The sequence below is a fragment of the Abrus precatorius genome, unplaced genomic scaffold, assembly GCF_003935025.1.
Source record: "Abrus precatorius isolate BTA unplaced genomic scaffold, Abrus_2018 Scaffold6, whole genome shotgun sequence".
In the NCBI taxonomy this organism is placed as follows: Eukaryota; Viridiplantae; Streptophyta; class Magnoliopsida; order Fabales; family Fabaceae; genus Abrus; species Abrus precatorius.
The window spans coordinates 2,955,934-3,028,022 of NW_020874406.1; the positions used below are offsets into that span (position 1 = coordinate 2,955,934).

Here is a 72,089-nt window from a genome sequence, read left to right on the forward strand (position 1 = left end):
TTGATATTTGGTTACTCATCCAATGATTCATAGGAGACGACCTACGTTACCACCCTAGTATTGGCTGACAATGAATCCTCCCACTTGATGGAATAGGCCATAAGTGAATAAGAAAAGAAGATAAGGGCAAAATAAAATAAGCGTACCTTAAAAAATTTCTAGAAAGAAGAAAGAAAGCTTCTAACAATATAGTAGAATATACCCCTCTGTTTAGAGCAGAAAGTGTATGAGATACCTGGACCACCACATATTTATAGGACATATGGTTTTAGGAAGATGAAGGGTCACACCCTTCCCCAACCATCAGATCTGCTTTAGAATTAACGGATATGAACAACCAACATTTCATTTCAAAAGCACAAACCACGAGGAAACCCTAATTTCTAGAGATCCTTAAATATCAATGTATTAAGCCAAAGATATACTCGGTCTTAACACCATAGAAAGGAACCTGACTACCTATTTGGCTAAACACCAACATATTTTAAAAATTGAATACTTTATCGATAAAGCTAACCATACCATTCTCACCTAAAAGAAGAATCATGGCACCGACAGGGTCAACAGACCTTATAAGTCCTTATGTTGTACCTCTTCAGGCTTGGGAGCTAGTGTACTGAATAAGGCATTACTCGGCCATTATGGCAGAAAAAGAAATTCGAGTACCCCCCTCAGCATAAGGACGAACACCCAGTTAGGTTAAGATAAATTAGACATATTGAAACAGATTAAGGTAGATAACTATTAATTATGTATTTAAACAGAAGGCCTAAAACAGGGCTGAGTCATGCCCATTAGTCCAAAATACTATCTATAAAAGGAAAGTAAGAAGTACATGTAAATGATTGACTTTCGAATATTTAATAGCATTTACTGCCTATACCGACACCTGACTTTATCATCAAAGTGCCTTTTGCAGGTACATCCCTCCAACGTCATCATACAGAAGAGAGTTAGAGATACTTGCAAGGACATCATCATACAGGACAGAAGAGGAGTTTCTGGAAGACCAGTATATCCCCAGCAAGAACAACAAGAATAGCTAATGTATAAAATGTAATGTGTTAAACATGTAATAGTCATAATTAGGGTTGGGCAAAAAATTCAGTTTTATAAGTCCAATTCATAACCAATGTTAAATTGGTTTTAAAAGTTTAGTTTAATGTAAAACTGATTTTTTTATTAACTATATTTGTGTAACCAGTTTAGTGTTCTAAATCTACTTTCTAAAATCAGATTATTTATTTATTCAAATCCATATGTATGGAGTTACTATCTTATGTCTTTATTTATTAAATCGTTGCGCTATATCATTTCACAAAATTTTATCCTGACTACGTTTTATGACTAATATTTTTTTATTAATATTAATTCTTATGATTAAAATTAAATATTTAAAATAATATTTTTAAATTAATTACTACTATTGTTTTTATATTTATGTTTATTTTTAAAATAACATAATAATTTTATTATTATTTATATTATTAATTTTTATTTCTATAGGTTTTAATTTAATTTTTTTATTAACTCTATTTATTAAAAATAAGTTAAAAATAATAAATACTTTATAAAATTCTATAAAGTATAATATAATTAATAAATATTACTAAAATCTTCTTAAAATACATTAATTTAATGCAACAATGCATATAATAAATTAATTTTATCTCAAAAATTAAATTCACAAAATTTACAAATGTATTGAAAATCAATTTTACCTTAAAAATTAAATTTAAAACTGGATTTAAAATTAATTTAATGTAAAAATAAAATTAAAACTATTTAAAAAAATAAATTTAAGATTGATTTTAAACTAAATTTTAAAATTTAAAACTATTTTTAAACTGATTAAAAAATAAAATAAAAATTTAAAATTTAATTCGTATAATTAATTTGTGTGTTGGATAAATAATAAAAGGTAGAATATATGTATACATTTATTAGTTTAATATAATATAAAAATAAAGAAAATGATATTATTAATAGATTAAAATATCTGTAAATATAATTTTATATTAGTTATTATAAAATTTAATATTTTTTAATATAATAATTTAATATTAATATAAAAATATTTATAGTATATTTTTACTAAAATTAAAATCAGTTTTAAACCAAATCTAAATTTTAAAATTAAATTTAAATTAATTTTAAAAAAATTAAAATAAATTGGTTTAAAATTCAATTTATATAATTAAATTTTAAATAAATTTAGATTAATCTTTTAAAAATCTAATTCATGCACATCTCTAAGTCATAATAATACTATCCAATAAAGTGTATAACTACGTAACAATGATAAAGTCACAATTAAGCTATTATATAAATTTATTTTAATGTATTTTAATAATAAATTACTTGAATTTGTTAAAAATATTGTTTAAAAGTTATTAGTTAAAATATTTTGTAATTTTAAATCTACATTGAAATAATTGTTAAATTTAAATAAAATTATTATAAATTTAACTAATTTGTATTATTTTTAATTTTTTAAGACAAAAAAATAGAATAAAAGAAAATCTTGAATAAACCAATAAATTATAAAAGTTAGATAAAAGATAAAATATTTTAATACTTAATCACAAAAAAGAGTAATTAAAATAAAGTAACAAGTATTTTCACGCTCATTTAAAATAAAAATAAAAATAAAAATAAAAATAAAAATAATTTAAGACTCTAAACATTTGAACACTTAAAAGCTAGAACAACTTCAATGAGGTAAAATATTAAAGATAAAATAAAATATTTGATTTTTAAAGTCTAAAATTTTAATATTATGATAAACTTTTTTTTATAGTTTTGTTAATTTTTAATCTTTAAGGCTGAGTTTACATTTATAAATAAATTTTTTTATAAAAAATATATAATTATTGTATTAAAATTATAAAAATATAATAAATATTTTTTAATAAAATATTGTTATTATTATTATTATTATTATTATTATTAGTTTATCTTCGATTCTAAAAATTGACATCAATAAAATTTTTATTTTATATTAAATTCAGTTTTGACTGCTCTATTCTGAAAGAAAAATTTTCAATAAAAATATCAGGAGAAAAAATATTGAGTTGAAGTTATTTGAAGTAGGAAATAATCGTATTTCAAAATATGTTATGGACTGAAATGATAATTGTGTGTCTTGAACCAAATATTAGGCCCCGAAAATAAGAGGATACAAAAGAGGCGTGTCCCATGTTACTTTCTCACTGTTCCTTCACACACAACACCTTCCGTTTAGTCAACCAAATTCTTCTTTCTTCTCTCCCTCTATCCTCCACGTGCTCTTCCTCTTCTTGACTATTAGCCTATACAACACACCACACACTTCCTTTTCTCCTCTCTCTGAAAACAGGGCACTTCCAAGTTTTTGTCTTTCTTCTCTTCTCTTCTCTTCTCTTCTCTGCTCTGGGGCAGTTAAATGGATCAAGGAAGAGATTTTGCACTTACCCAGATGAGGAAATCCATTGAGAATCTTGGCTCTTCTGCGGAGGTACCAATCTGTTCATTTCTCACTTTCTTGTGTAATGTAATGTGCAACCCAGCTCTATGTTCCAACTTCAAGCTTCTTCATACATCTTAGTTGATAGATAAGTAAATAAACTCTTGCAGGGGTATGGGGACCCTTCAATGATGAGGTTCTTGATTGCTAGATCAATGGAGGTGGACAAAGCTGCAAAGATGTTTGTGCAATGGGAGAGATGGAGGGCTGCTATGGTGCCCAATGGGTTCATTTCAGATTCTGAAATTCCAGACGAATTGGAAGCTAGAAAGATATTTTTGCAGGGCCTATCTCAGGATAAATACCCTGTGTTGATTGTCCAAGCATGCAGACACTTTCCTTCCAAGGATCAGATTCAATTCAAGAGTAAGCCTTCTGTAAATTTTATTTTATCAAAATGGTTATGTACTGTGTCAACCTAGGGCTGGTTTTGAACAATTAAAAGTAAAAAACCTTCATTAAAAAATAAATATTTACTATATAATAAAATATATATTTAATATTTTTTTAATGACATGAAATAATCTGTAAAATACTCAAACAAATAATTTTATTAAAAATTTATTTGTAATATAAAATATAAAATATAAAATTATGCAGTTTATGTCTTCTGCTGTTTGGATTGGAAAGTTTGATGCTAGTGGGGGGACCATGGCGAATATTCAAGAGAGAAAAGTCACCCGACTTAAATATAAGTTCAGTTGGTTCATGTTCTTTGACCTTTTGTTTTCCTGTATGGAATTAAATAAACTACATTATTGTCCTCAAAATCCAAATTCTTGGATATGCCACTTAGGAACAGATCATTATAAAGGTTTTGTGGCAGGGGACCTGGCCCCGTTAATTTAAATAATCAAATGATTTATATATGACATTAAATCAGTTGTGATGTACCCAAAAACAATCATTTGGGGGATTTAGTGGTGTTCATTGGTTTGTATATATACAAGCCCTAAAAATTTATATTTATATGGGTATTAAATTAATGATTTATTTGACAAGTTTTTCAATTTGGGTCCTTACACAAAAAAAAAAAAAAAAAGTTAGGCTTTAATTTTTACACAGTAAATGTTTTTAAATTAGTCTTTATTGATATGCATCGATCATGTTAGACAGAGGACCACAACATTAAAAAAAAACTTGTATAAAACTTAAGGCTTTGTGTGGGAGTTAGATTTAAGAGGGAAGGAGAAGGATTAGAAGGGGTTTAATTTTGTTTGAGAGTTACTTAATTAGGAGGAGAAAGTTTTGGGAATTTTTTAAACCTTTAAAAACTTGTTTTTTGAGTTCCTTCATTTTGAAGTTTTCTCTCCCTCACTCTTTTATACTATTTCACAAATAGGATTTTTTTTTTTTTAAATATTAGTTTTTCAAATGGAAATTTTTTTTAAAATATTTTAAAAATAAAAATATTAATTTTAAAATTATTTATATAATTAAATCTCCTATCACTCTCCCTTTTCAATATTAAATATCCAAACAAGGGAAGGGTTTAACCTCTTTCCCCCTTCCTTCCCTTTCTCTCCTTCTCCCTTTAAACCCTTCCCCTTACTCTTCTTCTCCCTCCAAACTCCCAAATAAAGTCTCGATAAACCATTTAATTAAATTATATAGTTTTACTTCAAAATATAAATGAAAATAAAAATTGGATTATCATAAATTAAATTTCTTTCTGATCCTAAACCCTTAAGTTAAAAAATCTTCTATTAAAATACAATACTACAAATAATTTAAGTTTTTTTGTTTTATGATATTAGATATCTTAAATATAGTTGTCATTTGATCCAAGATTTCTTTGACTTTATTTATATTTTATCTTGTTATAGGTTCTTTAAATTTTTGTAAAAGGTTCAGTCTGTCAATTTTTTTTCATTCTTCATCCTTATTACTTGATAGTTCTCATTACTAATAATTAAGTTTATTTTATTTTATAAGATTTTATATGTCAGGTTAAGTTTAAGCATATAAAAGTTACTAGTTTTATTGAGAAATAATGTATACACTGTATTCATGTTATAAAAGTGAAATAAATGTTTTTCCTTCAATAAAATTTTACTATAATAAGTTGTTTAACTTAATCCTACGGGTTAAAATTAATATTTTTAATTTTTAATTTTTATCATATTTTTAAATGAATGAATAAAATATCATCGTTAATGTTTGTATTATAATTTTTATTGTACAACAATTGTTTTAGAATTTTTCAAAATGACTTTTTTTTATAAGAAAAAAATATTTACTATTTTTAGAATATAAAACTACACTAGATACAAGTTTGTTTAAAGATATAAGTTTTTAGTCTCTTAGTATTTTGTGATTTTTTTATTTATTTTCTTTTTTTCTAAACAAGTCTAATTTCATTTCTAGTTAAAACATACATCTAATTATTATAAATGTACAATAAATATTTTTTAATAAAATTTTATTATAATTAGTTGCTTAACTTATTTTCAAAGGTTGAAATTAATTTTTTTTATTTTATATTCTTGTCTTTTATCATGCTTTCAAATTAATAAATAAAGTATAGTGTTATTTTTTCATTATAATTGTTGTTGTACATCATTTATTATATGATATTTTAAAAAAATTAATAGAAAAGAAAATATTTACAATAGTTGAAATATAAAACTACACTGAATATTAGTTTAGTTGAAGATATAAGTTTTTAGTTTGATACCTTTTTTTTTTATCTAAACAACTCTTTTTTTGGTTTGTTAAAGACACATTTGATCCTTATAATTAAAACTTATTTATAAATTATTTCATACAATTAAAAATTTATATTTTAATCTTTATACAAATATTTTTTTACATTTTGACTCCTTCTATCTAACATCATTAATAGAATTTTAAACGGTAAGAACTAATTAAAAAATGTTTACTCACATAAAGATTAAATTATAATTTTTTGTGTATAAATCAAATTAAAAAAAAATGTATTAAGAATAAGGAGTAAAGTTATAATCTAATTCAAATATGTTGTCTATTTATATTGATATTATTATTATAAATAAAAGCATGTTTTTAAGAGCAAAATGTTTGTTGTAACGGTTGACATATGAAAAATCAACAAAAAAGTGAGAATCATTTAATTAAGGATTTTTGTTAATCTAGTCTTAAATTTTATTAAAAAATATTTATTATAATTTTATAACTTTAATACAATAAATATATTTTTTATAATTTTTTTTATTTATAAATACTTAAAATCAGACAGAGGTTAAGAAAATTCTAATATAAAATTGTGGTATGGATTATTTAGACCGGCGGTGGTCGTGGTATCTATAGAAGTTGTCTCTCTACTTCGTTCAATCATTGAAAACTGGTCCAATTGTCTCCTAATATTAATGTGTCTTTTCCTTTCATCTCTATCTTGCAAAGGATAAAGTGCAACTATAGTCATTGATAAGAGACTTGGCAGTTAAGTTTTAATAATTTCGGAATTTTTTATATATGCATTTTATCAAAATTTCAATCATCAATTTTCTAATCAACAATTGTGACTGCACTTAATTTTTAAAAGTGTATTCGTTCAATTTAGAGGAGTTAGATCCCGAAACTTGTAATGGGTGATGGGTTATGTTTGAAAGTAGATGGAAATAGTTATGGTTTTAACGAGGATAGAAAGTTATTATTTTTATTTGGGACAATTAATTAATAATATTTTTTATAATTTATAATAAGTTTAGAGAGAAAATAAAACTGCACATATTTCTATTAAAAATTATCTAAATGATATTTACAATTAAGGAAATTGATTTTGATAGATTAATATATAAAAATGATGCATATGATGCAAAACAATACAAAATAAATGTACACAATATGCTTAAGAATAAATGAAACTCTAACTCCTATCAGTAAACATTTAGAATAACGATGAAACTCACTTTAAGTTTGAGTATAAAATCAATATGTCCATTGTGAATTGCACTCTCAATTCATCCAAATGAAGTATTAAATGCATAAATAAATTATGCAATTCTCATGCAAAACTAAAATAGATCAAACAAATTCAGTTCATTTCACTAGTCCTCTTTGCATGATCTAAATTGATACAGTATTAAAATATAATGCTTTAGCAATCTTCCCTAATTCCTAATTAGAAAAATCTCATGTTTCAGCGGAATTTAACTAAGAACGATATATGCAGTAGGAAATGTTAGCAACTACAATGTAATTTCATTCTTACATCTAGACAATACAAAAGCAAGGAAGACTTCACTTCAAATATGAACATAAAACCAATATGTCTATTGTGATTAATAATACATTCATTCAAATAACATAAATTAATTGATGCATTAAGAATAAGAGTAATTCTTTGCAAAGTGTTACAAATTTTGAATTAAATTTAACTGTAAAAGAATTACATAAAGTTTAACCTAAAATTTATCCTACAACAATTCAAAAACACATATGAATAGAAATAATACAACAACATTATGACGATAGAAGAAAATTCTATGAAAAATTTGAAAAAATACAAAAAGTCTGTCAAACCTCTAAAGAAGAGAGAATAATTTAAATTTAAGAAAATTCTTAAAATGAAAAATATGAATTTATGATGAAATATGAAATTTGGTCCCATGACATCTATTTATATACTTTAAAGTCATGTTAGGTGTTGTGATGCTGGAATGGACTTTGAAACGCTTGAAAGCTTTTGTTTAGCCTTCTGTAGAAAAAACCAATGTTGCAATGCTGGAAGCTAGCATTAAAATGTGCATTATTTTCAGGTTGTTCAAGCTATGAGCATTGAAATGCCTAGTTGTCTGCTAAAACTCTTTTTCTCTGTAAATGGACATTGAAACACTCAATCCGAGCATTGGAATGCTCAACTTGTTCAATTTTTGTAATTTATCGGCTTTTATAAGATATTTTTTATTCCAAATTATCCTATAAACAAATTAATTTAATTTATAATAATTTTACTTAAAAATTACAATTATTTGATAATTTTGAATAAAAATCTCACAGTTTTAATTTATAAGTTTTAAACAATATCTTAATCAAATTCAAGTAAATTAATTTTAAAAATATATTAGAATATGATTAAATATTAGCTTAACTGTGACTTTATCACACCACAAACTTAACTTTTATCATACAAAATTAAAAGTTTAACCTAGAAAATCTTGAAATACTTTAGAAACACATATTAGCAAAACAATACAATAATGGTTGAAGAAAATTTCACATAAAATTTGGAAAGACACAAGAAAGTCTCACAAATTTTTAAATAAGAAAAAATCTAAATTTAAGAAAATTTCTAAAATGAAAAATCTGAGTTTATGATAATACATGATAGTTATGTGAAATTTGACTCCCACAATATCTATTTATAGACTTTAGAGTCATGTTAAACGTTGAGATGCTAGAATTGACATCATAACACTTGGAAGTCTTTATTCATCCTTTTACAAAGTGCGCATTATTCTTAGGTTACTTGAGTCATGTGCAGTGAAACACTAGAACCGGTATTAGAACCCTCACCTGTGTGCTAAAACTAAGTCCATATGTAAATGGGTTCTGAGCATTGAAATGCTTAGTCTTTTATCTAGATTTTGTAACAAGACATTCTCAATTTCAAATTGTCCTATAAAATAGAAAAAGCCCAACTTAATTTTATTTATAATAAATTTACTTAAAAATTACAGTTATTTGATAATATTAAATAAAAATTTCACAATGTTCTAATTTATAATTTTTAAACAATATTTTAATTAAATTTAAGTAAATTAATCTAAAAATATATATTAAATAGAATTAAATATTAGCTTGATTGTAATTTCATCTTCGGTCACATTTAGTACGAAACAGTCACTGAAATTTTGGAGTTTCTTTACCGTAAATAGTGTGTATCATTGCACTGGTATATGACATGCTGAAACTAGTTGTTTTTATGGCCTTTGGTGCTCGTATGAGAATCCTTTGGTGCTCGTAAATAGTGTGTGTATCATTCTCTGGTTCTGTGTTCATATTTCATAATGACAACCATCTAACTGACAACTCTGTTTTGTTCATGGATTCAGAATATGTTGTATATCTACTGGACAAGACAATTGCAAGGTACTATCTAATTTATTTTATGAATTCTCATTGTATGCCTTGTTCAAAGCGAAGATTGACACATTGAATTTGGGGCAAATCGAAAAATAGGAAGCTGAATTCAACTTTGATAAAAAGTTACTTTGATGGTAGCTGCGTGGCATCTTGTTAATAAGCACTAAGCAATTTTTCATATTGGTTAATCATGTACATTGTGTGTTATGGAAACATGAATGAAGGTGAAGGCCTATAAATGATGAAGTAAAAAGGAAGTATTATCAAGAGATAGAATGCATTATGCAACTGAGGTGACAATAACATACCCTTAAGAGCTAAAGAACATAGACAGATTGTGTCTGAGTCAGAAAGAATAAATCCCTTTTCCTGCATTTTCTCACTTACCCCATGCTATCTCTTGATTCATCTAAATATTCAAAAATTATTAAGTGAGAATTCTTATTAGGTGACTTTTGATTTCATGTTTTGTTACAATATCTTTGCTTCACTAGAGAAAAAATAAAGGCAGTTCATCTGTATTTCATCTTCATCCCTCCTAACAGCAATATAGGTTTTGTTATCAAATAGTAATTTTCATCTGTGTTGTGTGTTCTATTTTCTTTTCCTTATAGAAAATTTAGAATTAATTTTTGATTAATTTATCTTCAGTGCTTTCAAAGGAAGGGAGATAGGAAATGAAAAGTTGATTGGAGTTCTTGATCTGCAGAAAATTTCATATCAAAACATTGACGCACGTGGGTTAATCACTGGGTTTCAATGTTTACAGGTACTTTCTTTGTGTTTTTCCTTGAAATTTTCATGCATATCATAAATGCCTGTATATAAAATCACACCTTATCATTTTTTAGTTTTTTCCTGTCAAAATTAATGTTTATATCATGTCTGAATTAGCATCTATTTAATGGCCCGAATCAATACTTAATAGAAAGGTAAATACTGCATATATTTTAAACTCTTTTTTATGGTTTTTGGTTGAACTGCAGGCTTACTACCCTGAACGTTTAGCAAAATGCTATATTTTACACATGCCATGGTTTTTTGTGACTGTTTGGAAACTAGTTTCTCGCTTCCTAGAGAAGGCTACACTAGAAAAGGTACGTTAGCTATCTTAAGTTGAAAATTTATGCTTGTGTACAATTCTGATTCATTGACTATATGCATGATATCTTTTTAAAGTTCCCAGTATTCAGTCTCATTGGGTAAGAATTCTGGTCATTTATTTCTTTCGAATGGGAATTGGGGAAAATGGTCTCAATGCAGACCAAAACCCAACACTTGGTAGCGGTGATGATTTAACTGTTCAAATGCTGGTTTCTTGAGCTAAAATGGGGGGGGTGGAGGGGGTGTGACATCTCACCAAAAGCCATGACTTACATCGGTATACATCTTCTAAACAGTGTTATTTATTTTCCTGCCTAGGCCATCTTTGGGTGAATATTTTTTTTTCACAAACTTAACATGAACATGAACATTTATATCGTATCAAAGTGCGCGATCAAATTTTTCTATAATATTCACTCACATCACCACATGGAAAGGAATTTGGTCATAGTATCAATATGATTAACCATGTTGGTACTTTCTGTACTTTTCAAATTGGTCTCTTTTGGGTACCTGGAAATACAGTTTGACATAAGTGAGGGTTTTATCCCTACTAGGGGACAATTCAATTTCATTCACACAACTCGACTTTCATTCCCTCTAGCAGTCATCCAAATGGAATTGAATTTTAGACCATCAACCTGTTTATACAAAATATTCCAGGGTTTATTTATCTTTAACACGTATTATGACTTCATCCATTCTACAGGATTTATTGAAGCAGCTTTTGTTGATCTCTTAGATTTGGATGAATTTAACTATATACTCAAAAGAATCCGTATCCAAAAACAATTTTCTCGTCCATGCACATAAGATAAAACAAGTCATATTTGATAAATCCAATTACACGTTCTTGATTTTTTAAAATATGTAGTTGAGAAATTTGAACAAGTACTGAAAACATTACAATCCAAAATAACTTCACAAGTCCTAAGACTTCATCATCCCCTCAACAACAATCTTGATATCCATGAAAGTTCAAAGAATTGGCATTTTCTGGATTTATATAGAAAGGAAGGAGCAACCAACAACAAATAGTGCCCCAAGAAACAAAAGGAGTAAGATGTGATAACAAGTATCAAAATTTAGGAAAGAAATAAATGAGATCACAATTCAGTCACACAACACAGTTATAAAACTCTAATGTTAATGCAATGAGGGATGATGATGCATGTTGAAAATCCATGTGTAGTTGTTAGTAGTCTAAGTAAAAAATTCTTAACAAAACTTTTTATGTGACTTTGGGATCCACACCTATTCTTTGTTAGGAGTTCTACTAGCCAGTTAGATATTCATATAATGATGGGGACTCGATCCTCCAACTACTGCAACTAGCTGCACCAACATTATATGTCTCAAGAGTAAGTAAGGATAAAAGAGTCCTATGCAGATACACACAGTCAGAGTCTTTTGCCAAGGTCACCAGAGGACTATTAGAGAGACTCAAACTGTGATTATCTTTTAGGTTGTCGTGACATCCCTCTATACCATTCATCTTGCATCAAATCGTGATATAGTGATATCCTTTTCCATAGGAGAGAGACATTTATACCCGTTGGTTATCTGAATAGTTTAAATTTATTCATTTCACATTTTGCCACACCAGTGATGCAGACAATTTCTTCAAGGGCTATGCCTCTTTTCAACTATTTAGACCTTATAAATTGAAATTGGCAAGTACTCATTCTCATACTTTCATGCATGCCTTTTAGCAAATTTTGAATCACCTTCCCTACCTCTTTTCCTTAAGGCTTATATATTTAATTCCTATGGGTTCTAATTGTCTTTTTTTAAGAAAATATGGTTTTTACACAACACTTAAAAATTCATTTATTAATTTAAATCTTAATGTCTCAGGGTAAAGCGATAACTCAATAGTCATAGTATGGTTTACATGCTAATACTCTGTGTTTTCACTAAAGCCTGTGTTCTCATAATAATTTTTGTTCACAAATGGGGAGTTTCAATCCACCTAACCGTGTTCATGTATGCTATGTATGCCATCACACACAATAGACCACTAGTACCAAAATTTCATTTTTGAAGTTCATCATTTCAAAAGTTAGAATCAGCTACGTGCATTCAAATCAAGCAAATGCAATCAACAGGTCCAAAGCTAAAATCAAGCATTTAGAATTTCAAGATTAAGGGGACTCTATCCCATTCATTTCAATTTTCCTTACTAGCTACTTGAAAACATCTCCCCTTGCCGGTTTTTATGAAAGAGTTGGCATTTGCTGAATGCATGGAATGCCTAAGTGGTTCCTATATGAAAGAACACGTACATGTAACAATTTAGGGGTAATAACCATCAATATCTTCTAAATCAACTCAGTCAAAACGGAATATGTGACTAAGTGTTTATTTCCTTAAGGTTTAGAAGTTCGCCAATTGTTACAATTACCAATTTAGGTGTGACTGATAGCAAAGTTGTTCAATTTGGACGCAGAATGGCTTCTTGGAAAACTAAAACTGCAAGGAATATTATAGGTCAGTCACCTTGCAAAACTTGGACTAGATTCAAACAAAAGGCTGTTATGCTAAAGAGTCTATATTTGAGGTAGGTGTAGTGTTTGGTGCATAACTAATTGAGTTGTGATCTAAATTAAGCCCAACCAATTTTTTTTAAAAGCTAAGACATTTAGGTTTCTAAAATGTGTTACATGCAATTTTTTGCGAGTACTGATTGGTCCCGGTTCAGCACTCACGTTTATGCAGACTTTGCTGTTTTCTGAAGTGAAACCTCCACTTAAAAACAGTTTTTGAGTTTTGGGTCAAAAGTGGGAAAATTGTTGTCCAAATCCAATTCTGTAAGAAGGGTTTGAAAGCTAACATCCTAAGGGTTGTGAAAATGTGTTCAAGATAATTTTTCATACACCTATGTGTATACGGTACAGAATAGTCATTTTGCAGAGTAGTAACTCTACTGTTGTAGAATGGATGACAGCTTCAAGTAGTTCACTTCATGCATGCAATTGAATGATCAAACGAGGTTCAAATTGTGCATATGATAGCTTGATGTAAAGGTCTCATTACAAGGATTCAGAAATGCACATGCATGTTCATAAAGTTATATGGAAAGAGGTTTAAAAATGCATTATTTTTGCTGTTTTTAGAAAATTTCAAAATCTGATACAGCATGATGAAATTTTTTTTTTTCTCATTGATCCTTGGTCCTAATCTTGTTCCGAAAAAAGATATGTGTAGCTAATTGAATTATACATAGGGTTTGATAAGAGTTGAATCAAAATGAGAGTTTTAGAGGGTCAGATTATGCAGAAGAAAGTGCATATATGCACTGAAAACTTGGATTTTGCAGAATTCTGATGAGTTCTGTGGGATTACCTTATCCAGCTGAGTATTAGTGGGTAATTCTCCTTCAAATGCTTGGTTCTCTCTATTCTTCTTTTGGTGTGATCATGGTGGTCTGTCAAGAGTAGTGTCCCTTTATTAAAACCAAGGAAAAGAGTGGAGGAGTGAAGACAAGGTGGAGATCAAATGCACGTGGAAAGGGGTAAGGACCATTGGTTGTTTCTTACCTCTGTTCTCAATTTTTTTTGAGTAAGGATGGAAAAGTGTTAGCAAGTGACCTAGCTGAATATGCAGAGTGATCCCCAGTATTCTTGAGTTTGGAAGTGAGGTGCAATGGTGAGGGGCAAGGAAGGTGAACTCCCGGTGTCTTCACGCATCCCAGTTGACGTGTAAAGTGGTTCCATGGAAAATTAATGGGTGCATGTTCCAATCTAAGTGTAAGTGTTGGCAGTGTCCAAGGCATCTTTCTTTCTTATTAATAAAAAAAGCAATAATTAAAGGTTCTATTTTCTGATAGTTGAAAAACGGGATGTTACAGGGGACACAAGGAAAGATATTCTAACGCTTTAGTCAATGATGATACCAGCAGAGTAATGGTATAGGATGTGCGAGGGAAGCCCGCTTGGACGCATTGGGATTACCTATTACCTATTGCACATGTATGAATTATTGGTTATTGCAAGCTAGGATATATTGGTGGGCATAATAGTATCAGTATGCCATCAAAGCAGGTCAAATGGGATGTTATTAAATACATTAGCAATATTGAAAAGAAAAAGATATATTAGAAATATTTTTGCTTAAGATTTTTCAACCTGTTAAAATAAAAGTTAGTGTCCATATCCATTGTCTCCCACCGAGATCATGCATAAACTCGATAACAAGACTTCTACGAAAACAATGTCAGGCCTGGTGTTTGTTAGAGTTGTATAGTCTAATTAGTTCCACATGTTATTTTTAAGGAACTTTCCCTTACTATTAGTGTATATATATGTGCGACAACTTGTAAACTTCTTGTGTCGATAAGAATTATTTCCCTAGGGTAACCATGGATACAGGTGATGTGATAAACCACTTTAAATTCTTGTTTCATTTCTCTCTCTTTTTATCTTCTTTCCCTTTGCTCCAAACATTGTGAGCTAGATAAATCAGCTTTCCCTACTGTAGCTAGTGGTTCTTTCCATGGGGGAAGTAGTGAGAGAGTCTTTAGTTTAGAGGAAGCAGAGGGAGCAATGACATTTGAAGAAAGAAAGGTGAAGATTAAGAAGCATGATGGCAGAGACTACAAATAGAGGATTATATGTGACAAAAGGAGTTGTATCAATCCTTGACAGGAAAGAAGGCAACGACAAAAAGCAGACAACTTGGGAATTATTAGATTGACAAACTCTTAGTATGATCAAATTCACATTGGCTAAGAATGTCATATTGAATGAGAAGACTACTGTAGAACTTATGAAGGCATTATCAAATATATAAGAGAAACCAATAATTATGTGATTGATCAAATTAATGAATGCAATACAATTCTTGTCTAGTTGGCATTAGAGCATATCACTTTTGATTATAAGGTTAAGGTGTTGATTCTATTATCATTCCTATCGGATAATTGGGTTGCAACTGTTATTGTAGGTCAGTAGTTTTGTTAGAAATAATAAGCTAAAGCTTGATGGCATTTAAGACATGATCTTACTTGAGGATTCAGCTAAGAGAGTATTTTAGTCCTGTTTTTAATTCAGCGTTGATCAGTGAATGACGGCTTGTTCTTGTACCAAATGTGTAAACTAGAACTCTTAGCATGAGAAATAAGGAAACAAAATCATGTGCTCCAACAAATTGTCAGCAAAAGACAGTGATCACAATTAGTCCTTTTCCAGAATCACCGATTAACAAAGCTATACGTTTTCTTTCCTCCATTTTATAAACTTCTTCCTGTGAATAAGCTTGAAGAAAGGCATTCTTCTCATTATGCTGATCCAGAGGTCAATAATGATAAGCTTACAAAGAGATGAATAGGAAAACTCAGTTAATGCATCCATGGTAAAGTTTTCAAATTAATCAACACCATAAGTTTGAGTATAGTCCTTGGCAACTAGTCAAAGCCTTGTAACAAGCAACAGTCCCTTGTAGTTTCTTTACAATAACAACAAATAGGGTGTTCCCGAATAACAAGATGCATTATAGTCCTTGGATAGGTTCTTATTTAGTTCAGGAGTAAAAAATTTCTTACATTACACCATATCAATCAGAACAGAAATATATATATATATATATATATATATATATATATATATATATATAATTTTGTTGCTTTCACTGTTTGAGTGGATTCACTTTTGTGAGATCACTATACCAGATGTTGGTAACTTCTCATAGGATAAAGCAAGATTTTTGTTGTCACTTGTCAGACATCCTCAATTGAATGGTTCAGAGTTACAGTCTATTTGTCAGTCCACATTCATCTTCATCACCACAAAATAGCTAAAGTTTTAGGGATACTCGGTTATAATTGAATGACACATAAACAGATCTTTATTGAACTAGAAGGAAATATTATCACCGTTGGAATGAAGGAATAAATTGTAACATTTATAAAAGTAAAAGGTAACGCTTTCAACTTTTCTCCTAAATTATGGTTGTATGTTAATATATAACGAGTAATATGTACTTTAGTCTATAAATAAAAATAAAAAAAAGCTACTTTAGTCAAAGTTTTATTCATGAGAAGAGAAATACTTTGTAGTTGCATAGCTTAGAATTTTGTTTGCACACTTAGGAATGATTTAACACTCATGGGCATTGAATGGTGGATGCAGATTGTAATTGTAACAAAGGAGGCTGAGAGAAGGGAATTTATAAGAGAGGTTGGTGAAGAGGTTCTCCCAGAAGAGTATGGTGGAAAAGCTAAGCTTGTAGCCATCCAAGATGTTGAATTGGCACCACTGCAAAATGGAGCAACAAATTGATTGAGGAGACAACTCAAATAAAAAGCTAATCATGTCGAAGAAACAACTCGAAATTCGTGTCTTATCCATTCATGTTTCATGTCTTGCTTATATCCTTAGTTAATGTTTATTTTGTTCAAAATTTTAAATTCAATCTTTACAAAATTAAGAATGTACAAAAAACTAATACTAAACTAATATGCCAAAAACATGATAAACTTTTATTAGTAAACGCAAATGAAGTTTGACAAATACATCAATTATTTTAATGAGTAAAGTTAAGATCGTTCCCACGAGATTATATTCTTAGTTTAACAATATGTATTAAGATTAGTGAACACTAAACTTGTAGCATGTTTGTGGAATTTTGTTAAATCTTGGAAACTAAGACTAAGAATAATAGAAATTATGATACAAAACAAAATTCAATGTACAAACATTGATTGAAGTTGGCTTATAGTACAAGAAAACCTAAAAATGCATATTTGAAGTAGAAGTTAAGTTGTAAAGTTCAAAAACAATTAACTAGGGTAAAGTTCAAAGAAAAATTGGTTAGAAATTGAATTTCATATGAAACTTTTCACTTCATGCAAAAACACAAAAGCTCTAACTCACTTTTCACAATAACATTGCATCAAGTAAAAATGATTGTAATCATGAGAAATGTAACATCCTTATTTTGATGGTTATGTATTGTATTTTATTTTTCTAAATAGAAAATTTTAAATTTTAAAAATTATACGAGATCTTACTCAAGCGATATATGTCTCACTCAAGTAAGACTAGTTACTTTGGACCACACATTTTAGAGCATTCTCACTCAGGAGAGATGAGTATCGCTCAGGAAAGAATGAATAAGATCAACCCAATTGTACTCTCGTCCAAGCAAGAAGCTTCTCGCTCAGGTGAAAACGCACAAAAAGGGTATAAAAGGAAATCCAGTATTATAAACTTGCATTACAAGTCAAGCAACATTTCTCACTTTCATTCTCTGACCTATCACTCCCTTTCTCAACTAAATCATCTTGAGAACTCCAAACTTCTCTTAAATCCGAACTTGGATGTCTCTTCCTCTTGATTCAAAATAAGTTCTTTAGAGCTCTATCTTCTTATCTTACTTCTATTTTATTTTATTTTTCTTTTTCAAAGTTAGCCTTTTTTGTAATATATAGGAAGAACTTGGTCTTTAGACGATATCTTCCACAAAACTCTTCACAAATCATCTATTTGATGTAAAGAGAGTTTTATCCCATCGTTAAAACGTTGTATGTATTTTATGCTCATGAAAGTGTGATAGTGTGCTTCTTTATTTCATAAATATATGTTTAAATTAAATTTTTGACTGTTTGTTAAAGTTGATAACCAATCCTCAAAGACCTATTAGGCTAACTGAGTAAATGTAGAGAGTAGACTAAATTATGTATTTAGAGAATTACAAAGAGTTTGCCACTTTAAATTTATAGTAGCTAGTGAAAATGAGTCTGATGATGTTTTTACCTTAGCAATCACAGTAGGGTATAATATTCCTTTTTATTCCTTTTTATTCAAGCTGTACATATATAAAGGGATCGTTAGAACATTAGCTATAGTAAATTATGTTTATACCTTCTATGACTACGATTATATTGGAAGTTCGATTAAATTTTATCTAAGAACAAATAACTGGCACAGAGGTTGTTGTAGATATTAAAAATTATTATGATAAATACCTCACTTAAGAAGAGATGAAAGAAGTTTAGAGTTAGTTTAATGATGATGACTAGAATCATATTTTTCAAGTTGTCGGTGTGGAGATAACTGCTCATTAAGATTTAGAATATTTTAATCTTGTAATTATTTAAATTTAAGTCCTAATGTACTTCTGATTATAACTTGTAAATATTAAACTCCTATTCTTAAGTAATATCTAATATGTTTATTCCTTATGCTGTTCAAGTTAAATTTTTATTCGGCAAGTTTTGCTATAACAGTACAAGTTCAGTTATATTCTAACTTTTGTCATTTTGAATGATAAACTATTCACAAATAAAATTCTTAAGAGTGAAAGTTTAAATTTTTGTAAATTTTTCATATCACGATCAAAAGATATTCAATTAAAAATTTTAAATTATTTATAGATTACAAATAAAAATGAATAATAAAATAAGAGTTTTCCAAGAAAGAAAAATGGGGTACATTTTCTTGTAAGGAATTCATATATAAAACCATAGTACATTTTTCAATTAAAGACCGTGAATATAGTTGGAGCCTGCAAGCTCTTCCTCGATAACTTATCAAACATTAATCATTTTTTCAATCTCTCGTGGGGCGTCTAGGCCAAGTGAAAGTTGGGTCAACTTATTCCCTGTTTTCTGTTGTTGTAGTTCTTCTTCTGTGGCCATTTGATTCAATTAATCTGGCTAATTGATTACTTGGGTTAGGCTTACGTTGCTGATTTTTTATTGTTATTTTTAATTATCCCCTTTTCTTTGTCAAGGGAAGGTTGGATTCCTCTTTATTTAAGACTAGTACATATAATAATAATAATAATAATAATAATAATGTTGATTATTATGATAAATATATAAATAAAATTGGAAAAGTTTCTCTTTTCTATTATGGTAAATGACTTTATCTCTTCTAATTATTTTGGGTAAATATTGACTTGTAAGCTCGTTGGTGTAAGTACACTTGTGTGGCTTTGTTTGTTGTTAGTTTATTTTTTATTTAAATATAAAAATCGTTGATTAGGTATGTTAATAAATATAGTTTTTCATTGTTTGGTCAAAAGGTATCTTGAGCTCTAAAAATGTACGTTATTGTGGTAGTTTGAAAATAATACATGACAATGACAGAACAAAATTGGAGATAAATTATCCATTAAGTAGATGGATATTACAATTGAATTTGTTAGGGGCAGATTTGGATTACAATCTTACTAATAATAACTAGTTGCACGGGCTTATTTATAATTTTATTAAATTATTTTATTTAAAATTAATTTCAAAAGTTATATTTTAAATATATAAAAAATATGTCTTAAAAATATGAAAACTTTATTATTTATTAAACTGTAATAAAAATTATTATAAAAATAATATCAAATATAATTACATTGAAGAAGATTATAAAATATTTTATTGTTTTATTAATTTAGCTTTTGTATTTATTTAAATTTTATCTAAAATTAATAGGTATATTAATCATTTATGAGTTCAATTAAGAATTAGTAATAAAAAAATTAACTATATAATTATTAAATGATAAAATAATATTTTATAAGTAAGCAATTAAAGTAATAATAATTAATTTGAATTAAATTAAAATAATAATAATTAAATTTTAAACATAAGTAATATAAATATATTATTTCAATGTTGCATAAAATTTTTAAAATATAATAATAAATATAATTTTAATATAAATACCTCAAAATTACGTTTAATAGGTGTAAATTCAACAAAAATTATTGTTTAACCAAATATAAGATATATTGTAATGGATGCAAATACGAGATATATTAAAATAAAATTTGTTTGAACTGAGTTTATTTTTTATTTTCCAATTAAATTGATGCAAATATTAATATAACTTTATTCAATAGATTGTGTATAAAAGTGTTGACTTGTGATTTTAAAAAAGAATATTTAACCTTTGGTACAAAACTTGTGTCATAATAAGTCATTGTACATTAACTATTTAAAGTGTTCCATAATTGTAATATTTACACTCTTATTTTTTAATCATTTATTGTAAAATTGAAAATATGAAGAAAGGTTTATTGATTTTTATTGAAGATATTCATCTTAAAAAATGAATGAAAATCATAAAAATAAATATATTGATTGAAAATTGTCAATGTACTGATAGAGTTGACTGTCTACTAAAAGAAGAAAGTAACAAATAAAGGTATCAAAATTGATCCAAAAGCAAAAGAAAATAAAATCAAGAAAGAAAACCTATATTAGTAATTTTAAAACAGAAATGAGATACAATTTTAAACTACAAAACATAACAAATACTCAACCTAATTCAGAAAACAAGAAAACAAAATTCAGAAAGAATAGAAAATTGATATTAAACTAATTTCTACACTTATTATTGAACAAAGAAAATACTCAACCTAATTCACAAAAATAGAAAAAAAATTTCAAAAAGAATAGAAATTTGATATTAAAACTAATTTATGCACTTATTATTGAACAAAAATTATAATCTCTAACAACGGTGCCGAAACTATGATAAACTTGTATTAACAAATGCAAACAAAACTTAATATGTGCACTAATTATTTTAAAGGGTAAAATTAAGATCATTTTCATGAGGATTACATTCTTAGTTCAACAATATGTATAGAGATTAGTGAACACCATATTTGAAAGCATGTTTATTTTCAATAAACCTTGGAAAATAAGACTTAAAATGGTGGAAACTATGATAGAAAATAAAGTTCAATGCATGAACAGTAATTAAACTTGGTTTATAGTACCCAAAAAAAATAAATCTAAAAATGCATATTTGAAGTAGAAGTTTAGGAAATAAAATTTTAACAGATGATGATGGGATTAAAAACAAGATTTAACTTAAGAATTCAGAAATATATGGATGAAGTTCAAAAACAAATAACTAAGGTAAAATTAAAAGAGAAATTAGTTAGGAATTGGATTTTATCTAAAAATTTTACTTCTTGAATAAACACAAAAGTTCTGGCTTAGTTTTTCACAACAACAATAATAATAATGAGGTTAGAAATTTTTTTATCCTTTCTATAAAATCCAATGCCAGATCAAAATAAGAGATAAATTCTCCACTAAGTAGATAGGTATTAGAATTGAATTGATTTAGGCCTCATTGTAATTATATATTTTTTTTTCTAGACAACAAGTTAAAATATTATATTTTAAATATAAAAATATGTTTTAAAAATATAAAATTATTATTTATTAAAATGTAATAAAAATTATCATAAAAATAATATCAAATATAGTTATATTGAAAAAGACTACTATACTTTATTGTGTTATTAATTTAGTTTGTGTTTGTTAAAAAATTTTAATTATATTTAAAAGAAATTTATAATCATTTATTATTTTAATTAATAATAATTATTAAAAAATTAATTACATAATAATTAAATGATAAATAACATTTAAGAAAATAAGCAATTGAAGTAACAATGATTAATTTAAATAAAAAGTAAAAGGATAACAATTAAATTTAAAACATAAGTAATACAAATATATTATTTTATTGTTTTCATAAATTAAAAATATAATAAATATAATTTTAATATAAATACCAAAAAGTTTATATCCTAATAGATATAAATTCAACAAAATTTATTTTTCAATCAAATATGAAATATATTATAATAGATGCAAATGTTAGATATATTAAAGTAAAGTCCATTTAGATAGAGTTTATTTTTTATAATTGAATCAAATTAATGCAAATATTAATATAACTTTATTTAATAAATTGTGTATAGAAGCATTGACCTTTGACTTTAAAAAAGCATATATGTGTATAAAATTTATATCATAATAAGTGATACATTAACTATTTTGATGTAACTTTATTATTTAAAGTATTTTATAATCATGATCATTTGTTGTAAATTGAGAATGTAAAAAAAAAGTTTATTCATCTTTATTGAAATGTTTTAAACTTATTTAAAGTTACATTTTAAAAAATATTACAATCTATTAAAAAAATTAATATTTTATCAAATATAACATACATACGCAGGTGTGTACACATAATTAGAATCAAATTTTAATTAAAGAACCCAATTATTTATCAATCATATCAAACTTTGTTTATACCGTTAGAGTCCATTCATTTTAAATTTTGGTAGAATAAATTTTGAGATATATAAAATAAAAAATATTTTGGATTTGAGAATAACATTATAAAATGGAATTTAAAAAATAATTTTATTTGAATAATAAAATAAAATAATTTTCATAATATAAATATAATTATGATTTATAATTTTCGTACATAATTTATTCTTTAACAGAAAAAATGCGCATTTTTCTCAAACTATTTTTTTTTATCACTCAATAAAATTGACCTCGCTAAATTGGTCTCCCACCATGTGTTAGTTTGACTGTTGCCAACAACCGTTTTTATTTTGGTTGGATTTTAGACTGCTGCTTTAAAGAATATTTATAGTTTTTTAGTTTAAATTTTATATAACTTTAGTAAAATTGTTTTTAGCTAATTATTTTTTAAAATCAAATAAATTATTTCTTTTTGTTCAACTCCTTTTACCAATTATTATTTTCTTGAATTCATTAAATAATTTTTCTTCAAATTTAATGACCAAAGCATTAAATTTTACCTAATTTTTTTTATTTAAACCCCAATTTTCTCTTTATTAATTCTTTCATATTTCATAGAGTTTTTAAAATCATTTTGTATCTCATATCTATCATGAGATCTCTTGGATAAAAAAAATAATTTAAAGATTTTAATTAAAAATATAAAAAGGTAATTTTATTCAATTTTTGAAAACTAACTTTATTAACTTAAAATATTTTAACGAATTAAAAATATGCATAATTTACATGAAAGTCTGTGTACAGTTAAGCATTTGTCAGACGCTTGAAAAATATTTATTTTTTTAAAAATAAATTTAAATGTTATATTTTTATATTTTAAAAATATATACTTATAATTATATTTAAAAGTAATTTATTTATCATCTAAACATTAAAGAATTTAAATCAACCTGGAGATATATCATTCAATTCTTTTAATATTATTTATTAAAAACAACTTTATTACTGCAATTTAAGTTAAACAAGATCAAAATAATAATTTCCATAACATTTGAACATAAAAGAAATTTAATAACATATCTTTTTATATCTTTTATAGTTTTTTATGGTACGTTTAAACATACAAAATAATAAATAATAAAATTTTATTGAATATGATAATATTTATGGTTATTATGCATTTTCTAATATATTAAGTCTTAAATATTTAATTATATATATATATAAAGAATAAATTATATTTATATGTTGTAAGATTTAATTAAAATTTCTCCATATACTTTCTAATTTTTTATATTATTTTACCTTCTCTAATTCATATAATTGCATAAAAAACTGAGAATGACAATGGTATGATCGAGGAGGGTATACACTGTTATATTATTATACGAATTAAAGAAAGTACGCGAAGGATGGACAAAGAAAATAACATCAAATAAAATTTTGTAAAAAGTTAGAGAGTGTAATTTATTTTAAAAAATTAACAACCTTATTAAAAAAGCATCCTATTAATTAATATCTAATTATATTAAAAATTAAAAAAAATTGTAGAATCAAATTTTGTTTAATAAAAATGTTTTACTCAAATTCCTTAAATTGTGAAGAATAAAAGTGGGTGGCTTAACCATATATGCGTTGGGACAAGTGCGATAAAACCGTAATAAAGAGTCCAACTCAGGAAACACCAACCCACATCCAATGAAAGCGCTGTTTTTAATTCGCTCGTAACTATTTACTACACTCAAAGGTGAAAGAAAGCATTACCTGTTATGTTAGTCTGTTTCATTCATATGCATTACAACCCATCCATTTCAAAGCAAGTGGGTCCCACACGCTGTTCATTCATGTTCATGTTAACCAACCCAACGTTTCACTCTCTCTGTGCCTTCTCTTCTCCCTCTTTCTCCGCCGTGTAATTATATTCCAATTCTTTCCTAAAAGAAAATTCTTTTATTTTATTCCAAAAAGAAAATTCCCTTTTTTTGCTCTCTTCCCTTTTGGGGAATCCTTATCAAGTGCACAATGCTATGTGAGTGAGTGATCACAAAAAAAACAAGAAAACAAACTTTGTTGTGTTTTCTTCTTTTTATTCTCCATTCTGCTCAAACCTTCACCACCCTTTTGTGTTTTCTATGAGAGTAATGATGAAAACCCATCTGGGTATTGCTCTTTGCCTTGTGATGTTTCAGTGTGCATGGTCTCAGGATGATGGTGTTGTCATGAACATGCTCAAGAAGGGGATCAAAGCTCCCAGTGATCTTCAATGGACAGACCCAGATGTGTGTAAATGGGAACATGTTCAGTGCAATTCAATGAAGAGGGTCATTGCAATTCAAATTGGGATGTTGAGCCTTGAAGGTTCTTTGCCAAAGGAACTGGTGCAACTCTCAGAATTGACGCGTTTTGAGTGCATGAAAAATGGCCTAACAGGGCCATTCCCTTACATGCCAAAGTCCTTGCAGAGGCTTATCATCCATGACAACAATTTCAGCTCCATACCAAGTGATTTCTTCTCCACAATGACAAATTTGCAAGAGGTGAGAATTGACTACAACCCTTTCCCTCAGTGGGAGGTTCCTGCTAGCCTCAAGGACTGTGTGGCCCTTCAGATTTTCTCTGCAATTAGTACTGGTCTTGTTGGGACAATCCCAGATTTTTTGGGCAAAGATGGTCCCTTTCCAGGTTTAGTTTTCTTGGGCTTGTGTTTTAATTTTCTTGAAGGTGGCTTGCCTGCAACCTTTTCTGGAAGTTCCATAGAGAACCTTTTGGTGAATGGTCAGAAAAGTAACAATAAACTCAATGGTACTCTTGCTGTGTTACAGAACATGACATCTTTGAAGCAAATTTGGGCACATGGTAACTCATTCACGGGTCCTATACCCGACTTGTCGAGCCATGACCAACTGTTTGATGTGAGTTTGAGGGATAACCAATTGACTGGGGTTGTTCCACCCTCCCTCATTTCTCTTCCTGCTCTTACTGTTGTCAATTTGACAAATAACTATCTTCAAGGGTCCCCTCCCAAGTTCAAAGATGGGGTGAGAGTTGATGATGATTTGGAGAGGGGGATCAATAGGTTTTGCACAAAGGTGGCTGGCCAGCCATGTAGTCCCCTTGTGGATGCTTTACTTTCTGTTGTTGAACCTTTGGGTTACCCTTTACATCTTGCTGATAGTTGGCAGGGTAATGACCCTTGTGCTAAACAATGGATTGGGATTGTTTGCGCAGGTGGTAACATTTCAATTGTTAACTTTCAGAACATGGGTCTATCTGGCAAAATTTCCCCCAGTTTCGCAAGGCTTACATCTGTCACAAAGTTGCTTCTTGCTAACAATGGCCTTACTGGTACCGTACCAAGTGAACTCACTAGCATGCCTCTTTTGAAAGAGCTAGATGTTTCCAATAATAAATTGTATGGTAAGGTACCGTCTTTCCGTGGAGATGTGGTTCTCAAAACTGGTGGCAATCCTGATATAGGAAAGGATGAACCTCGAGCCCCACCTGGCTCAGATTCTGGGGGTGGTTCTAGAGGTGAAAGTAAGAAACATAGAACTGGAGCAATTGTTGGCACTGTGGTGGGGAGTGTCAGTTTACTTGGTATAGGGGCCCTGGTGTTTATTTATGGTAGAAAACATAAGCGTGGTGGAAAAGTCCAAAGTCCTAATACAATAGTTGTGCATCCTCGCCATTCTGGAGATGGAAATGCTGTGAAGATAAGTGTTGCGACTGCAGGTTCTGGTGTTGGTGGTGGTGGAGATGGAACCGGTGCGTTTAGTCCAACAACAAGTAGTGTTCATCATGTGGAAGCTGGTAATATGGTGATTTCAATTCAAGTTTTGAGAGAAGTCACAAACAATTTTAGTGAAGGAAACGTGTTGGGGAGGGGTGGTTTTGGCACTGTGTACCAAGGAGAATTGCATGATGGAACAAAGATTGCAGTGAAAAGGATGGAATCAGGATTGGCCGGTGAGAAGGGGCTGAGTGAGTTCAAATCTGAAATTGCAGTACTTACTAAGGTTAGACACAGGCATTTGGTTGCACTTCTTGGCCACTGCTTGGATGGAAATGAGAGGCTTCTCGTGTATGAATTCATGCCTCAAGGTCCTCTTAGTAAACATTTGTTTGACTGGAAGGAGGAAGGGGTACAACCACTGGAATGGAAGAGAAGGCTTTCCATTGCATTGGATGTTGCTAGAGGTGTTGAATATCTCCATGGTTTGGCACAACAAATTTTTATCCACAGGGATCTGAAGCCATCAAACATCTTGCTTGATGATGATATGCACGCTAAAGTTTCAGACTTTGGATTGGTTCGGCTCGCTCCGGAAGGACAAGCCTCGTTCGAGACCAGACTTGCTGGAACATTTGGATATTTGGCACCAGAGTATGCAGGTACACATTTGAATTATTTTTTGGAAATTTTGTTACATATGTTAATCTTTGAAATTTTCCTGTCTACCATTAGCAAGGATAAATATTATAATGAAGGAATGAAATGTTCCTACTTTAATTTCATCTGAACTCAGCTTCTGGAGATAGGGATGCAGAAACAGATTCATTGCAATACTCTTAACTACTAGTATACACTAGTTTCTCAACATTTGCGTGTTAGCAACTGCATTGAGAAAGAAAAGAGGACTGATTGTTTATTAAATTTATTATTAGAATGAAAAGTAACTTGGAAGTTAATTGAATTGTTTCAGTGTGCCTCCTAAAAGGCATTGAAATAACTTGTCGGATTTGCAATCCTCTATAGCCAATGTGCAGCCTTGTAGTGTACCTACCTCTATTTTAAGGGTTGATATTTAGTTTATAGTTAATTCGAAAGAAATGTTTGGTTTTACCATTGCCCATATAAGTGAGGGAACATGATTTATAATGCTTTACCTTGCATTATCTGTAACTCTATACATTGGTTGCTGCAAATAATATATTGAAACAAATCACTTGGCCAATCACATTTTGGCCTTTTTCTCTAATGGATCATTGGGACAAATAGTAAATGACATTCTAGCACAATGCTCATTTTCCTCTTTTCTTGTCCAAGTTCCTAACTCATTATGATTAACATGGTATGGGATTCTCGGCAGTGACCGGACGAGTTACTACAAAGGTTGATGTGTACAGCTACGGCGTGATTCTTATGGAGATGATAACAGGAAGAAGAGCAATTGACAACAGCCAACCAGAAGAGAATATCCACCTTGTGACATGGTTCCGCAGGATGCTACTGAACAAAGACTCATTTGGAAAGCTCATTGACCCCACAATTGATGTTGGAGATGAAGCCTTACCGAGCCTTAGGACTGTGGCAGAGTTGGCTGGCCACTGTTGTGCTAGGGAGCCTTACCAGAGGCCTGACATGGGTCATGTGGTGAATGTGTTGGCACCACTTGTTGAGATTTGGAAGCCTTCAGAACCAGATGGTGATGATTTATATGGCATTGACTTGGATATGACTTTGCCTCAAGCACTAAGTAAGTGGCAGGCTATTGAAGGAAAGGGCACCTTTGATATATCATCCTCTTCATCAATGCTTACTAGTGGAGATAATACACAGTCTAGCATACCAACTAGGCCTTCTGGATTTGCTGATTCCTTTACTTCTTCTGACGGAAGATGAAGTTTTGATAGGCACATACATCAATTCTTGTGTTTATGCTTGGACCTGTTTTTGGTTTGTTTATGTGTATCTAATTGCCCATATGTTACACCCTCTACATCTCAAAACTTCCCTTGAGTATCATGGTCTTTTTTGTTTATTGGATTTTGTTTCTAAATTTACTGTCATTGTAGAGATTCTGGGTTGCAAGAGGACTACAGAACAAATAGTTGAACTTTCAGATTTTCATTATTTAACTAGCCTTCATTCTAATGAGCATGAAAAACAGGATTTAGTTATCCATTTCATGATCAAATATATTGCTATATGCTGTAAATTATTAGTTTTCTTCTACCCAAATCCTTATTTTCAGATAATGAACATTCTCATTATATTATACTTTCCTAAATTATTTTTTATTTGTTCAGAGGAAGGGATAGGATTTAAAACCCACTTCTTACAGTCTATGTACCCGTAAATTATCACTAAGCTATCGAGGAAGGGATAGATAACTTATATTATAGGATAATTTTTTTTTCTCTTCTTACTCATAAGTCATACCTTTAATATTTTATAAATAATTAAATTATTTATAAAATATAATTTTAATATCTTTTGTAAAATATTATTGAACAGTATTTTAAATAAAAAATCTTTCATAAGGAAATTGAGAGTACATTTTTTATAATCGTAGTTTACTAATTTTATAATATTATTATTTTAATATAATTTATATATTATTTTATTATTTATTTATTTTAAACATTGAATAGAATATTAGATTTTATTATTCTAACGTGTACCAAATAGGAAAATAATTTATTATATTTTTATCATATCCTATCCTTATTCAATTGTCATGTTTAATTATTTTCTTGTTTGTCATATTTGTCAAACGTGTCTTAAAAGTATATTTTTATAGTATCATATTGCAGTTTATGTGTAACTCTTATTCTAATTTTAAATAATAATATTTTGATTTAGCTTTTTAATTATTTAAATTAATTCTCTTACATAAAAAATTCATCCAACGTTTTTTAGAAATGTAATAAATATCAAAATACTTACATCATAAAATTAATAATTTTTAAAAATTATTTTAACTTTTGAAAAAATGGATCAATTACAAGTATCTTGAAAAATTTACTTAAAAGAGTATTAATAGCATCTATTCAATAAATAATTCAATCTTTTTAATATGGGCTTAATTAATTTTTCATTAAAAGTTACAATATTTAATGTTATTAATATATTAAATTCACTAATTTTTTTTTATAGAAATTACTTCCTATACATAAATTTTTACTATGTTATTTTAAAAACACGTTAATTTTTTAAAAAGTAATTTTAGAACTGTTTTTCTGGCTCATTTGCTAAAATAATATATTTTAATAAAATAATTACGGAGGTTTCAAATAATTACTACTGATTATGACTGAAATTAAACAAAAAAGAAAAGAAAAGAAAAGAAAAGAAAAAGGTTTCTGTCTTTTTTATATTTTCCTTTTCAGCGCCTTAATTTATGGATGATTTTCTACAAAAGATGCCATACTTGTTAGAAAACTACGTGGTATACGGGTAAGCGACGATTACGGAGGTGATAACGAAATTAAAAATTTCATTTTAAACGAAAATATCTGATCTAAGAATATTTTCAAATTGGTTTCATTACAGAATCATATAAATCAATGATATATTATATTCTCACTACATTTTTAAAATAATTTTAATTTAAATACACTTTTAAATAAATATTATTTAGTTTTCTTAATTTAAGGATAAAAATTTATCCTACTTTTCTTATTTTTGAAGGCAGCGTAAGTATGGAATAATGTGATCTGAGAATATGAAAAGAAAATGTTGTCATTTACTGACTCTTGGAATAAAAGATGCTTGGGACATGAATGTGATATTATATGCTTTGATCATGGTCTTAGTTCCTTTTGTGTTTTTCACTGATTGTTATTCTATTCTTTCTTTTGTAGCGAATCTAAGTGCATCAAGATATATAAAATATCACAGATAAATTTTTACTTTCCTCTTCAATCAATCAAGAAAGAAATAGAAAGTAAATTATAAAATAAACAGCTAAAACGTAAACGAGAAAAAACCAAATCTGATTAAATTTTGAATATGTTAATTTGAAAACTAGGTTTATTTAAACTAAGCCTATGCGTATACAAAAGTATGCATCCTTAGGCAATTCAAATATACTTGTCTTCTATAAAGAATTTTCATAATTTATGCCAAATAATACTTTTTAACAGGCAAAGGAACAAAATAGGACAAGATATTTTTAACAAAGTCACAACATATATCTATCCCTATATTCCTTGTATTATAAATGACTTTTCTTTCTTGAATAGTAACATTTTTACCAGTTATAATTCACTTTCTTTTATCATTTTATTTTACTTTTTTATCTCACCTTTTAAAAAATATTTTTATTTATAATGTTTATTCATTTTAAATAATTTACTTAAATTTAAATTCAAACTTGTTTGGTTTAAAATTGAAATTTGATTTAATTAAAGATATATTTCCTTTTTAAATAAACTGAATCTTGAGTGTTATATATAATTTTAATAATCTTAAATTAAATTTACTTTTAGAAGTTAAATTTAAGTAAACTATTATTTTAGTTCTTATTATTTTTAAAATTCATCAAAATAATTCATAAATTAAGTAAAATATTATTTTAGTTTCTAACGTAGGTAATATTAATATTTTAATTCTTACTGTTTTTAAAATTTATGAAAATAATTTGTAAACTTGGTAACGTGGAATAATTGTTGTGGTTATTTTGAATCGCTACAATTTGTCCCAGCTTTGGCTATAATTTTAAACTAAATCTAGTATCACGCACTACCCAAGCGAATTACTAAGTTTTTAATATTATAGCCACAGCTGGTATTGCAGACCAACAAATGTACTTGGTAATTTAACATCAGAGAAAATGTTTATATTCAAATGAGAGAGTAAGCTAGATAACTCACTAACGACTAACTGTTAACTAGCTAATTATATTATTACAAGCAAGAGTAAAATAGTTTAAAATGAATTGAAAAAAATTATTCTTAAAAAATATATGTTAATAAATAAGACGCCTTTAAACAACGATAGAAACTAAAATATTTAATGATATGTGCTAAAAAATTAATAACTTATGATTACACATGTTAATGATTAAAATGGTATTTTGTTTAGTTAAAGTACTATTTTGATGAATTTTAAAAATAATAAAAATTAAAATTATTAATAATTACATACGTTAGAAATTAAAATAACATTTTACTAAATTTAAGGATTATTTTGATAAATTTTAAAATAATAGGATTGAAATGATAATTCACTCTTTTAGATTTTGATACATGTTATTGATGTGTATCGGTTAAAATGGAATTTTCAATTTTAATAGCTTTTTTTAATATAAAAATATTCAATATTATTAATAAAATATCTGTTATTATTTTATATTTGTTCATATATAAAGTTATTTATGGAATTGTCATACTCATGCATGCTATGAAGGGTTTTTTTATATTTAATATCCGTAAGATTTATTTTTGTATGTTTATTTTGCATAATTAAATTAATTTTAAATAATATTATTATAATAAAAAATAATATTAACTGTTTTAACTAAAAAATCATATCAAAATTATGACAAACCTGAATTTAATTTATACAATGTTTTTATTTAATTTTTTTATGATTAATGTGAAAATGATAATAATTTTGTACCCATGATATTTATTATAGTAATAAGTATATACAAAGGAGTGAAAGCTTTGATTATGAAAATATTATTTCAAATATCTAAGTTTATGATATAAAATATTATCCCTAATATTTGTCATAGTATACATTATAAGTTATATATTTTGTAAGTACATGTAGAAGGTTATATGAAAAATAATAGATAAAAAACTGTTAGAGCCTAAAGTGTGCACTGCACCGTAGCAATTAGCAATAGGGACAAAAATAAAGGACAAAGAAGCTAAACGATGTCATTTATGAAAGGAGATATGCTTTCTGGAACCTCTAATTCATATATAATTTAAGAACCTTAACTCTTTTAGATAAAAAAGAAAAAAAAAAAACTTAAGTCTGAACTGAAATCTAATCAATGCAATTTTTTTTAGTTAAACACGAGTCAAAGAGTCCTTGCAAGTTTTAGAGGTGGCAAAGTGGTCACCCTATGCTCTCATCAAAAATTTGTCCAAAAGTGAATTATTCTAATTTTTAAAAGTAGATTAAGAATTCTTGTTTAGTGAGAATGCTAGGAGGATACAATTGTAGGGAAAGAAATTGAGGAGGAATGAAGTAAAGTCCAAGCTTTTTCTATCATTAATCCTAAAATTTTGGAGAAGTACAAAGTAAGGAGTGTGTTCAAGGTACCACTATTGATATGACTAAGGAGGTGAGTCTTACCATGCCTCTACCTCATCTGTGATTATCCTAAGTTGGAATTGTCGTGGTGTTGGAGCTGGTGTGACGATTCAAGAATTAAAAGAGTTTTGTCATAAGTTTAAGCTTGCCATAAATTTTCTTATGGAAACCACAACATGTAGGAATAGAACGGAGAAAAATTGTGTTAGTTTAAAGTACTAAAGTAGTTATAATGTTGAGCCAATATATTTGCTTAGAGGTTTAGCTTTGTTATGGAATAAATGGTGGATATTAAGGTTTTCTCCTCCTCTCTTAACCTTATTCATATCCGTATAGGAGTTATAGAGGAACTTATTCATTGGAATTATTCCTTTGTGCATGGAAACCTGATCTCAAAGAGAGGAGAATCTTATTCAAAGTCTTCTTTCCCATTAGATAAGAATTACCCTTGGTGTTGTGTAAGAGATTCTAACAAAGTTCTGTACCAACATGAAAATTATGGTATTCAACCCTAATCAGATTAGAAAATTAAACAATTTTGAAGTTTTCTTGAGTCAATAGGACTAATTGTTATAGAGTTGAATGAGTGCAAATTCACTTCGACTAGTAATCTGAGGCAAGGCCAACTAATTAGAGAAAAGATCGACCGTGTCTTAGTTAATTGGCCCTAGATATTGGCTTTTCCCCATCCATTTGGTAAAACTTTCCTTGCCATAAGCTTTGACCACTCACCTATTATTATGGATTCCATGCCTAGGAAGAGCAATAGTAAAGCTTTCAAATATATAGCATTTTGGGAGGAAAATAAAAAAAGTAAGGAAGTAGTTGTTGAAGGGTGAAATAAGGAAAGGAACAATTTAGTAGGTTGAAAAGTTGTACTTTAAAATGTAGAAACCTATAAAAGAGCTCTTTCCCTAATGGAGCAAGAATAAATTTTGTAGACAAATGTGGAGATTGCTAAGCTAAAGTATAGTATGCAGAACATTATGAATGGCCTAAAGAAAAATAATGACATGGATAAGGTCGCAAAGATCAAAGGTAGGATTAAAAAAATTATGGAGACAAAAGGAGCTGTATTGGGGTCAAAGATCAAGATTCAAATGGATAAAATTGGGAGACAATTATACAAATTTTTTTCATGCAACTATAGTACAAAAGTGGGACAGGAACATAATGAAAAGGATAAAAAAATGTGAAAGGAAAATTGGTGGAAGGTCAATAGGAGTTAAAGAGAGAGGCTTTAAACCATTTAAAGGCAATCTTTACTTCAGAAAGTTGTAATTTAATTGAGAGGTCTATAGAATTAAGAGTTCTCCCTAATTTTTAATAAACTAGGAATTATGTAGACTAGTCTCATATGTAGAGATTAAAAGGGCAGTTTTTGTACTTGGTAGTCCTAAAGCAATAGCCCAAATGATTTTAATGGTTATTTTTTCAGAAAAATTGGGATACAATAAAGGAAGAGGTATGCAAGGGATCCTTAAACTTTGTTTGAGAATTATATTTAAGAGGAGAGGGGAGGGAACGAGAATGGTGGGGTTAGTGGAGTTTACTTTTTGTTTGATAGTTAATTAATTTGGAGGGGGAGGGTTAGAGAGTTTTTCTAAACCCTCCAAAACCTTTTTAGACTTAATTTTGTGAGTTTCTCATTTTGGGGATTCTATTTGAACTATCAAATTAGCCACATAGGGTGAAAGGGAAGTCTTAGCCCCATTCCTATGGCTCCTATTACTTCTATCACTTTCTATTTTTGTTTGCTTTATTTTACGAAGTTACAACACTAAAAGCGGACTCTAATGATTATCCTAGACCCTAACTCAAAAATTTAAAACAAATAAAGATAGGAAAACAATTTAAGTGATACCAATGCTAGTCGGATCTAGACTCAAAGAAAACTAAGAAAATTAGAATGAGGTAGAAAAGGTATGAACTCTTACTTCACATCCCGAGATCCTAACATGAAATGCAAAGAATGGAGGGAGGAAAGGATTGGAATCTTAGTCCAACACTCGAAAATGCAATGACCCTAATTGCAAAGCTTTAAATCAATCACACAAGCCTAAACTAGCATGTACTAGCCGTGTGCAAAATTTAAAATAAGGCCTATACACAAATTACCCTATAACTACTTAGAAACCAAAGTCCAATGTCCACTTACAAGGTAAAATTCAACCTACTACAAGTGATCTACTTGCAAGAATTGTAAATTCTCAACCCCAAGCAAATATAATTCTCCAAATACAAGGAGTAAAAGAAACCAAAACAGCCCCTCCACCCCCAAGTTATAAGGCTTTGCTCCAAGGAAAATTACAAGTCTTCAAGTCCAATAGTCTCCAAGTAGGATCAAGGGTGTGTGTGTGATGTTTGGGTGCTCTCCACTCACTCACGTGTTTATACTTAAGACACACTTGAGTCCATTTAACTCTTATTCATCTTCTATTATGCTACCATGGGTGAGTAACACTTAATGCAAACAACAATCCAATGAAATGGCAACAAAGGTATGTAGACAAAACTCAAAGAAGCCAATGAAGACAAACAAGCAAATGTTATCACAAGAATTTCAAAACTCAAAGGGGTTGTGTGAGTGTGATAAACAAGAATCAATAATGACAAGCTAGAATTAAGGCATCTTTACAAGTTAGCACTCAAAAGGAAATCCTAAACCTCTAGAATGCAAGTTAGATAAAAAAAACACAAATCACTTCCATGAGTAGGCCTTCATGTACATTTCAACAACAAACCACACTTCCATTTTTTTTTTCAGATTTAACATGTACTATTTGCAATATGTATTTCTCACTCTTTTCCTTTGATTTCCTCACTTTTTTCTTTTCAATTTTGCTATACAATGGCTTTTGTCCAAATTTTGATTCAATTAAAGAAACTTTTGTGTGGAATTTTTTTTTTCCAATTATTTTCCTTGAATCTCTAATTAAAACACCTAAGTGAAACCCGTACAACATCCAACTCAAACCAATTTTGATTTAGATCACTTGCATGGAGTAATAAGCATGACAAAACATTGGAGGAACAACACAAAACAGCAAGAAAATAGATACACAACTTGCAGAATTTTACACATCCAAACTCTTCAAATTAATGGTGCAGTAACACAATTTTACTGTTCAGATTTGCATCTCAAGGATTCAGCAAACAATATGCAAAAAGACAAAAATAAATCACGAAAAGAAAGAACACGTGTGCAGATTTGGCGGTAAAAAGAAAACAGAACATATCCGAGCAGAATCCATGACTTTTCCTGCAAAATTTCAATTCAATTTTTAGATCTAAACTGATTGAACATGTAGGTAGTCTCTTCTAAACACATTGCAACACAAAACAATCAAAGTAATTGACGCTAAAGGAAATTCAATTGCAGATCTGGACAAAATAAACTGAGAATGTATTTGACGCTAAAGAAATTACAATGGCAAATCCGAAAATAGCAAAAATATTTGGCTGCGAAAGAAACAAAGGACTACCGATCAGAATTATTGCCTTTCTTTGCAGACTTGGAATTCAATTTGGAAATGCACCGATCAATTATCCAATAAAATTCTTGGAAGCTTATTGAAATACGAAACAATCGGCGTAATTGCTAAAATTGCAATTGCAGATCCGGACATAAAGAAGCAAAACATTTTAACGCTAAAGAATAGGTGGAATTTGTAAGAATTATCAATTGCCGATTCGGATAAAATCAACGTATTTTGACGCAAAAAGGAAGTTACATACATAATTTGAGTTCAAATTTTTTATTTGGAACCGATTATTCAAATTCGTAATAGATCTAAGTAGATCTAGGATTGAATTTTGAAAATTTTTTTGCGGCAAAAATTGTAAAAACAGATCAGCACCAAAGCAAAACAAATTTAGGGAGATTGAAGTGTGTGGATAAAGAATTCAAAGTTAAATTGCAAAGATCAAGAGTGAATCAATTCAGATTTGCAAGAAACATACATCTTGGAGGAGGCTCTAGAAGCTTCCTTTAAGAATGACCAAAAGCCATGGTTTTTAGCAAATGTATGGAGAGTTTCATGAATCTACCAACAAATAAAGAAGGAAAAACAAGTGGAAAGCAAGGAAATGGAATTATAAGGCAGCCCGCCACTCCAAAAGATTGGAGATAAGCATCAATGCCCTCACCACATGAAAGAATCCATGATAAGAGTATGGTTCTGAAATTTTCAATGAGAAAATTCAGAGAAAACTCACTCACTCAAGAGGAGACTATGCTGAAAAATGCATCAAATGAATCAAAAATCTGAAAATTACAAAGGAGCTTAGCCTATATATAGGCAAGCTATCTCAAAGCCCAAAATGATCTCTAATGAGCCTCAAAACAAAGAAAAGAAACGGGATGGAGATTTGGGCTGAATACATGCCTAGAAACATAGCCTAATAGGCTTCCCGAGCCCATGGCCAAAATACAAGGCCCAAAACAAACTATTCTAGACATGAACAAAGTCAGTACAAAAAATGTATACATGTGTGATCCTCTGCCTCCTAGGATCACATCAAAAAGACATCTAGAAAAGCTATGAAGTTTAATCTTGATGATCTTTCATCTAATTAAGCATGGATTATGGTTAATAAAAGTCAAATGTTGATGGGTTAGAAGTAGATGACTTATTTGACTTGGAGTTAAATCCAAATGAACACTTGCCAAGTTGGAGTTGAATATGATGATGCTGATGATCCTATAAATTTAAATTATTTAGATATTTTTACTTTTAATGATGACCTTGGTGGAGCTGGAGATGAAGAGCACATAGAAGATGATTATTATGATCAAAACTTGAATGATTTATTAGAATATAGAATAGAGATGTTGGACACTTTGACTAATTTCTTTTGCATTAGTATTGCTTTGAATTTTTTGTATAATTAACTTTAGAACTTATTTATTGTCTTTAATGTTTAAGTTATGATTGTTTTGCTTGAATTTAAAACTATATATATATATATATATATATATATATGTGTGTGTGTGTGTGTGTGTGTGTGTTTAAATATACTTTTATATATTAGGTATGTGTTATAATCTTATGATCTACGTTATACTTTCGCTTTCAATCATAGGTAGGATCTAGATTTTGACTATCTTGGCCTCATAAGTTATAACAATTTATATTAGATTAAATGTCTACCAACAAAAGCACTCTGATTCTAGGACATTAAATCAAACATAAAATGCTTTAGTCTTAGCACTATAATCTTAGAGATTATCTTATATAAGTAGTTGCAACAATTGATAGGATAGGATGAAAGTGATTAATTGTTTCAAGCATAGGAATCTTAAGGACTAGTGAAATAGTTGTTTCATTAACCTCCTTTGGTTGCAACCCATCCTAAAAAAACTTAAGCTTTATTTGGGAGTTTAGAGAGGGAGGAAGGGAAAGAGTTTGAAGGGGGAAGGAGGGGAGTGTAACACCTTAATTTAATTTTCCAAATAAATTAATTTCACAATAAATGAGAATAATAAAATTTCATTTCAAAAAGTTCCTAATGCATAAGTTTAGTAAAATATTTTAAATTAAAGATGGATTACAAGTTTGAATCAAATCATGGCTATAGGACTAATTTAAATACATCAGAGTTCCCAAAAATAAATTTCTAAGTCATATAACAATTTCATTCATTCCTTCACTGAGTTCGGTGCTGATCGTCTTATATATACCCTTCCCTTATTTGGATGTTTAATATGAAGAGAGGAAGGTGATAAGGAATTAATAATGTAAATGACATTATTATCTTTTATATCTTTTGTTTATATTTTTTTTCAAAAAATACAAAAATTAAATATTTTTTCTCTAAAATTTAATATTTTTAAAATTTATATTTCTTTTTTGTATAAATTTTATAAACAAATTCACTCTAAAAACTAATATATTTTGAAAAAATTATTACTATTCTTTTCTTTGATTTTTTTTTCAAAAAATACATAAATTATATATTTTTCTCCCTCTAAAAATTAATATTTCTATTTTTTAATAATTTAAAAAAATATCACTATAAAAACTAATATTTTCTTTAAAAAAATAATTTTTCTTATCTTAAATTAGTCATTTTAAAAATCTATTTAAAAAATCCATGAGGAGAGAATTATCAAATCTCCAAAATGGAAGAGATAGGGAAGAAAGAAGGAGAGGAAGGGATAGGGTTAGTGAAAGAAGTTATAGAGAAATAAGCCCTAAAAGAGAAAGGCATGAGAGAAGAAGAAGGGAAGATGATAGAGAAAGAGATAGAGATAGAGATGGTGATAGAAATAGACATAGAGAAAGAGATAGAAATAGAGTTGGAGATGAAGATACTAGACATAGAAGAGATGATAGGTTGAAAGAAGTTAAGCTAGAGGTTCCTCATTTCTATGGAAAGGATGACGTAGAGGCCTACTTGGAATGAGAAATGAAGGTTGAACAACTCTTCATTTGCCACAACATTGAGGAAGAAAAAAAGGTAAAAATAGCTATCCTTGGGTTCCAAAATTATGTCCTATTTTGGTGGACAAATCAAACTAATGATAGAAGGGCAATAGGAATGTCTCCCATTGAAGATTGGAAAGAATTTAAAGCCTTACTTAGGAAGAGGCATGCGCCCTCTTACTATGGAAGGGAACTCTTGAGTAAACTCCAAAGGCTCACTCAAGGTACCAAGAGTGTTGAAGAATATAGGAAAGAAATGGAAGTTTACCTTATGAGAGCCAACATACATGAGGAAGAAAGAGCCACTATAGTAAGATTTTTAGGTGGGTTGAATAGGGAAATAAGAGATGTTGTGGAATTACTACCTTATGTAGACTTAGATGATGTGATACAACAAGCCATGAAGGTAGAACAACAACTAAAAAGAAAGGGGTCAAATAGAAAATATTCTTCATCAAGTTATCCTAGCAAAACCTCTAGTTGGAAGGGTAATTGGAATAGGGAAGAGGATAGTGAAAAAGATAAACAAAAAGAAAATAAGTCTACCTCACATTTTAGGGAAAAGGATAATAAATACCCTAAGTCCCAAGTTAGCAAGCCTAAGTCAAATGAAGGTAGTTCAAAAACCTCCATTAAGTGTTTCAAGTACCTAGGTAGAGGGCATATAGCTTCTCAATGACCAACTAAGAAAACCATGATATGTAGGGGCAAAGATCATTACTCTAGTCAAGAGGAAGGAACTAGTTCCTTTTCTTCTTCTAGTGAGGGAGTGAAATATACTAGTGGAGAGGAAGCTTGTGGAAGTGAGGGGGACCTTTTGATCATTAGGAGGCTTTTAGATAGCCAAGTGAGAGACTTAGATGAGTCTCAAAGAGAAAAAATCTTCCACACTAGGTGCTATGTGAAAGGCAAATTGTGTGCCCTAATTATGGATGGGGGAAGTTGTACTAATTGTGCTAGTGTGAGGCTAGCAGAGAAACTAGAATTAGAGACTACCCCACACTCTAAGCCATACAAACTTCAATGGCTAAATGAAGAGGGTGAGATGTTAGTAGATAAGAAAGCCAAAATAAGATTCTCCATAGGTAATTACAAAGATGAAGTATTGTGTGATGTAGTTCCTATGGAGGCTGGCCATATTTTGTTAGGAAGGCCATGGCAATTTGACAAGAATGTCATCCACAGTGGGACTTCTAACAAAATAACCTTTGTCCATGAGTCTAAAAGGATCACTTTGATTCCTCTAACCCCTAAGCAAGTAATGGAAGACCAATTAAAAATGAAATTAAAAAAAGACAAAGAAAGGGAGGCCATGGGCTTGCCAAGAGGCCAAAGGCTTAGTAAGAAGGAAAAAGGTAAAAAGAGAGTTAGAGGAGATGAGGGCAACTATAAGCTTGCCTTAAGTCTCAAGAAGGAGAGATTTCTTACCAAGATGCAAGATGTGAAAAAAATCCTTTATAGTGGCCAACCATTATACCTCGAATACCATATGAGTCCTTTGACTCTTGTCACTACTCCTTCTTCTTTGGATAGAAGAGTCAAGGCTCTTCTACGAAATTTTGAAGTTGTGTTCCCAAAGAAAATTCCTAAGGAACTATCACCTAATTGGGGGATAACACAAGAAGTAGATTGAACACCAAGTGTCTTTTGCCTCCTTAAGATTTCATGTACCTCATTCCTTGTACATATAGGACTTGGTAGAATTAGGATTTTCTTATGTTCTTTTGAATTGTGGTACTATAAACACAGATCGTTTGTTATAATTTTTGAGTCTAGGCATTTAGGAACACATATGTTTATATGAACTCGCTTCGATTTCCATTTAGTAATTACATGCTACATGTAAGGTCCAATTCATCGGGCATGATAAGCAATAGGTCAAGTGTTTTCTCATTAGGTAATAATTCAATCATATTAACACATGATCTTCTGCATAATGATGAGTTCATACCACAAATTAGAATACATGTACCTCACATTTCTTATAGTTCAACTTTGTTAAGACATTACACTTCATGCACCGATAGCCATGTTTTTCATAGTTTTGTATGTTCTTTCTTATGGGAATATCTCATTAATTTTTATGTGAACTATTGTAATAAAATGATAAGGGTCAAGAGGCTAATCTTTGATCCAGGTGGGTTCTTTCCATAAATAAGCACTTGATCCCTATCCTTCACATTTTCTGAGACTTCTTTTGTATCCTTTGCTTTGTAGGCAAACTTGATGGCTTGCATGAGTAGCTTAAGGACGCTTCAAATTCGTGGTTGAATTCTTTCCAAGAAGGAGGGGATGATGTGATCCTAGGAGCCAGAGGATCACACATCTATACACTTTTTGTACTAGCTTTGTTCATATCTAGAATAGTTTGTTTTGGGCCTTGTAGTTTGGCCATGGGCTTTGGAGTGGAGTCTTTTCTATTTTTGTTTAGGCTTGTATTGAGCTATGTTTCTAGGCATGTATTCAGTCCAAATCTCCATCCCCTTTCTTTTCTTTGTTTTGAGGCCCATTAGAGATCATTTTGGGCTTTGAGATAGCTTGCCTATATATAGGCTAAGCTCCTTTGTAATTTTCAAATTTTTGATTCATTTGATGCATTTTTCAGCATAGTCTCCTCTTGAGTGAGTGAGTTTTCTCTGAATTTTCTCATTGAAAATTTTAGAACCATACTCTTATCATGGATTCTTCCATGTGGTGAGGGCATTGGTGCTTATCTCCAATCCTTTGGAGTAACGTGCTGCATTATAATTCCATTTCCTTGCTTTCCACTTGTTTTTCCTTCTTTATTTGTTGTTGGATTCATGAAACTCTCCATACATTTGCTCAAAACCATGGTTGAAACATCTCTTGGACGATCCGCCTTTGGTCATTCTTGAAGGAAGCTTCAAGGATCACATTACTTTTTCTTTGCCAATTTTGAGTTAGCCATCACATAAACAACATCATTCATAGTTTGTTATTTCCAACTATTCTATCTCTTTGTGTGGACCTGAAAAATATAAATGTAATTGATTTTCAAGTGCAAGTAATAGGTAAAGAATGAAATACAATTTCTTATAGTTTTAAAATTTTACCAACTTAAAAACACTACAATTATGCTCATATTAGGAGCTAAATGTCAAGCTTAATATATGAATAACACATCTTTGAAGCTTTGGATGTTAATCTCCATAAGATTCCCACTATTGTGTTGGTGTTTTAAGTGCATTTAGGGTTGTTGTATTGCAAAAAAAATAATAATTCTTTTTTACCTTAAAATCTTAGTAATTTTTTCGTCATGTCATCATGTTTTCTATACAATCACATAATTCGTATTTAACTTCAAAATTAACTTTAAAACTAGGACTCTATTGTAAAAAAGGTTGAGGTAATAGGTTGCAACATGCAATGGCCTATGATGTTGTTTGTCCCATCTTTCATCAATGACATTCTATAGAGATGAATAACTAATAAATGAACAAATTAAATTAATTTTCATACAAAGATAAGAAATTTTTTTAATTCAACTTTATAATTTATTTTTCTTCGTTTACTATTATTGACAGCCTTTGCTATCTTCTTTTTAGATCAATCCATTTCCTTATAAATGAATCTCATAACTAGTATCTTATCTAAATTAACCAAATGTAGAGATCTGATAAGAGGATATGCACCCTTTAAGTAAACAACAACGCCTTTCTAAAATTATTTATCCATAATCACATTTTCAATAAACTTCTAATTTGTTAATATAGAAAACTAACCAGCTCCCATGAGTTAGATGTAAACATTATAACCAATGCTCCCTTATACTCTTGAAGGCATCTCAAAGCAAGGTAAGACATAGCAATGCGAGTGATGACTGGTCTCCCCAAATCCATTTATTTTGTGAAGTATTGTAATAAAGAAATTATTGATGTCCTTAAATAAATGTAAGTAGTAATTTTTTGCCTTTGAGATTGTGATAAGTGCATATTTTGGAATATTTTTATCTTATTTTTATATGTTTGACCCTTATTTGATAAGAATTTTGCATTAATTTACTTATTATTTCTTACAATTTAGCATAAAAAATTTATCAATTTAGCATAAAGGTCTAGGTATAGTAAACTGAAGCAGAAATAATCTGCCCAATTTAGGCCCCTTCGAGATCACCTTCCCTAACATCTAATCCTACATAACACAAGCTCAAGAGAAATTAACATTACATTTGTTATCCATCAATTGTCCAACTGAAATTAAATTTGAGGCACGTCCAAGGAACAAAAATGCATCTTGAAAGGAAGGAGTGATATCACCAACAACATTACAAAAAAGATTATTACCATCAGTAATTTGAATGTTGTGAGTGCCATAATAAGAATGAACATTGTTCAAATGGTCAGAGATACCAGTCATATGATTGGACACTCCCAGAATCAACAAATCATGGTGAAGATATATCATTGGACTTACCCTAGATGCGTAAGGCAGATAATGCAAAGAGTACCATTTGTTGTACCTTTTTGGAGTTAAAGCACTAGCAGGGGGTGAGACAAAAGTAGGTTGGTCAGCTATAGAACTAGCCCTATGCAAAGCTTACACCTGGTGTCATGCTAGTCTAGTATGACAATATGTGATGATATAACCATGTTGCTTACAATAATTGCATAGCTTCTTGGTGCAATGACGAGTAATATGACTGAACTGTTTGTATGAATAACATTGAACCTGTCATGTATCACGACATTTGCCTTTTATCAGAGCAAAATAGACAACAACAATAACTTCTAAAATAGAAGAGTCACAAGACATGGTAGCTTGAGTGAGGAAACATTGTTCCTCTTGAAGCAATTCTTCAACACAAACATCTAAAGAAGGGAGTGGATTCTGATTTAGAAGAGTAGCTCGTACATCTTCAAATTCTAGTCTAAGCTTCATAAGGAATTGATCCCTATTAGTTACCTTATAAACTTTTTAAAAATGATATAAGGTAAAGGAAAATAAAAAATTACAATAAGTAAAATACTAAATAAAATATATATAAAATAAAATGTATATAAAAATTCTCTTCTAAAACAATTCAGTAACATTGGGTTTAATAAAATTCATTAATAACATAATAGTGTAACATATTTTTTATTTTTATAACAGTTAAAAAAAAACAATAAACTAACAAATAAAATAAAAAAATTTACAAAAGAAAATAATAAAAAAGGAGGGAGAAATCCAGAGAATCTGGCCCGAAGCGTTGGCCATCTCTCTCCCTCTAAGTTTTTTTGTTTCAAAGAGGTTTTGGGGCATTGAGTAGAGGACTTTTTTTTTATTTTGCTTTCTCACACGTTTTCTAAAGGGGACTTGCAACATAGCGGGTTTTTGGTTTTCGGCTTTGGCTCTTAGGACTTTTGGGCCAAAAGGTAGGGAATGACATTTGTTCGGCTACTCCCTCCTAATTTTTTTGGGACGGTTGTCGCGCATTCCTTTGGAGTTCGAGGGCCCATAGGAAAATTCACTTCCATAATTCCTTTGCTGGTGGACATACCACTTGGAATAAGAATGATCTTTTAACATTTTGGGAATTTGCTTTGGAGATTCTCTCCCTTGCATTTTGAGAAAAAGAGATACCTAAAAACAAGAATCAAACTCTCTTACAGACTTGCTCACAAATTTCCTCGCTCATACTCATCTCAGAGTAGATTAAGAGACCTTGGCGTTGGTCTTTAAAGAGAAAGATCAAGCATTCAAGGGTTTTTTTTCTTCTCGCTCATATCTTATTGTTAGGTAAAAAATTTAAATTGCATCTTAATCTCTATATTACTCATTTTTTTAGTCCATAATAATAGTAAATGATCCAAGAAAATTTATGTTCGATCGTGTAATCTCATAAATGAGAAGGTTAAGTAATTATAATTTTTGTGCTTTTACCAGTTAAACTAACATGTCAAGATAGGATAGCAATTAGCTATTAGGATTTTTACTATCTAGTCCTATGTGATATTATCTCATCTACCCCTTTTTTCTCCTTTTTATTTTTTATACTGGAGATTTTGATGTAACAAGCTTTCAATGTTTCTTTTCATATTCTTGTTATTATGCTTTTTATTAGTCTTTAATCTTTATAAAATAAAACCAAAGCAAGTTTTTAAGGGTTAAGGTGATAGGATTTACTAGTTATGTCAATTAGTTAGTTTTGTTGACTTGATGAGATTTAAATAATAAAAATCAAAAGAATGAATTTGTTTTATAATATAACATTTTAGCTCGTACAAAATATTATTGTTACGAATGCAACTATTATCCTAAGCGTCACTTTTGAATACAAATATTTGTGTAATAATGGTCCTAATTCTGCCATATTGTTGCTTCACATTGTATCCTAATTGATTTTACTCACCACATCAGTATTGATTAACATGATGTTTAGATGTATTTCTACAACTTGTTTTAATTAGTTTACATATCTAAACATGAAATTATGTGTTCTGGAAATAAGACATTAAAAAAAAAAAGTACTTTCCTAACTATATAACTCTTTATTAAAATAAAATATATGTAACAATTAATAACTACAATGTAAAAATTACTTTGTCAATCATAGGTCATAAATTCAAATGTGTAATTTTTTTTCCTCTTTTTTTTTCATATTCTTACAATAAAATAAACAAGATTTGGAATTGAATTTTAAACAAATAACTTTAATTAAACAAATAACTTTAATCACAAATTCTATTGTACTTATTATTTGTAATTCATTCACACAACACTTTATAATATCGATATAGATTACTCTATCGTTCGTATATTATAAAGTCCTAAGGGTACGAGTTCAGCAATATTATTTAGTATGTTGTGCGATGTGAATTATTTTTTTGTTTAAAAATAATTTAGATATTTTCTCATATTTCTTCTATTTTAATAATCAAATTAAATTTTAAATTCATGTAACAATTTATAATGATGATGAATAGATCACTCTATCATTCGCACGTTATACAATTAGATGCCTCAATCTTTCATGATAAATAAACAAGCTTATTTCAAAATATTTTTTTTAGGTAAATGACTTCGAATACCCCTTATATTTCAAGCACTCTAATTCATGAAACAATTTATAACTGCGTTGTATAGGTTACTCTATCATTCGTATATTATAAAGTCATAAGGGTATGAGTTTAGCTACACTATCTAGTAACTCTGTTGTTCGCAATCTAACACTAGCAAGTGCACTAGGATTGCAGCAAGTAATGAGTAAATTTAAGATCCAAATATCATCTCCACAGGGAATTTAGATTTCAAGTACCACTTCACATAATTATAACCATTTGAGCCATACGAATTTTGGAAAGAGAATTGTAACATATAATAGCAGTAAACCAGCACAATACAAAGAATTAACTTGCAGAAAAACAGAGTATAACAATGTGATGAATTGAGATGGGAATGAAGCATAGTTAGGAATTTACTTCACAAGAATATCAGTATTAATTCAATTATGCCTCTGAACATTCAAGAACTTGGTTAATTGACAATCAGTTTCGCATAGCAATAGCCAAAGGTTAATTCCTTAACTCATTGACCCTAACAAGCAACTAAACCACCCTAATCCCTTAGGTGAAGTTCAATTTCAAGTTGCATTAAGACTTAGAACCTTAAGATTGCAGAATTAGGTCTCCTTATCCCTAAGAAATCCCCAAATTCTGATTGTTAACTCAGATTGGAGAAGCAAATCCAACTTCCATTGATAATTGTTCCTCTAAGATGAATCAAACGAATTTCCATTCATAGATTGCAAGAAAAACAGAATTCACAATTCAATTAATCCAAGAACTCAAAATTTAGAAGCAAGAGTCAAATCAATACATCAATTCGAGTTCCATAAACCCCTAACTACAAGAAAACTACTCAGACATGGGAGAAGAGAAAGAGAAAGAAAAAGAAGAAGAAGAAAAACTCCAAGAAGTCATGGCCGGAAGCTCCAATCCGATTCCTCTTTGTGGAAGCTTCAAGACTTGACCCCAATCTTCTCTCTCAATCTCTCTCAACGAGATCTAACAGAAAAAATGGAAAATAAAACTCAACACCGAAAAATCTGCACGTTTCTGTTATTTATAGAATTTCTCAGATTTGCGTGTTATCATTTTTATGAGAAATAGTAGCCACGTAGAAGGTTTATGGTTGCGCATTAACACTTTTATGAGAAAAAGTGACCACGCACAACTTTCCTGATATTGAAAGCTCTCTGGAACTATCACTCTTGCTGATAAAAGTGACTACGCAGAGCTCAAGTGGTTGCGCGTGATCACTCTTATGAATAAAAGTGATTACGCACAACTCGCCAGGTTGAAGGCTATCTGGAACGTTCACTTTCGCTGATAATAGTGATCACGCAGAGCTTTTCCTGATATTTGCCTCTCTGGAACGCTCACTTTTACTGATAAAAGTGATAACGCCCAACATGTTAAGTCTGAGACTTTACAGGATCTCTCACTTTTCCTAGCAGAAGTGATAACGCCCAAGCTTTCTTCTTCTTTGAACTCTAGAGTGATCACTTTTACTGACAATAGTGATCACGCCCAGTCTGCACTTTCTTGGTCTTGTGTTTTTGGAGTCCAGACTTGCTTCTTTCTTCTTCCTTGTCATCAAGCCTCCATTTCCATGATCCTTGCTCAATTTATTCCTTCAAAAACAAGATTAAAAACTTAATTTCTAACCAAAATTTCTACAATTGCTAAAATAACTACATATGTAAACAAACTTCAATTCCTTCTTTTTTTTTCTGAGTTTTTCTGCTTTCTTCATATATTTTTCTTATTAATTGTGTTAGAATTATGCTAAAATATCAGTAAAAATATGGATTCATCACTACCCCAAACTTGAATTTTTGCTTGTCCTCAAGCAAATCAAACTACACCAAGGGTAAGTTCCTCCATTTTCAAAAACTAATTCACAAACTGCTATATTCAAATTTTCCAATTTATAATTCTGTGTTTTCTGCATAATTTTCATTTAAGATGTTCTTCCAATTACTCAGCATGGCAATCGCAATGCATTCCTCAAGTTTTAAACATGAATTGCTATCTAAGTGAATATATATCAGCCAAGTTAATGTGAGAAACATTAAAAATCATGATCACTTCTCATTGGACAGTGTTTCCCTCATTGCTCAACAGTGTTTAGGTATTGTTTTCTCTCTATAATCATCAATTTAGCTACACTCTACCATATGCTTGCCCAATTCCTCCATCTCCTCTGCCTAATACAGTTAATCACACATCCAGAGGGCTTTTTACAGGTTATAGCATGGCTTAGGTTAAGGCAGATACTGAACAAAATAAGGAGCAACTTGCAATTTAAAAAAAAATCAGAGGCATTTTTAGTGAATGACTTAAAAACTAATCTGGTTTTGCCTCATTTCCCCTTATCTTCCTCAATATTGCAGCCAACACTTTGTTTTTGTGCAGCAGAATTGTTTTTGTGAGTTCAAAATTTTTTCTGAAGCTTTTTACTGCAATTCTTTTTCTCTTGAACTCCATTTTTTTTTTTCAGAATTTCCTGCAGCCAGTTTTGCTGCATAATCTCTTTATTTTTCTGCAACACTGTATTTTTATTTTCTGACTTTAGATAGCTTTTCAAACTTTAGATAGCCTTTCAGACTTTAGATAGCCTGTTATTCCCCTACCCCAAACTTATAAATTTGCTTGTCCTCAAGCAACACAAATGGATGCTACCCCAAACTTAGTTTTAAAACTCATTCTTGATTAAACTCACAATGACTCTGATTAATTTGAATGGTAAAATTGGTTTTTCAGCAAGGCTTGTAATGAAATTAACTCCAGAAAAAGGAATATTAAACTCAAAGGGGTAAACTAGGGCAAATAATCATAAGGGAAGGTATTTTAGGCTAACTAAGGATATCAATCATGACCTCTATCATGTGGGTGAAAACTGTAACATGCATATTCAATTAAGAACAGGGGCAAGTTCTAGAGAATGCAGCCAAATATGATTAATCACACAAGAAAAAGAATTAGATAGCTCAAATCTCACTAGGTATTTATAAGTGATCATGTGGATTAATGAAAACACAATGCACTTTTTAGAAATATATGCACCTAGTGGCAACTGCCTCATTTTTTAAAAAAAATACAAGTGTGATCTCATTTTGAGAATGGGAAAAACAACTTAAAAAGAAATTCACACAAAATTCACAAAATTGTCAATCATTTTTATTTGATTCACAACCAGCAGTTTATTATTTATCTAGTATTTTGGTGTTTTTCAAAACAATTCAGTGTAATATGAAGCTACACATGAATAAGAGGTAGAGAATGAAACCCCCCTTTCATGGCAGCTTGTGCAAGTGTCACCATCCAATGTGTGTGAGTGTTGTGTGTGTGACATTCTCTGCACAAAAACACCAGAATTCCATCAATTCACAGCAAGAGAAAGGTAATTAGTTAGAAAACTAATATAAATGCAGAACAAGTATGTGAAAATTAACCCAAATTGTACCAAATAGTGATTACAACCCAAAAAGTTTAAAACTACCAAAAATTTACAAACTCCTAATAATAGAAAATAAATTCCTAAATTAGTCTTCTGCTGCATCTTCTTCCTCTGAGCGTTCCTCTTCAGAACCTTCTTCTTCTTCTTCTTCTTCTTCCACTACCTCTTCAAATGTTGGCTGAGGAAAGTGGGTTCTGTATATTGGCATATTCTTGAAAATAGAAAAACGAAGGCACTAGGCATTCTCTGCCAAGTCTGAAGTATGATACATTTCATCTTTGGTCATTCCCAATTTCTGACCAATATTCAGCATAATACATTCTATTAACATAACTCCAGCTTTGAGGCTATTGTGCAGCTCAGTCTGCCTTTCAGCCAATTGATTCTGCCCTTCAGCTAGTTGCTTCAGAGTGTCTTTCATCATCATCGACTTCTCTTTCTTGAATTGTGAAGGAATTGGGGCTACAGAGGTGCAGGAAACGGTTGCATAAGTCTCTTTTATCAGAGCTGCAGAAATGAATGGTGCAGCTCTGATTTTCTCTTGGTAATCGCCAAACTCTGCTCCTGCGTCTTCACAAAGTAACGTAATTACTGAAGGGAAGGCTAATGAATCTCTTTTTGTCTTCAGTATTCCCAAAATGCATTCACTTATTATTTCTCCCACATCTATGTAGATGTCGGAGACTATGGCAAAAAGCAGCGCAGCCCTCTTGACAGCTAGTGTGGAGCTATGTTTGACAGGCATGAAAGAATTTAAGATAAACATGCTCCATACTTTGGCAAAGGGCAGAGGATTTTTGGTGACAATGTGCTTTGGGTTCTTAGACTGGTTAAGCTCCCATGTGGTGCCTGGTTTCCCAATCCTTTCCAGAATTTGCACAAAATCAATATCTGGACTTTCCTTAAATGTTTTGAAGTCCAGTTTTGCAGCATGTTGTGCAGAATTAATTTCCAGCACCCTGTTGATGTTTGTTGGAGAGAAGTCAATCCTCATGCCTTTGACCATGGAGCTGAACTTAGGGATTCCTTTTCCTTTAAACCTCATGGCATTGGCATAGAATTCCTGAGTTATTTCCCTCCAACCCCGGCCAGCTGTTGCACAGAAGAATTCCCAGCCTCTTCTCTGAATTTCCTCCTTGAATTCAAGGTAATTGTTCCCAGCTATATGGAATGCTCTGTCAGGAACAATTTTTCTTCTTAGAATGTTGGCTTTCAAAAAGTTTTCATGAGCCAAACTTCTAAATCTTGGATCATGTGTGGCAGGTGGTGAAGATCCTGAGGGTGCAGCTGTTCTTAGTGGGGGTGATGGTGTAGGTGAAGGTGCAGGAGATCGTGTCTAAGGTGGTGGAGAAGGTGAAGGTTCAGATGCAGGTGCAGAGGACCTTGTCTGAGGTGAGGGTTCAGAGATCTGAATAGATGAGGAACTTGAGACACTATCAGTTCTGGTCCTCTTTGATGCTGTAGCTTGGAGATTTCAGCTGGATCTTCTTGTTGGAGTTATGGAAGATGCAGCTCGCTTCTTCTTAGGAGTGGTAGAAGATGCAGCTTGTTTCTTCTTAGGAGGACCTACAGGTGTATTGAATGAAGTCCTAACCATTTTGTAATTTTCTGCAAGAAAGGAGTAATTGTCAATTTAAAATTTTAGAACCGTAGAATAATCCTATACTGCAGAAAGTGCAATCAAGTAGTTTGCAGAAATTTAAATTTTCTAATACTTCACATCATGCAATCTGCTAATAATATCATTCACATTCAAATACCAACACCCAATTACACAACTTAGTCAAAACATGCAAAATTTAACAGTAGAATTTCAAAGCACACTCTTATAAAATATCAGGGTAACGCAGAAAGATTATTACATGCCTTGACCAGATTTTCAAAACAATTCTGTACTGTTAGCAAAAATTCACAGGTTGTATTTATTTTGCAATCAAGTATGCACTTCAGATATTCCCAATTTAATGTCTAACTCAATTTCAGCACAGTAATGTATTCTAATTTCCAATTCCACAGTTTCAGAAAATTCTGTTGCTATCAGTTCAGATTCTGCAGAGATTTGGTTCATATAGTGCAATGTGATTTCAACCATCCCATCAAACTAACATACATGACAGAGAACAACTATTTAGAGTATTATCCAATCTATTTTGAACCAAATAGCCTCAAAGTGTGAATTTAAGTCTGCTGTCAGAACATGTATCATACAGATGCACAGTATAGATGCACAACATTAATCCATCACATTCAGAGAAATTTGGATACTCCTAATTTGGAAATTTAGGATGTGTTTACTGTCATAAAGAATTAGGGTAGCGCAAAGCAATATTTTCAAGTTTCAACCAATTTTCAAACATATTTTGCAACCCAATCATTCTCAGCAAAAAGTTATTCTATCAAAGTAATGCAGAATTGATTGACCTAGTATTTTCCAAACATTCAATTGTATTACATGCAATGTATGGTTGCAGTTAATCTCATTCAACAGTTTTAGTTCAAACATTTTTACTGAATTCTTTTTAGGTCATCCCAATTTCTGCAGAAATTTTATTAAAATATGTACAATGCAGCTTCAAATGCTTAATAAATGACAGGAAAGACTTCTTCAGTGAATTGTTCCTACAGTGCCTCAGTACCCCATTCCACATTTTTTCAAAAACTTCAAACGCAGAAAACCCTAACTACAGTTACAGAGGGATGAGAGTAAGTGTACCTTGCAGGAAGATGTAGTATTGAATGAGAAATGCTTGTTGATTCTAGGTCAACGCACACAGAGAGTGAGATTTGCAGAGAAAACTTAGAAAGAGATGAAGTTTTAAGCATGAAAAGTGTGTGTGCGTGCTCAGGTTAGGGATTATATATGGTTACGCTGGGCACGTGACAATTTTTTTAAACAAAATGAACGTTGTAAAATTAATTGTTCTCAGCATAATCACTATTATTCGTAAGAGTGAATGTTTCAGAGAGTGGATTTTTCAGAGTGAGGCGCGCGTTATCATTATTACTGAGCAAAGTGATAACGCGCAGCAAAGTGATAACTTTTTTCAATAAAAGTACTAACGCAGAAATATTGGAAGTTTACTTACCTGTGTGTAGTCACTTTTGCCAATAAAAGGGAACGATCCAGAGAGCTAGTTTTCCCATCTGTCTCTACGTGATCACTTTTATCAGAAAAAGTGATTGTTCCAGCATGGATCCTCCAAACTGAACTCTCTACATAGCTTCTTTTTTGCAAAATAGTGACTCCTCTCATTAATCAAATACCTCTAAAACCTCAATTAATTCAATTTTCACTCTCGAATCCATCAAATACACACTCTCCACATTGAATCTCAATTTCAAACCTCTGACTATTTATCAGATTTAATTCATAAAGACAGTTGTAGCAACATATATGCAGAACTTGGATAACATTGTAAAACATGATTATATATATTTCTAATTCTGCAGATACACATTAGACATTTTGGATCTCAATTCACATATTAATTTCACCTCAACAAAGATATGCAGCAGAATCACATAGCAACAGAAAATTAGAAAATCTGATTATGCAGAATTTTAATTCTTTGATTCATATTCACCTCATCAATTCTCAATTTAAGCATCCAAATGCACCTCAGAAAATCCGATTTAGCAGTATTTTTGCAGAATTTTCGCAGAATATCAGAAATTTACAGAACATTAATATGCAGAATTCTAAAAATACTATAGAAAGCTTAAACTGGGTTAGAAATGTGAGTTGCCTCTCACAAAGCGCTTCTTTAATGTCACTAGCTTGATATTAGTTGTTCCTCACTCAAGAGGAACCAATTTCAAGCATGATATGTTTCTTGCAAACTCTTCTCCATGATAGATCTTCAATCTTTGGCCATTGACCTTGAATTCCCTCCCTGTTTTCTGATCTTCTATAAGAATTGCTCCAAAGGGAGAAGTCTCCTTAATTAAAAATGGTCCAGACCATCTAGATTTCAGTTTCCCTGAAAACAATTTTAATCTTGAATTGAATAGCAGCACTTGCTGGCCAGGTCTGAAATCTTTTTGCAGAATGAACTTGTCATGAATTCTCTTAGTTCTTTCTTTGTACAACTTTGCATTCTCATAAGCTTGCTGTCTGAATTCCTCCAATTTATGCAGCTGCAGAACTCTCTTCCTTCCAGCACTTGACAGAACGAAGTTAAGCCATTTTGTAGTCCAATATGCTCTATGTTCCAGCTCTAGAGGTAGGTGACAGGCCTTTCCAAATACTAACTGATATGGAGACATATCAATTGGAGTTTTAAAAGCAGTTCTATATGCCCACAATGAATCATCCAGCCTCTTTGACCAATCCTTCCTTGAGTTGTTCACTACTTTCTCTAGAATTTGCTTGATTTCTCTATTTGAAACCTCCACTTGTCCACTTGTTTGTGGATGGTATGGAGTAGCAACTTTATGCTTCACACCATATTTCATTAATACAGCTTCAAGATACTTGTTGCAGAAGTGAGTACCTCCATCACTTATCAGCACTCTAGGCACACCAAATCTTGAAAAAATGTTCTTTCTTATAAAAGAAATCACTACCTTTGCATCATTTGATCTGGTGGGAATTTCTTCTACCCATTTAGACACATAATCCACTGCCACTAGAATGTATTCGTGCGAAAATGACGGGGGAAATGGTCCCATGAATTCAATCCCCTATACATCAAATAGTTTCACTTCTAAGATGTTGGTTAATGGCAGCTCATGTCTTCTTGAGATATTTCCAGTTCTTTGACATTAGTCACAGTTTTCCACATACCTCTTGGCATCTTTGAAGAGTGTAGGCCAAAAGAAACCTGCTTGCAAAACTTTTGTAGTAGTCCTTGAACTTGCATGGTGGCCTCCATATTCTGAATTGTGACAATGCCATAGTATCTCAGCTTGCTCACTTTGTGGAATGCACCTTCTAAGTAACCCATCTACTCCAATTTTGAACAAGTATGGGTCTTCCCACATATAGAATTTGCTGTCATGTAAGAACTTCTTCTTTTGCTACCAAGTAAACCTCTTTGGAATGAATTGAGTGGTTTTAAAATTTGCAATGTCAGCAAACCAAGGCATGTTTTCCACTGCAAACAGCTTTTCATTTGGAAATTCTTCATTTATTTCCAATGATTCAGTGGTTGAACTCTCCAAAGGTAATCTGGATAGGTGGTCAGCAACACTATTTTCTTTCCCTTTCTTGTCTTTGATCTCTAGCTCAAATTTTTAGAGGAGTAGAATCTATCTTAATAATTTGGGCTTTGCATCATGTTTTGTCAAAAGATATTTAAGAGCAGCATGATCAGTGTATACAATCACTTTCGAACCCATTAAATATGATCTGAACTTATCAAAAGCATATACAACAGCTAAAAGTTCTTTTTCTGTTGTTGTGTAATTCACTTGTGCAGGATTTAACACTTTGTTTGAATAATAGATAGCATGAAATTTCCTATCTTTTCTCTGTCCTAACACAGCACCCACTGCACTATCACTTGCATCACACATGAGTTCAAAAGGTAATTTCCAATCTGGTTTTGCAAGGATAGGTGCAGAAATCAGTTTCTCTTTTAAAATAGAAAATGCATGCAAACAATTATCATTAAATATGAAATTTGCATCCTTTATAAGTAAATTACTCAAAGGTTTAGCAATCTTGGAAAAATCTTTTATGAATCTTCAATAAAAACCAGCATGTCCTAAAAAACTTCTAACTCCCTTAACATTGATAGGTGGAGGCAATTTACTAATGACTTCTATCTTAGCTTGGTCCACCTCTATTCCTTTCTCTGAAATTTTGTGACCAAGGACAATGCCTTCTTGTACCATAAAGTGGCACTTCTCCCAATTCAACACAAGGTTAGTGTCTTGACATCTCTGCAAAACAGTGGATAGATTAGCTAAACAATCATCAAAAGAATCACCAAAAACAGAGAAATCATCCATGAATACCTCTATGATGTTTTCTACCAAATTAGAAAAAATAGAAAGCATGCATCTTTGGAAAGTGGCAGGGGCATTACACAAACCAAATGGCATTCTCCTATATGCAAAGACTCCAAATGGACATGTAAATGCAGTTTTCTCTTGATCCAAAGGATCCAAGGCTATTTGGTTGTATCCTGAATACCCATCAAGAAAACAAAAAAATGAATGTCCAACAAGTCTTTCTAGCATTTGATCTGCAAATGGTAGTGGGAAATGGTCTTTTCTGGTTGCATCATTTAACTTCCTATAATCTATGCACATTCTCCATCCAGTCACAGTCCTAGTAGGGATAAGTTTATTCTTTTCATTAGGTACAACTGTTATGCCACCTTTTTTTGGAACAACTTGGACTGGACTCACCCAATTGCTATCAGAAATAAGGTATATTATTCCTGCATCTAACAGCTTCATGACCTCCTTTTTAACTACCTCTTTCATGGCTGGGTTTAACCTTCTTTGTGGTTGCACAACAGGCTTAAAATTCTCTTCAAATAAAATTATGTGCTTACAAAATGAAGGATTTATACCTTTCAGATCTGCAATACTCCATCCAATTGCAGATTTGTGTTCTTTCAAAATTCTCAGCAGTTTTTTCTCTTGTTCTTCCTTAAGTTCATTATTAATGATGACTGGATTTTCATGTTTCTCATCTAGAAATGCATATCGCAGGTGGGAAGGAAACTGTTTCAGCTCTAGCTTTAGCTTTTCCTCTTGTTTATCATCCTTTTCCAGCTTCTCCTTCACTGAATTTTTTGCTGATTTTTGAATTAGCAGAGCTTCTAATTGCTGCTGCACTTCCATGATGTATTCTTCATGCAGAAGTTCAGATTTGTTATTCCCTGCAGATATTATTTCTTCTAACACAGCAAGTTCATCAATTTCATTAATATGGTTTTGTGTAATAAAAGCATCCAGTATATCTACCTTCATACATGTACTATCTTCAATTGGATATTTTAAAGCTTCAAACACATTAAACACTACCTTCTCATCTTGAACTCGAAGCATAAGTTCACCTTTCTGCACATCTATTAAGGCTCTCCCAGTTGCAAGAAATGGCCTCCCTAGGATCAAAGGAATGTTAGAATCAACTTTCATGTCCAGAATTACAAAATCTGCAGGAAAAATAAACTTATCAACTTTAACTAATAAATCTTCAACAACTCCATATGGATAAATGTATGATCTATCAGCTAGCTGCAGTGTAATGTTGGTGGGCTTCACTTCCTCTATGCCAAGTTTCTGTAGAACAGCCAATGGCATCAGATTTATGCTTGCTCCCAAGTCACACAATGCTCTTCCCTCAGTGCAGTTTCCTATTTCACAAGGAGTGCTAAATGATCCAGGATCTTTCAACTTTTGAGAAAGTTTTCTCTTGAGAATGGTATTGCACTCCTCTATCAAAGGTAGTGTTTTATCATGCTCTAGCTTCCTTTTTCTGGAAAGTAGTTCTTTCATAAACTTTGCATATGAAGCATTTGCTCTAAAGCTTCTGCAAAAGGAATGTTAATTTGTAATTTCTTAAAGACATTCATAAACCTTTCAAATTGTTCCTCTTGTTTAGGATTTTGGACTCTTTGAGGATAGGACAGCCTCTTGTATTTTTCTGGATCTATTGGCTTACAAGCTTCCTCAAAGAGTTGCTTTTTGGTTTTCCTCTTAGAATTCATAGGAACATCTACTTTTTCTTCTGAATGGTCTTTCTTCAATAGCTTAAAATTTCTTGTTGCAGATCTTGTTCAATTTTTCTCTCTGCTGCATCATTTACTTTCTTTTCTGCTGGTTTAGGACTTGCAACTACAGCTCCACTCCTTGTAGTTATAGCTTGACATTGCTCTTTAGGATTGATTACTGTATTGCTTGAAAATCTTCCTTCATCCCTGCTGGATAGTTGTTCAGCTAATTGTCCGATTTGTGTTTCTAGTTTCTTCATGGAAGCTTCTTGAAGCTTGTTTGAGTCACCTTCATGAATTGCAACATAGTTTCTTCATCTCAGTCAACCTCTCATTCATAGGCTTGGAAAATTTCTGATTTCCTTGAGGTTGAGTGGATGAATTCCTCTGAAAATAAGGTTGTTGTGTTGCTGGTCCTGCATTAGAAAAAGGCAAATTTGAGTTAGAATTCTTTGTAGCAGAATATTGATTATTCCAATTAGAATACTGCTGAGTTCTATTATTCAAAAATTGAAATCCAGGGGGATATGATGGCTGTTGTCTTTGAAAATTATTCATATAATTCACTTGCTCTTGTGGTTCACCTGTAGATGCCTCGCATGCACCATTTACATGGTTTCTTCCACAAAAATCACAACTTAGTTGACTGGTAGGTATACTCCCTGTTTGTAGATTGCTGATTTGTTATGTTAAGGCAGCTAATTATTCTGAAAATATTTGATTTTGTAGCTGATTTTGTGCAAGAAAAGTTTCCAAAACCTTAGCTTCATGACCAGAGTTTCTTCCTTGATTTCTTGAGTTTGAATTTTGATACATTGAAGATGCCATCATCTCAATAATTCTCTAAGCTTCTTCCAAGGACTTTGTATTTAATGAACCTCCAGCAGTAGCATCAACCATTATTCTTGTTGCTGCATTCATCCCATTATAAAGTTTCTAATTGCATCTAATCTGGGATACAATGATGTGGACACCTTCTAAGTAATTCTTTGTATCTTTCCTAAGCTTCATACAATGATTCTTCTTCTTGCTGCACAAAGGATGTAATTTCTCCTCTCAACTTAGCAGCTTTGGATGGAGGGAAGTATGTAAGTTAGGATCATTAGAATTTCCTCCAGAAAACTGATCTTGTTGGACTAAATGTAGTAGGGCAAGTTTAATCTCAAAATGGTTGGCTTGAATAGTTGGCCTAATTATAGAAGAGTTAAAATCTTGCATGTTAGGAATAGCATAGTCCCCTAATGTTCTAATTCTATTTTGCTCTACCATTTCTATTGCTGGATTTGGTTGTCTCAAAGGTGTAGGTGTTCTTTTCACTCTAGGATTACTCTGAATTCTGGAGAATGGACAGCTTCTAATTCACTATCACTCCCTATGACTTTTTCTGCTCTAGACTCTTTTCTCAATCTTCTCAAAGTTATGTCTATGTCAGGATCAAAGACCAGAATTGATTTATTCTTGTTTTTACCACGCATATACAAATCAGATTAAAACAAAACTAGACTACAATCAATTTTCAGAAATGCACAATAGAAATCATGCAAAATCTATCAATAAAAGCATATAGAAACTTAAATCTAGCAGTTGCAAAATTGTCAAATCATGTAAAAATATGCAGAATGGCAATTACAAATATGAAGAACAATGAAAACTGAAATTATGCAGATAAAAAAGATGTAAAAACTCTATGCAGCAGACAACAATATTATGCAGAATACTACACAAGGTGCAGTAAAATTATGCAGAAAGCAATTTGAAAGCAAAGCAACAAAATAAATGCTCAATCTAGTTTACTTTTCTACTACTAATGATATTGAAATGCAAAATTCTCTACCAATGGCGCCAAAAACTTGTTGTTCGCAATCTAACACTAGTAAGTGCACTAGGATTGCAGCAAGTAATGAGTAAATTTAAGATCCAAATATCGTCTTCACAGGGAATTTAGATTTCAAGTACCACTTTACAAAATTATAACCATTTGTGCCATACGAATTTTGGAAAGAGAATTGTAACATATAATAGTAGTAAACCCGCATAATACAAAGAATTAACTTGCAAAAAAACAGAGTATAACAATGTGATGAATTGAGATGGGAATGAAGCATAGTTAGGAATTTTCTTCACAAGAATATCAGTATTAATTCAATTATGCCTCTGAACATTCAAGAACTTGGTTAATTGACAATCAGTTTCGCATAGCAATAGCCAAAGGTTAATTCCTTAACTCATTGACCCTAACAAGCAACTAAACCACCCTAATCCCTTAGGTGAAGTTCAATTTCAAGTTGCATTAAGACTTAGAACCTTAAGATTGCAGAATTAGGTCTCCTTATCCCTAAGAAATCCCCAAATTCTGATTGCTAACTCAGATTGGAGAAGCAAATCCAACTTCTATTGGTAATTGTTCCTCTAAGATGAATCAAACGAATTTCCATTCATAGATTGCAAGAAAAACAGAATTCACAATTCAATTAATCCAAGAACTCAAAATTTAGAAGCAAGAGTCAAATCAATACATCAATTCGAGTTCCATAAAACCCTAACTACAAGAAAACTACTCAGACATGGGAGAAGAGAAAGAGAAAGAAGAAGAAGAAGAAAAAGAAAAACTCCAAGAAGTCATAGCCGGAAGCTCCAATCCGATTCCTCTTTGTGGAAGCTTCAAGACTTGACCCCAATCTTCTCTCTCAATCTCTCTCAACGAGATCTAACAGAAAAATGGAAAAATAAAACTCAACACCAAAAAATCGACACGTTTCTGTTATTTATAGAATTTCTTAGATTTACGCGTTATCACTTTTATAAGAAATAGCAGCCACGCAGAAGGTTTATGGTTGCGCGTTAACACTTTTATGAGAAAAAGTGACCACGCGCAAATTTCCTGATATTGAAGGCTCTCTGGAACTATCACTCTTGCTAATAAAAGTGACTACGCAGAGCTCAAGTGGTTGCGCGTGATCACTCTTATGAATAAAAGTGATTACGCACAACTCGCCAAGTTGAAGGCTCTCTGGAACGTTCACTTTCGCTGATAATAGTGATCACGCAGAGCTTTTCCTGATATTTGCCTCTCTGAAACGCTCACTTTTACTGATAGAAGTGATAACGCCTAACATGTTGAGTCTGAGACTTCACAAGATCTCTCACTTTTCCTAGCAGAAGTGATAACGCCCAAGCTTTCTTCTTCTTTGAACTCTGGAGTGATCACTTTTACTAACAATAGTGATCACGCCCAGTCTGCACTTTCTTGGTCTTGTGTTTTTGGAGTCCAGACTTGCTTCTTTCTTCTTCCTTGTCATCAAGCCTCCATTTCCATGATCCTTGCTCAATTTATTCCTTCAAAAACAAGGTTAAAAACTTAATTTCTAACCAAAATTTCTACAATTGCTAAAATAACTACATATGTAAACAAACTTCAATTCCTTCTTTTTTTTTCCTGAGTTTTTCTGCTTTCTTCATATATTTTTCTTATTAATTGTGTTAGAATTATGCTAAAATATCAGTAAAAATATGGATTTATCAAACTCGTGCAATGTAAAAAATCTTTCGAAGTTTTTTTAGAATTAAAATATATTTTGAAATTTCTTACTTCAAAATTAAAATAGATTTTTGAAAATCTAAAAAGATAATGATGTATAAATTACTCTATCAATCACAAATTATATAATTATAAAACTAAAGTTATTTATCTTATTTTCTTTTTCAATAAAATCTTTCTCTTAAATCATTTTAACGCCCTCAAAGGGCAACTTTCATTTTTCAAACACCTTTCAAAACGTTTTTTTTTTCTTTAGAACTATGTAGTCCTGATTTCTTTAGAGCACTAAGGAATACAATTTGTCGAGTCCAATTATTTTAAAACTTCTTTTTTTCTTCTTCCCATTATTTTAAAAATACAAACAAATAAAATATCAAATTTAAGAATGAAAAGAAATTTTATTTTTGTGCACAATTTATGGGTAATCGCTTTTACAAACGTTATGGGATGCTAATACTTTCCCCACATGTAGTTAGACTCCCGAACACGGATCTGATTAGCAGACCATGTTTTTTCCTTTTTATTTTCTTTATTCAAAGTTTTCCAGGTTTCTTTAAAAATTTTGGTGGTGACTCCTTCAATGTCTATTCTTCCCGTTTACCATTTTTTTTTCCCATTTTTCATTTAGATTTTCTCTGTGGCTGCCTCGATTGCAATAGAGATATTAGCCTGAGTATAATTGGCTATGTCCAATTCTAACTAAAACTGTTTGGTAGAATGATCCTAGTTGAAAATGTACTTGAGATAGTTCCACATGTCTTTGGTAGTAGAAAATAATTACAAGTTATTGACCATTAGAGACTCAGTGAACCCTAAAAGGCAAGAAATAACCAGAGCATCCTTCGTCTCCCAAGCATCCAACTCAGTTATGGCTATAGGTTCAAAAGAGGTCTCATCAACATCTCCCCACAGGCCTTTCCCTTTCATGAACATCTTAAACTAAAACTGCCAGGCAACATAGTTCTTCTTGTTAAAGCAAACACAAATTTTTTTATCACCATAAAAGCCTAATGGAAAAGCTAAGCTTCTGAATAAAGAACAAATAAAAAGTAAGAGTAAGAACCCATGGTTGATGATAAATGTGCGCTAGCAACAAAATAGAAGGCCATAAAGGAGAGTATCATAAATGAATTTGCAAAACAAGGAATCATGAACCAAAGTGCACGTCATTGTTATATTTTTAAGGGAGAAGAAGAACGAGAGATCAAGAACCAAGGACTAAAATATGCATGGCTTCTTCTAAGAGACTCATGATACCATGTTATAAATTTGGCTTTCTTTCCTTCCTTCATTTTATTCCTCTCAATATATAATACATAACATTTGCAAATATTAATGACACTTGATCCTAATTCTTAATTTATAAAACCGAAATTAAGAATCCTAAATATATATAATTAATAGGCTAAAAACTATTCCTAATCTATATAATAGAAAATAAATATAGATATAACAGAGCAACATATTGTTAGGAAAAATAATAATGGTCTAACAGACTACTTGCCTAACAAAATTCTTTTTGAATGTTATTAAGAGTCAGTTAATTACTTACTCCTCTCTTCTTAAGAATATTCCTACTTCTTAACTTTAATTTCTTTTCTTTTTTCACTAGAATTACCACCATCACCTTCTACAAGAAGCCCTTTGAGGTTGCTGTTTGATTTCTTGGTTATTTTATCTTGTAATGAGGACATAACTAGCTACATTTCTTTCTTCACTTTATCACTAACCGAAGTGCAAGCACCCACATATTTTTTTTTGTTTTGGCCAAATGAAGTTTCAAATGATAAACCTTACCACTCATTATTTTTTGCACCTCCATCCATTGATATTCCATGTTATCACACCATATCACTCTTGTTATCATGAGCATTTTTTCACATTAAACTAGCCATAACTAAACCAATAGAGTTGCTCACTAAGCCAATAGAAATATTGCCAATGGGTCATACTTTGAAACACTTTCCTACTTCTCGGTTGTCCTCTCCTACTTGCAGGTACACCTTTTCCACTTGCAAACATCTCAAAAAAGAGTAGAAATATTGAAACAAAGGCAAAGGAAGCAACAAATTGTACCAACCCAGTATTCAATAATCCCTAAGTCGTGGTTGCGATTTTGACTACCATGCGTAATGCTTTTCACTAGTTGAAGGGTAAATCAGAGGCAACCTTAATCACTTTATTGCCAAGTTAAACATGTTAGGCATACAACAGATTGGAATGGGTTTCTATTGAAAGGGTGTTAATTGCATATAGTTTTAGCTCTAATTAGGTCTTCTTAATGATGCAATTGATATCCACTATTATACGTAAGACTAAAATAAATGGCTATACTAGTGGTCACTTCTAGCCACAACAAGGCCTAATATAAGTGATAAGTTTGTAATTAGGCCCTCTTTTACAGCCCATTTATTCATATTTGACCTTTATTTTAATTGAGTTTTACACTAATTGATTTATTAATTGTGTAGTTTGATATAAAGAGGCTATGAGTAGATTTCGGGTGCATTTCAAGCCCAAATGAATGGGCTTAAAAACATCACAACAATAAGCACGCCCAGTGAAGCATGGGGGTGCTTCGGTGTAATGCATACCGTGCATATGAGTAGCACAGCCGTGCTTGTTTGCGGCAGTCACTCTTTGCAATTTTAAAGGAGTTCAGATTATATAAATAAGGGAAGGAAGGCATCGTGAAAGGGGCTTCTTCTTCTTCTTCTTTTGGCTGAGCACGAATTTACACATAACTTTTCCTTTGAGATCTCGGATCATTTCCACTCCTCTTGTATGGATTGTCAGCACACTCTTGGCCGGACTGAATCTTCAAGTGACCATACTTGAAGACTGAAGATTCATCTCATATTCTAGTTTGCTATATCTCTTCATTATGGATATGTTATTGACTGTTTTAGCGCTTTCTTTCTACATGAGTAACTAAATCCATAGCTTGGGGATTATTGTTTATGAATTTATGGGATTTTGATAATTGAATCTAAATTTGATTTCTGTTTCGTGATTAGAATTTATCTTATTACTTCTCACTCTTAACCCTAATTAATTACATTGTCAGGCAATCGTACCTCGATTAATTAATAGATCTATAGGATAAAACAAGATGAAAGATTAGGTAGACTAAACCAGTATTCTTCTTCTAATCGTTATTGAATTAACAAGTTAATAGGCTCCCTAGGCTTTCTTAAATTGATATCTTGCATGATCATTGAAGATGTTAATTTAGAAAAAAGAATATTAATATTGCATGACCATTGAATATTAATAGTATTTGTATGAATGATTAGTAATCACAAAGAAATCAAATTTAGATCTAATTAGAAAAATAACATAAAAGATTGAATGGAAACACCCATATGCCCTAGGTTTTTCTCCGATAAGTGTACTCAAGACGTGCTTTGTGTTTCTTGCTCTTAGTTTTATAATTGAGTCGGCACACGTGTATCCGTGTTGCTGCGGCTAACCAGCAGCTATCTAAGCTGTGAAGTCTTCAAGGGATCTATCACACAAATTAGAGAACTAACTAGTAAGTGTACTAGGTAGTTGTAGCAAGTAATAAAATTTGGAATTCAATATGAGCCCCAAGTATCGTTCATAAGGATCTTATTTTACTTACCACTTCACAATTTAACAATTAGTTGAGCAAAACAATTCATATGGGAGGTTTGCAACATATAAAAGTAAGAAATAAAAACAATAAAAGGTAATAAACTTGCTGTAAAAATAGAATACGAATTTTGTATTAAGAATGCTACATGGAAAATGGTTAGGAATCACTTCACTAGATTTTTAATTGCAATGTAATCATGTTCTGAACTCTTGAGAATTTTAATTGATTGATAATCAATTTCACTTCTTTAACCAAAGGACAATTCCTTGCCTCATTGATCCTAATACCTAATTAAATCTCCCTAATCCCTTAGGTAAAATTTAATCAAATACTGCATTAAGTTCTAAAAATTATAGGATTACTAGATCATGATACTTATTCGTAAGATCTCAATAACCTAGGCATATGATTCAGTATGAGAAATAAACTCAATTTTTATTGATGAAAATTCCTCTAAATTCAATTGAATGAAGGATTAGTTAACAACTGCATTAAGAACAAAATCACATACTCAATTCAGCACGTGCAAGGCCTTCAGCACGGTCGTGCATGGGCTCGAAGCACCCCCCATGCTTATCGAATGGGTCTAGGCGTGCTGACTGCTGCGAAGCTCTAATCTTCCATCAATTTGGGCCCAAAATGCACCCAAAATCTACTTGCGGCCTCTTTATGCCAAACTGTACAATTAATATATAAATTAGTGTAAAACTCAAATAAATTAAAGGTCAAATATGAATATATGGGCTGTAAAAGAGGGCCTAAATACATACTTATCATGCCTCGCTGCAGCGAAAGGGTTGCGACCTGAGGGGTATTTGAAGGGGTTAGGATTTTGGAAAATTCATTTCCCATTCCTCTCTTCAAAATCTCTTCGATTCTCTTGACCCAAAACTTTATTTCACCGATTGAATTGCCTCCAAAGCCATTCGGGAGTTAGATTGAAGGTTGAAATTGTGTTGGGAACGCTTGGAGGTAAGTTTTAATGGTTAGAGTTTCGATTTCTCATCCTCATTCTCTATTTTGTCGGCTTCCCTTGGTTCTCATGGGATTCTTCCATGTATTTAGGACGAAATTTGTGTGGGGGACACTAGCTTGGTTGATTTCGTGTATGGGTCTTCAATATGAGGTAAGGGGGGACTCTACCCTATCTCATTGTGCTTAAAAATTGCTTATTTGGTTGTGTACTGTAATGCGGTTAGGATAAAATGTAGCAAGATATGTATTTTGATGAGGATTCAATGTTTGAGCATAATGTAGTAAAGATTGTATAATGTGTGTGATGAAAACGATTTGAATTGAGTGGTTTGTGATGAAAATCCTGTGATTGACTACAATATAGTCGGTGTAGATTAATACGTGTGTTGAGAATGGCTGTTGTACTTGGAATTATGTTGGAAATGTTGTGCGTTGAATGTGACGTGAATGAATGTGAGCTTATGTGTCGTGTGCTGTGAATGGATACTATATGTGGCTGAAATGCGTGTGAAAAGGCATGTTAAATGCAGTTGTGAATATGCTATAAATGGTTCAATGGTTCAGTGATACATTGGAGGTGTGGAAGATGGAAACGGTAGAAATACCTTGGAGAAAAGAGAGTGGTGGTGACACCAACAGTGAGCGTGGGTGCACCACAGGCCACACACTTTCCTCCTGACTAGATCTCTAACCAACACCTTTGTCGAGCGACTCGTGACCGCCTACGTGGTATCCATGAGGTGGGGGTAACCAGCGACCATCCATGGCGTGAAACTGTGATCAAAGTGCCACAGTGAGCGTGGCTATGTGCAGTGAGTGCATATGTGTGAAATGTTGTTGGTGCAGTGAGCGCACCAGTTGTAATTTGAAATGAGATGTATGATGAGTGTTATATGTGATTGATAATTCTTGAGTAGAATATGTTAGAATACATGTGAGTGTGTAAGGTGAGTCTCTATGTTGTTTGTGTGATGGATAGTGTAGAGTACTCACCCTTACATTTGTTTTTCAGGTGACTAAGACGATTAGCACCAGGCTTAGTGAAAGGATGAATGAAACTACTATAGGGCTTAGATTTTATTTTAAAATTACGATGTAATTGAATTGGTCCTGCAGCAGTTATTGATATAAACTTGTAATCCCTTATTATTTTGAAAAACTTTGATGAAACTTTGTATTAAAAAATTATAGTTAAATGAAATTTTATTTATTCCCATTTTGTGAAATTTCTTATTTTAAAATTAAATTAAGGTGTTACAAATGTCATATGTTTCTCATAGTTCAGAGATTTCAAAAATGTCCACAAGTCCAAAATTTATTTCTTATTTATTTTCTATTTTTAGATCATTTTCCTTCAGCTCTTTTACTCAAAATCTTCAAAAATATATTTAAAATATTTTTTAAATTCAAAATATCCAGAATAATAAAATAATATGTTCTGACATTCTATAAAAAATTTCCTGAATTTTAGAATTTCCTAAAATTAAAAACAACACAAAAAGAGTTATAACTATCTCACAATTGTAAATCCTCTTAAAAATTTGCGAGAATTTCTTTTCATGCTCTACCAAAGTCCAATCACGAATTTTTAATCAAGATTCATGTATTTATCCCATATAAAGGTCAAACAAAATATTAAAACTTAGTTCATATGTCAAAAAGGATATTTACAGAAATAGCAGACAATTTATGGTGGAAAATGTCTGATTTTGCAGAAAATTTTAAAAGAATGTTCAAATAATTTCAACACATGGATTCACATATAATCATTATAATATCATGATAATAATACATAACAAACAAATTTATTAACAAAATTCCCTCAAAATACCCATATACATTTATAGTTTATTAAGATTTTTCTGTAGAATTTTCTATTTTTTCTTTTTTCAACAATTTTCTTGGATTTTCTTGTTTCAATCAATTTTATTTTCATGTATCAACTAAACGCACGAATTTTTCATTCAATATAAAGGGTTAAGGGTTCTCTTTGACTTAAAAATTAATTAGCAAAAATATTTCCCCAATTTATGAACTATCTTCCCCTCCCTTACTTGATTTTGTCATTGTCTTTTTGAGTGGGGTTGCAAGGATGTTTTGATCTCCTCTTCTTCTTTTTCTTGGTCTGGTTTAAGTCTCTCTATTGCCTTTCCAAGTCAACTTTGAGTATTCCCAAAAAGGTCTTCAAATGTTGAAGTTCTTTTGCTTAATTTGGTGGTGGGGTTATTTGGTATTTTTGGAGTTTTTTCTACTTTGTTGGCTTGGAGAGTGACATGGTTGAGTGGTGGATTTTATTTTTTAGCATGTGTTGGATGTGGTCAGGTATTTAAAAGAGCTTGGTTTGGCTAGATTTAGAAAGTTTAGCTAATTCTTTAAGTTTGTTCCATTTTACACGTGAAATTGGCTTTATCTTTGGGGAATGTTTTATCAATTTTGTTCTTGGCTTTTATGGGGCAGGGAGTTCATGACCATTTAGAGGGATTAAATTGGAGTAACTTTGCTGTTGGAGCCTTCCCCAAATTCAGATTTTATCATGGTGAAAGTGGTCCTCAATAATCATGCTCAGAGTAGATATTTTAAACCTTTATGACGTCATATAGTTGGCCTAAGTGTACTCTCTTAATTTTTCTTTAGTTCTTCGTTAATCATTTCTTATTTTTATCCTCAGATAACGCTATTTGGTGGCTGAGTTTAGTTGGCATTTGGTTAGGCTCCTTGATTAGAGATTGAACTATTGACTCTATGTCATTTCCAAGGGAGTTTTAGTAAACCAAGCCTTCTTTCTCATTGGCTTACTTCATTTTAGTTGATTCCTTGTCCAATTATTGACAAATTTGATCTCCTCTTCATGATAAAACTGTGCGAATTGAGTTGAGTAAGGTAAAATTACAAAATTGGAAGTTTTGGTCCATTTGCCTAACTCTTTCACAACACCCAAGTGATGAATTTGTAAAAATTGGTTTAAATTTTTTATTTGAGGTTTGGATTTGGTTCTTGAACCACTAGAACTTCATTTGGTCCAATAATTTTTCATAATAATTTTAAAAATTTTTATAATTATTTTCTTGTCCAACTTGAGTCATTATTCTAAGCCTAATAAATTTTTATTTTTATTTTTATTTTTTTCAATTGATTAGAAATTTTATAATTCATAATTAGGATGGTCTAAATTTTATAATACATGCCATCTAACTTTAGATACTTTTTGTACTTTCTAACGGGTTCTCTAGATTTTGTTTGTCTTTAGCCACACGTGATATTGAGCCACTTGAGTATCTCATTTCCCAACTAACTTTTTATTGTGCTAGGCTTAGTCTTTTTTATCTTGTTATCTTAACAGGCTTTACCCTCTCAGGTATACAAGCCTCAATGTAACCTGAGATTTTATCATCCCTGCCTAATTGTGTTTGTTATCCAACATGTTCTCAATTGAATCGAGGACATGAACTATATACAATTATAAACTTTGAACCAAGTCATAATTCTTGACGTGCATATGTATAATTTTTATTTTTATTTATAATTTTTTACACATATTGGAAAAAAATGCCATCGACCATTGAATAATTTTCCATGGCCAATTTGATGCTTTCCTCCTAATTTTGAATCTGCAAAACACATTATTTATATGTACTACGTATGGTAGGAAGTTGGATAATTTGATTTTAATGAATTTCAATGATGAAAAGGTCTTTATCATATTAATGTAATTTTAATGTATACACATTATTTTGATATTGCTCCAACAAAAAAGGTATTGGTATAATTTTTTAATTGCATGATGATTTCAAATTTACACCATTGCATGTCTTTAAACTCAAAAGGTTTAAGATGTTAAATAAATGCAACAAAACTTTAAATTATTGCGCCAACCTTTTAAATTTCAATAATATAATAAAACAAATATAAATGAAAATATTATAAATTATTAATTGATTTTAAAAAAATTAATTTCAGAAAGGAATAAGCTTACGTTTTTAAAAATTATATTGAAATTTTAAATTAAGTTTATGGATTGCTATCAAATATATCTTTAAAAAAGGACAACGGTAATATTTAGTATAATTTATTCTTCTATATTTTGTATGTGATATATTGATTAAAATGTTAGAAATAAATTTAATTAAAATAAATTCAAATAAACAAATTTGGGTGAAAACATAGGAAAGTGAGTATTGAAGAATTTTGTTAATTTTGTGGCAGATTTCAATTATCTAAGATAAATAAATAAATGAATGTGTGTGTGACTTTTAATCATGATTCTAATTTATAGTTCTTACATTTTTGAAATAAAAAGAACTACTCTTTCTAGACATATATCCCATATTGCATATGTAGTAAGAAAAAGAAAAGCAATTATACGATTATTTTTTGAATGATCATTATTTAGTTAATTTTTTATTTTAATCATTAGAAGAATCCAATCATAATATATATATATATATATATATATATATATATTATATATAATTTGTATTAATTAATATTTAGTTATTTACTCAAATATATGCAAATGACAAAATCACTATAAATTTTAGCTGTTATTAAAGTATTAATTTTATTAGTTTCATATTTAATAAAACAAAGAAAAATAAAAATGAAAAAGGAAGTATGATATTTAATAAAGAGTATATTATCAATATATAAATAAGAATTTGATAAAATTTTAAAATATAGAAAAACTAAAGTCTCTTAAATAATAAGTTTGATTATTATATTTCTATTATGAAGCACTCTTTTCTGAAGTCTCTTAAATAAATTTAATGACAAAATGTATATTATAGATACCAAAATAATATCAGTACAAATTAATGAAAATTTAACATTGAGAAAAAGGACAGAAAATTGGTAAAGAAGAAAAAACTTAAATTTTTTTTAAAATGAGAATATAAAAAAAGCTTAAAAGAAGAAATCAACAACAATAAAATACATACCTGTAAAGAAGAAGACAGAGAAACTAATATTAAAAGATAATTTAAAACACTCAAACAAAAGAAGAAAAAATACCAAAAAAAGCTTACTTTATAGAAAGATGATAGAGAAAACAAAAAAAAAAGGTAAAAAAGTTAAAATTTTAAGAAAATATAGGTAAATTGAAAAATATTAAATATACTTAAAAGAGTAAATAAATACGTGTACAACATTAGGTAATTTAGTGGGAAATGAAACTCAAATATGAAGAAGAAGAAATAGATAGAAACTTACGTATAAATAAAGCTATAAAAAAAATTCAAAGTTAAAATATTAAACTTTAAAGAAAAAGACAATTTATAAACAAGGAGAATAAAAACTTTGAATATAATATAAATACATTAATTTTTATTCTGTTACGCAATCTTAAATTATCATATTAATAAGAATAATTAAATTTAAAATAATTAATATAAAAATATTTATAATAAATTTTAATTAGTTAATGATATAATTTTTTATACTAATATTGTAATCTCAAAAGCTTTCATATGCCTTAGTTTTGATAATGACACCAATAAAATTATTAACAATGAGTAAACATGATTAAAGACATCATTCCGAGAATATTTTAGTAAAGAAAGTTAGAAGAAAATAAAAAAACCATAATTGTGTAATTACAGTGATATATTAGTAAAATATTTAACAAGTTGGAGTATTTAATTTAAATTTCCATTCTCGTAAACGTTAAGTTTTTTTTCCTTCCAAGAAGTAAGTAAATTCTAAAATACTCTTTATAATTAAGAGTTTTATATTTTTTTACACATAAAACAATTATCAGTGTTAATTTTATATAAATAAATAGTAAAATTAAAAATTTAATTAAAAAATATATTAATATTATTTATTTTTTAAAATATTAAAAAAGTTATACTTATTAATTTTAAAAAATTATAAAATATCCTCTCAAGCAGCATCTAAAAACTATCTGGTAAGTCTAAAGATTAATTTTATTTAAGATGTAAGGCTTTCATTTGAAAGTTTGAAAGGTAAAATTTGAAAAAGAGAAATTAATATAAAATTCTTTAAAACTTAAAAATAAATATAAAATTAAGAGTGTTTTAATTAAAAACATGTAAATATAATTAAACATTACATATAATTTTTCCCTTTCCTTTCCATTCTGTCGAAACCAACTTGGAAACAAATTCTAACTTAAATAAACTTTTGCTTCTCATAATATAAATAGATTATTTGAACCCTTTCAAATGGTGGCCGATGATAAATATATTAAAATGCAAGTGGTAGCAGAAAATCAACGAGGCATCAATAGACCCAAAATCTGTTCATAAAAGATAACCTGTGTTTTGGTTTTAAATATCATCTTGAATAATAATATCTGAATATTACATCAGATAATCAATTAAGCTCGATCAAATAAGATACACTTATTGCAAAAATCTTAAACTCTTTTTACATAATTAACAAAAATGGAATCATTCTAAATGAGGCATTAATATGTGATGATGAGATGTGGAAAAGCAAGTTGGGGAAGAAAAATCAACGAAATCCAAAAGCAGCACAGAAAAAGAGTCAAGTCAACCTTGAAGCGTCCACCAGTCACACGCCAGAAAGCCGCCATATATTAATAATGGAAGTATTCCATTAATTGCAATTCCAACCACCGATATTTCATTTCAATCTCGAAGCTCCAAAGTTGACCAAACCAAAACAACTTTGGAACCATGGCTCTCTGCACCAACACCAACGCCGCCACCACCACCATCTTCTTC

At 30.5% G+C, this 72,089-nt stretch overlaps 4 protein-coding genes and 1 non-coding gene across 5 annotated transcripts in view; all 5 read left to right on the forward strand.

The window, feature by feature from the left end:
• Window positions 1–3,183: 3,183 nt before the first annotated feature.
• Window positions 3,184–18,275, forward strand: LOC113868931 (CRAL-TRIO domain-containing protein YKL091C). The gene is made up of 6 exons (XM_027504934.1): window positions 3,184–3,496; window positions 3,616–3,871; window positions 9,541–9,577; window positions 10,223–10,340; window positions 10,558–10,668; window positions 16,804–18,275. The coding sequence occupies exons 1-6, from the start codon at window positions 3,425–3,427 to the stop codon at window positions 16,951–16,953; spliced, it is 744 nt and encodes a 247-aa protein (XP_027360735.1). The 5' UTR covers window positions 3,184–3,424; the 3' UTR covers window positions 16,954–18,275.
• A 6,115-nt stretch (window positions 18,276–24,390) lies between these two features.
• On the forward strand, window positions 24,391–28,690 carry LOC113868643 (receptor protein kinase TMK1-like). Its single transcript, XM_027504422.1, has 2 exons — window positions 24,391–27,089; window positions 27,788–28,690. Exons 1-2 carry the CDS (start codon window positions 24,830–24,832, stop codon window positions 28,318–28,320), a joined length of 2,793 nt encoding a protein of 930 aa, XP_027360223.1. The 5' UTR covers window positions 24,391–24,829; the 3' UTR covers window positions 28,321–28,690.
• Window positions 28,691–38,787: 10,097 nt separating this feature from the next.
• Window positions 38,788–39,099, forward strand: LOC113869320 (negative elongation factor E-like). The gene has a single exon (XM_027505586.1). The coding sequence runs from the start codon at window positions 38,788–38,790 to the stop codon at window positions 39,097–39,099; it is 312 nt and encodes a 103-aa protein (XP_027361387.1).
• A 19,110-nt stretch (window positions 39,100–58,209) lies between these two features.
• LOC113870516 lies at window positions 58,210–58,316 on the forward strand. The gene has a single exon (XR_003505540.1). It is a non-coding gene; the product is annotated as a small nucleolar RNA R71 (small nucleolar RNA).
• A 13,679-nt stretch (window positions 58,317–71,995) lies between these two features.
• Window positions 71,996–72,089, forward strand: part of LOC113869071 (G-type lectin S-receptor-like serine/threonine-protein kinase At1g34300) — a 2,521-nt gene continuing 2,427 nt past the window's right edge. Inside the window, exon 1 of the mRNA XM_027505204.1 lies at window positions 71,996–72,089. This exon is cut by the window's right edge and continues 1,628 nt beyond it. Within this exon, the coding sequence (XP_027361005.1) occupies window positions 72,042–72,089 (48 nt within the window). The 5' untranslated portion in view covers window positions 71,996–72,041.

What these genes read in the sequence shown, in the direction of transcription:
- LOC113868931 (XM_027504934.1), top strand. Translation starts at nt 3,425, where the DNA reads ATGGATCAAGGAAGAGATTTTGCACTTACCCAGATGAGGAAATCCATT. An exon ending in ATCTTGGCTCTTCTGCGGAG is followed by an intron (nt 3,497 to 3,615) that starts GTACCAATCTGT and finishes AAACTCTTGCAG; the next exon opens with GGGTATGGGGACCCTTCAAT. An exon ending in CTGGGTTTCAATGTTTACAG is followed by an intron (nt 10,341 to 10,557) that starts GTACTTTCTTTG and finishes GTTGAACTGCAG; the next exon opens with GCTTACTACCCTGAACGTTT.
- LOC113868643 (XM_027504422.1), top strand. Translation starts at nt 24,830, where the DNA reads ATGAGAGTAATGATGAAAACCCATCTGGGTATTGCTCTTTGCCTTGTG. An exon ending in TTTGGCACCAGAGTATGCAG is followed by an intron (nt 27,090 to 27,787) that starts GTACACATTTGA and finishes GATTCTCGGCAG; the next exon opens with TGACCGGACGAGTTACTACA.
- LOC113869320 (XM_027505586.1), top strand. Translation starts at nt 38,788, where the DNA reads ATGAGGAGAGAATTATCAAATCTCCAAAATGGAAGAGATAGGGAAGAA.